The 72,089-nt window shown below is 45.2% G+C and overlaps 1 protein-coding gene across 2 annotated transcripts; it reads left to right on the plus strand.

Moving 5' to 3' along the window:
• The first annotated feature begins 4,393 nt into the window (after positions 1-4,393).
• On the plus strand, positions 4,394-48,199 carry LOC144688611 (protein-glutamine gamma-glutamyltransferase 2-like). 2 transcript variants are annotated; one of them, XM_078555385.1, is made up of 13 exons: positions 4,394-4,569; positions 8,204-8,398; positions 11,412-11,654; positions 14,273-14,391; positions 14,589-14,717; positions 16,784-16,961; positions 18,271-18,406; positions 19,105-19,208; positions 24,184-24,426; positions 38,923-39,192; positions 39,675-39,835; positions 43,426-43,559; positions 46,682-48,199. In XM_078555385.1, exons 1-13 carry the CDS (start codon positions 4,560-4,562, stop codon positions 46,836-46,838), a joined length of 2,079 nt encoding a protein of 692 aa, XP_078411511.1. In that variant the 5' UTR covers positions 4,394-4,559; the 3' UTR covers positions 46,839-48,199. The 2 variants fall into 2 exon arrangements, with proteins under 2 accessions (XP_078411511.1, XP_078411512.1); XM_078555386.1 differs by lacking the exons at positions 14,589-14,717; positions 18,271-18,406; positions 19,105-19,208.
• Positions 48,200-72,089: the final 23,890 nt, after the last annotated feature.

The raw sequence follows: 72,089 nt of genomic DNA on the forward strand, positions 1-72,089 counted from the left end.
TTTTATAAATGTTTATTCTTTAAACTGTCTATTTAATTCCAAGATAGATTGCAGTTGGAGTCCTGGAGGATAGCTAATTAGCATTTCTAGTTGGATACAAGGCCTATGTGATTCATGTTGTCATGGATATGGGCTTTTAGAGGTGAAAAGTCCAAAGGAAGCCATTGCAAAATCAGGTTTCAGATTTTTCTAAAAATTTTCACTGACTCTCATAGGCATGGTCAGTCTGCAAGAATCCGAGACAGAGAGAGAGAGATAGCAGAGAATTGGAGGCAATAAGTCTCTAGGGGTGTTGGTGGTGGAGGGAGGTGGGGAGGGGGCAGTTGGGATTGTGCGGGGGGCAGTGGGGAATCTCCAATTTGTTCCTCACCATGAAAGTCAGTCTGGGGAATTGAAGTTTTCTGGCTGGAAAAGGGAAAAGGAGCTGAGCATAGCTTTTGACTGGTTCCTGGAGAATGAAATGTCCACCTAAGAGGTAGAGTAAAGTATAACTATGACATGGGGGTTTTCAGTCACTATAAAAATTAAACGGGGGATTATTTCTGTAGTTTAGGGTATAAGTTTCTTACTGAAGTAATGTTTTTAGATGGTTGCTTTTAGTTTGTTTGTTACAGTACAAGTCTTAAAACTTGAAGCCTTGTCATGATTGGTTACTGGGAATTCAAAGTTATTTTAAAAGTTATTGGTCTATATAGGGATCACAACAATTCACATAAAATGTATTAAGTTACATGACTTTCTCACCATTCCGACCTGCCAAGTGCCAACACAGGTTTTCAGCTGATTAGCGATGAATTTGAAGACATAAGTTGCCTGGACCCAACTGGTACATGTCCAATAGGGGATGGTTGGCTCCAGGACTGCTTTTTGTCAGTGATGGGTGGGATGGGGAGGTGACAGGGGATGTGATAGTTACTTTGGTCCAGTGTGAGTGACTAAGTGAACCTTCAAGCTCAGGTGTCCCTGGCATCCAGAGTAGCAATGTGAGTGGCTGGTCTGGTGTTTGCATCTTCCTCTACCTCCTCTTCCACCTCCTTCTCTTCAATATCCTCCTCCTTTCCATTGGAGGATGAAAGTGGCCAAGGAAGTCAGCAGCAGGAGTGTAATCCCTTCAAACTGGAGACGGTGCACCAAGAGGATATTAGGCCTCAGGAGGGCTTGAAAGATGCCAAGTCTCACATTCTGACTTTACTAACATTCGCCTACACAGCACTCCTCAACCAACATGCATTGCAGCTCAACTCATTCTTCCCTGTGCAGGCACCTCATATCCCCACCTGAGCAGTCAACACTCACACTCAGCCTCAGCCTATTGCCCTCTCAGCCACACATAATGACGGCCATTGGTGAAGCTCTCCTGGGAAGGTGGCCTTGTTCCAGGAGACAGCTGATGTCAGCAATGAGCTGCTGTAAGACCCTGAGCCTCTTGAGGGACTGGTGCTCAGACATGTCAAGAGAGCTGATCTTCAGCCTGTATACCCTGTGTTGGGAGTCTTGCCTCCTTAGCACTGGATTTATCTGTCCATTCCCTCTGCCTGTGGAGGGGGGCATGTGGTTGAGAAGAAGGCAGCTGCTGCTACCGGTGTTGCTCATGCTGCCCCTGGTGCTGTTGGTGGCTTTGTGGCTTCTGCTTTTACTCCTCAGTAGCGGTGCAAGGAGGAGCTATTTATGCTGCTCCTACGCAGTGATGAAGGTTGGGAGCAGGGAAGTGCAGCTGAAGGTATGTGAAGCGCTTGGATAGGTAAAGCGCTTTTCAAGAAATTGGCAATCACCTGTCAAGCAGTGAAAGCCCTCTCTGAGTGAAGTGCTTTGAACCGCAGTCTCTCAGTGGCCATGGCTGGAGCTCTTCAGAGAAACTGATCAAAGCTTTCCCAGCTTGTCAGCTCAAAATATATCCTCAAAGTTTTCTTCTTAATAATCTCAGCAACTAATTAATTACTCACCCAACAGATCCAAGGAGGTTCCCTGCTTGCCTTCAATGTTATCACAGGGAAAGCCGGGAGAGGGCAGGATGATGTTAAGATCCCCATCTGACGTCAATCTCTTGGACTTTCCCACCTCACTGCTACCGAGCCCACCTCCAACGCCCTGGGAAAATTCTGCCCCGACCTTTGTTCAAGCCCCACAAAATGCCACTCTAATCTCCCCCTCTGTTTCATCGGCAAGTTTTCTGAACCCCTAAGAAACCTTTGATGTTAATTTCAAATTGCTGCCAAAATCTCCTGAAAGAAGCTCCGTTTATAAAGTGTAATAATGGACATGCCTCTTCACAGTGGGTTACTTGGACACACCAGAAAGCTTCGGAATTAAAACAGAAGCAGGCACATTCATGACAGGATGGCAGTGGGTTTCCCACATTTGACAATATAACCCCTCCCACCCCAAACTTCTCCTGCCCATAATGGATGGATTAACATTTCCCCCATAAGTCTAAATAGCAAAAGCCTCTGCAGATTGGCCAATGACCAATGACTGGACGGCTGTATGATGTCTGATGATGAGCTCATAGCAGAAGGCAGGATTTTGGAGGTCTGAAGGGATTATCATTGGATGGAACCCCCATAAGCAGGAGATCTTCTCCAGAGCACCAGTCAATTCATTCATGAGGGAAGGTGTGCTTGTGTTTAGAACCTCAGCCAAAGGAGGCTCTGATAAATAGGGATGTGGTGTGCCATGCTCTTTATGGTGCTCTGCATTTCAGTCAGGCACTCATGTATTTTACCATAGATGCAAGTTGAGCGAGTGCCCAAAACTGTTCCTGCTGCTCGACACAATTCAATTTCCTGCAGTTCAAATCCTTGAGAGCAGCAGTTGAAAGGTGTTTTTTAGATATGTTTCCACATGTCTGATTTTATTTAAACGTTTGAATTGCTCTAGGATAACAGCTATTGTGTAATAACACTCAACTTGTTCATGTCCTTTGTCTTGAAATAAAGCATTTTAATTTAGTGTATGAACGCTTAATGTCTTTAACATTCCTTTGTCTGCCATTTCAATGGAGGTATAAACCTTTTTAAAGAGATATTCAAGGTTAGTACACTAATACCCAAAGAGAACAATTTAATTGGAGATGGTTTTAACTTCCAGGTGACCAACAGGCAGAGTTTAGCTCGAGTGAAAATGCAAACTGGTGGAACAGCACCTCATCTTCTGACTGGGCACTTTACAGTCTTCTGGACTTAATATTGAGTTCAACAATTTCAGATCTTGAACTCTCTCCTCCATCCCCACCCCCTTTCTGATCCCTCTTTTTCCAATAATTTATAATTTTTTTTTACAACTATATTTTTATCTTTTCCCTCCTATTTTTAAATTTATTTCGATCTATTGTTTCATCTCCACCTTTTAGCCCATTTCGATCCCTTCCCTCCACCCCACCCGCACTAGGGCCATCTGCCACTAGCTTGCTTCCCTTAATGTCCCCATTAGCACATCCTTTAGATAATATCACCACCGCACCACTGTCAACACCCCTTTGTACTTTTGTCTATGACATCTTTGGCAGTCTCTTCTTGGCCTCCACCTATCATTGGCCCCCTATCAAGCTCTCCTGTCCCACCCCCTTCTACCAGCTTATATTTCATCTCATTTCTATATGTCTTAGTTCTGATGAAGGGTCATATGGACTCGAAACGTCAACTGTATCCCTCTCCGCAGATGCTGTCAGACCTGCTGAGTTTTGCCATGTATTTTTGTTTTTGTTCTAGATTTCCAGCATCCACAGTATTTTGCTTTTATATTATGGCAGAGTTAGGTTATTAAAGGATAAATATCATCATCCATATCCCAATTTCAGAGCCAAATGGTTACAGGGTTTTAAGGTTCTTTTGAATTTTTTTTTATCTTGCTGGCTGAAAGATCAGTTTGGAAACTGTTTTGAACCAAACTGACATGCAAATTTGAAACCTTGTGCTACCAATCTGTTGATGTTATTCCAGAATCCTCACACTATAACTCGTTATCACAGAAAGTAATTTTTCAGCATTTGCTTTTAAACAATGTATATTACAAAAAATATCTATTACAAAAACACTATTTTGGAAAAAATGACTTCCTAATCTATTTGCAATTGCTTAAGTACATGAAATGCTGCTAAGTTTGAGTGCTATAGTTGCAGATATGGTTTATGTGGTTTGCGGGGGGTGTTTTGCTTAAAATGGAAGTAGCTCACATACAGAAAGTGGTGGCTGTGCTTAAAGGGGTATTGCCTTTGTTGAAAAACTGTCTTGACAAATCTGTTCCTTTTGGTAGTAATAAAGCAGATATTTGCCATTTTCATTATTATGACAATGTGTGCAAAAAATAAAATGATACATTGCCAACAATTTAAATAATCCCCTTGTACCTTTGTGAATAAAAGTTTCACAGTTATTTAAAAGGATGGCACTCCTTTAATGGTATAAATTATCTACTTGCATTGTGCTATAAAGCATTAGGTCTACGCAGACGACTACTGTGCGTCAATTATTACGTTGTGAAGATAAAAACCATTTGCACTGAGTGGAGGTGAAAGAGAGACAGAAACAGAGGTCGAGAGAAAGCACTCATCTTGACACAACATGGCAAGCAGTGAGTAAAAATTGAGGATTATTTGCTTTGATTCCCTTTCTCTGGTTTCCTTTTACATTTACTAACTGAATTATCTCTGTTTAATCAACCTGATTTACTCAGATTTGAACACCTCAAAATTACAGAATGGTATTTGGAGGAGCTAGACCTACATGTAGGGCTTCATTGTTTAACTGCTGTTTGTTTTGATGTGCTAAACTTTGCAACTCATACAAGCCAATAAGAAGACAAAAGAAGCAAAAAGAACACATGTTTGGGGCAGTAAGAAAAGTTATAGGTCAAAGCTGAAAAGGTGAGGTTCATATTGCTGGGACTTTTAGGACTAGCAGGACAGTCTAAAGTTGGAGCCAGATCTTTCAGGAGTGAAATTAGGAAAGACATCTACACACCCAAGGTTGGGAGCTGTTTAGACCTCTCTTCCGCAAATGGAAATTGATGCTAGATAAATTGTAAATTTTAAAACTGAGATTGATAGATTTTTGTTAACTAAAGGTCTTAGGAGATATAGGGCAAAGGTGGGTATACGGAGCTAGGTCACAGATTAACCACAATCTCACTGAATGGCAGATCAGGCTCGAGAGACTACCCCTATTCCTTTGTTGCTGCAGTTTGTTTTTATTTTCTAAGATTAATTATTCTTATTATTCTAATTTGCGAAGAGATGGTATAGACATTACTTTTATAGTCATCCATATATAGTCAAAAATTGAATTTAAAGTTCTAGTTTTATTTTGTGGTTAATTTGCTTCCCAACCCACCACAGTCATATTGGGAAATGCTTTCAAGTTGTCTATATCTACTGCAGAAGCGATTCTACATTGAGGCTGAAAAAGTGCCAGAGGTGCAGTTATTTTCTTGTTGTTCTGGCTTTGGTGGAACTTATGCACTGGAAGCATTTCTGGAATTTGAATGGGTTGCTACTGGTTAGAATTTATGTCATTTGTATCACCAAATGTATTCAGGGAAAAGGTAGTATGGGTCCAACAGTGCCACACCTAAGATTTCCGAGAACACGGTTGTTCACTAACAATGAACACAAAGCTAAAGCTATCACGAGAAGACAAATTGCACAAGCAGAGTTATGCAAATGTCATATTTGTGACATATGGCCCTGATATTAGGTAATGCCCTCCTCCACTTCTATGATGGTAGAAGAGGGTCAGGGGGTGTTAAAATATATACAAAAAACACATTCCTAAATAGTCATGGAAAAGATGGGACAATTTATTGACATATTTAAATCAGGTTCCTACAGCGCAATTTAGCAGTTGTCAGCTTTGTTTGCCAGAGCTCTGGTAAAAAGAACGGAGAAACCACTGGCTCAAGAAGGTAAGGTCTTTTACAGCACTCCTTGAGGGCCAAAGGCAGCAGGAAAACATCGCACCCCCTCCTCCAACACAGGAAGTCTTCAACCTACTCTATCAGTTATGGCCTCTCTCTCATTCCTGTCACAATTGTTAACCTCCCCTCTTACCTCCATCATGCCTGATTTCTTTTTCCCTCCCTCCCTATTGTCGTTCTTTACCCCATCACTACCTTCATTACACCAAGCCAATCTCTTGAGCTCTCCCTTCCAATTTCCAGGCACCTTCCACAAGGGTCTCTGATTGTCAATTTGACTGGTTTAAATCTGCAATACCAGAAAATATATTATAATGAATTCCTGCGATTGAATCCCTGAATTCCTGACAATTAAGAGGGCTATTAAGCCCATTAAAGTTTCAATTAACTGCCATTTTTCACTGCCCGCTCAAACATTCAATTGGGGGGGTGGGCGAAAAGGCCAGGCGGCCTTTGCATTTTTTCCAAAACCTCATCCACAGGCAGGATAAGGTTTCCAACGGCAAATAAAAAAGCAGAAAATAATTTTCAACTTCATATTTCATGTGACTGAGTTACATGTGGGGACCTGTTTATATCATCTTTTAAATCTTCATTTTTGTTTCTCCAATTCTTCAGCTCCCTGAGGCAGCTCTGTGCCCTCAGGGAGTTTTTAGCGCGTGCTCCTGCACGCATGCACAGACTTCCATGCTCGCTCTCCTCCTGCCCCCACCCTGGCAGTACTGAGCGTTGCAGCACACGCTTCATGCTGGCTGGCTGTTAATTGGCCAGCCAGCGTCAATTCATGGTTGGGGGCCGATCGCGGGCGGCGGAGCTTTTCCCAGCCGTTCCCGGGTCCGCCTGCCTTGCCCGCTCCACGAAGGGAGAATCTTGCCCTATATTATCTTATCTGAGAGTGACCTTGTTCATAGTGGTTCAAAAGTGACTTCATTCATGAATGTTAGACTCCAGACATGCACCTGATTATTCTGACTGTGTCCCAATTTTCACAGAATAAAGGACGTCATGTTTGCTTTTACATATTGGCAATAATTCAAGGTTTCACATTTTCACATCAAGATAGCTTTTATGTCAATTCTGCCATTTTATACTGCTAACTACACCTAAAAACCTGAGGTTCCCCATCAGATTTGTGAGTTTCTTCACAATACAACTGCATGGACTGTCAGCTCCTCCAATATCAGACTGCTGCTCACACCTCATTCCCTGCTCTTTCCCATTGGTAGATGCTTATTCAATCATTGTGCTTCTGCCTTCCCACTTCACCTCACTTATTCTACCTTACCACATCTCATCTTAGAATCCTTCCCTTTCCTGTGCTTTTGCTTGTCTATCCTGGCCTCCACATTATCCTTTCCTTCCTAGGCTCTTTATCTACTGTATCTCTTCCCTCATTGTGAAATACTCCCATGCTCATGACATCTTCCTGCACTTAAATAGCCCTGTATAAATACAAATTGTTTAAATGATGATGTATCATTAATTTTTCAGTAATTTTAAAGGTTAGCTCGAGATGTACTGATATAAAGCACTCATTTCTTTCCTAATCTAAATAAGATAAAGGCCCTTTGGGGTGAAATTACACCAAATGATATTGGTGGATAGATACTTAATGGGCAACATTTTCCTCCATCGGGGGTGAAGTGTGGGAGCGGGTGTGGGCGGGCGGGCCTCGTACGAAAGTGCGCTCAGATCCCCCGAGGCAAAGTGCTGCCTCAGGAAGATCGGCTCACATTTTGAACTTTAAATAAAGCTGAGGAAAAAAATCTCCCTGCCATATTCCCTCATGTGACACTGTCACATGAATTGGGACATGTCCATAACTTTTATTTTAAAATATTGTGAGATTTTTAAATCCTCATGAAACCTCATCCCGCCCATGGATGAGGTTTCATGCTTTTTCAGAAGCCTGCCAGGGCTCCTGGCCTGCCCGCCAAACTTAAGGCTGGATGGGCAGGTCCATTAATGACTTCAACTACTTTGTTAATGGCCTTAATAGGCCGTTGACAAGTCGGCGGGCATGCAGCCGACTCAAGCGCGCGCCCGCCGAACTGAAAGTCTGAATGACGCGCCGTGACGTCGGGATGCACGCCCAACGTCACTGCGCGTCATTTTACGCGTCGGCGAGCAGGACCCGCCCCCACTCGCCGACTGGGAGATACTGCCCATATGTTTGAATGAAGTTCTTTTGTCAGCTATTTTAACAGAGGTAGAAATTGTTTACAGTCTCATTACAGGTCTTCTCATAGCTGCAAGAGCTCAAAACCTAATACATATTTTCCCTTTATTTAAGCTGCGGAGTGTGTCGTGCAAGATGTGAGTTCCGTTGACTTTCATTGTGAGAAGAACAACCCAGATCACAGGACCGCTGAGATCAGTGCCAAGCGACTGATAGTCAGGCGGGGACAGCCCTTCCACATCACAGTGCAATTCAAAAGAAATCAATATAATCCAGATGTAGACAGATTTAAACTGGTTGCTCAGACAGGTAATCAATTAGGAATGAGTTCGGGAAGCTTCAGAATGAGTATTCTATCAATGATAATTTAAAAAGAGGATTTTTTGGTTTTTTTTGTTCTTGTCCTTTTTTGTTCCTCATTTAATAGCACGCTGCTGATTTTATTGTGTTGGTGTGTGTTTAATGTTGCTGCTCCCTTCGATTGGTTTGTGTGAGTTGAGGAGTCAGATGAGTCAATGATTGGATTACTGAGTTTGAGGGTTCATAGTAATAAATATTTTTTTAAAATTTCAGTCTTCTAGCATCCGCAGTATTTTGCTTTTATATTGAGGGTTCATCCCCTGATTCTCGAAATTTTTCTGAAGTTTGAACATTCACTAAGGTCCCAAACAGGAAGTACTAGACGTTTGTTGAAATGTCAATTTTTAGACACCGCTATTTATGCAGCGTAGTGTCATGAAAAGGAAGTGTCTAAGTGGGTTGTTTTATAGCTGCTGTGGTTTAGTCGTCTGCTTTATTCTTTTCATGGGAGGTGGATATTTTGATCAGAAGATGTTCTAAAGAAAGCAGGCCCATCAAGACTGCCCCATTCAGACACAGTGTACAAGTTGCACACTATCAATGTAGTCACAAGCCGTACACTCTAGAGGCCACAAGAGGTGAAGAGAACCTGCTGACAATTGAAGAAATGTTATGGGAAATTTTTCTTTGATTCATGATGCAAAGCCAATAACATGTCACCATGCAATTAGCTAGTAGCTCAGCCTTTTTAAAAAAATACTTTCATGCGACGTAGGTGTCACTGGCAATGCCAGCATTTGTTTCACTTCCCTAATTGCTCATGAATAAAAATGGAGCCAGTCTTACATGTCTAAACTTGCAAATTCAGTCTTTGATTTTTTTTTTGGAAATTGAGGCATTTCTATTTGGATCTAATTAAAAGAGCACATCACCATTCAACTGCCTAGGCGACCTCTTGAAAAAGATGCAGCTATAACTGCAACTTCTAGCCGTGCCATGGAGGTGTTGCCCCTCTAGGATCATTGCCAGCCAGCTAGGGCCTTTTAAAAAATAAAACCAAACTTTTCTTCACTTCCCCCTCTCCCCATGTTCACCTCAACAGCTCTCATTTTGGCGACTCCCCCCTCCCTCCCCTTGGATGTCAAGCCTGCTCCTTGCTATTAATTGGCCTGGCCCTTTATAAATCCCAGTGGAGTATGTTTGGAGTATGCCATGAGGGCTTGGGGCCTGGAACTGAACTAGCAACCATGTTTCTGACCCACAACTGAATATCCTGGCCCAAGCCATGTTAAGACATTAAAGGGGCAATGAATCTAGAACACCCTGATTTTCATTCTACGTGAAGCAATAACAGCATGTGCAAACTTTGCTCCTTATTGCAGACAATGATAGAAGGATAAACTTACTGTTTGTCCAGAAGGGAATAAACTTTATTTACACCTGCTGGGAATGGCTATGTGTTCAGTGTTATTGTTTATTGTAGCCTGCAAGAACACTTAGATTAAAAAATCAATAGAACTTGCAAAGAATATGCTTTCAAAGGGAACCAGATGAAACCTTAACCCTTTCACCTTAACACCTCATCTCAGTACAGTGCCATACACAATCTTGAAAACAACAGTACTAAGTGTTTTAATTTGGCTACCATTTTATATCAATTAGTCCAAATTACATTAACGTTTACAAATCATCCCCCTATTAGAACAGATGTAAGTGGGTAACTTCTGCCAAAATCAAAGAGAAAGTTAGATTATGAAATCAATTCTTTATTAAGAATTAAGTTCTGATGAAGGGTCATATGGACTCGAAATGTCAACTGTATTCCTCTCCGCAGATGCTTGTCAGACCTGCTGAGCTTTTCCAGGTATTTTTGTTTTTGTTCTAGATTTCCAGCATCTACAGTATTTTGCTTTTATCTTTATTAACACCTATGGTTAAACAATTGGCATGATTTTAACATACACAGTAAGAGAACTCAAGGTGCTCAAATATGCATAATTAATTTATGGAATTAATGTCTGAAGTTACAAATGCAGTTCAGGTGTATGAACTAGGCTAACTTATGGCAGGTAGATATTATGCTCAGTACCCTAGTGTGGTCAAACTGCTACAAACAACTCAAAGAAGAAGGTAACTACCAGTTTCTCAAGGGACTAAGGGATGATCAATAAGTGGCGGCTTTGTCAGCAGTGTATGCATTCCAAGATCAAATAGTAAAAAGAAACTGAATGCAGTAGACAAGATGGGGTCTGTTGAAGGTTCTGTACAAATAAAGCATCACTTTCACACCTTCTTATGTCAGTGCCCTTTACATAAGGGCCAACATTCCAATAACCTTTCAGATTAGTTTTTGTACCGCGCACTAGCTTTTACAGATTCGTGTCTACAGGCAACTAAGTTCCTTTGATCCTGTGCAGCTTCTAGTCTTTCACCATTAAGAAATTATTCTTATTTGTCCTCAGATTCAAAGTGTACGACCTCACTTTCCTCACGTTGGCCTCTGTTTGTCATAGTTTAGTCCACTCATTTAACCTGTCTCTGTCCTTTTGTAACTTTCTGCTCCTACCCACACAATGTAGGCCAGGATTTTACGGCCCTGCCGTGGTGGGAGGGGCTGTAAAATCCTGGCTTTAGTGCCATTGCAAATGTTTGGGTACACAGCTTTCCATTCGTTTGCCTGTTACATATGGTATAATGCTGAGGCCCGATTACCAGCAAATAGCACCTGAAGTTGTGAAGAGCACAGCAGACTACAACTATATGTGGCAGACCTGTCCAGGCAGCGAAAACATGCCTTCAAGACTCTGATACTGCTCATGATGACCATTCAGGTAGAGGCCAGGGCCATTTTGTGGTACTCCTCTGCTGCTGTTGGTTGACTGCTGTTCATCCATGTGAGCAAGATACTATGGCAATGAATTGTCAGTTATAAAAGTGTATCCATGAAAGGTCATCTATTTGATTATTGGTTAAAAATAAGTTTCACCTACTGTAGAATTAATTTCTGTTCATTTCATTTTAGGGCCAAGTCCTTCAGAGACATCGGGAACTAAAATTCCGTTTTCGCTGTCAGACTCAATAAATAAAAGGAGATGGAGTGCAGTCGCTGCTTGCTCCTCCAGAAGCAGATTGTCTCTAATTATCCATTCAGCGCCAAATGCTAAGATTGGTCGTCACACCTTAGCTCTGCAGAAAATAACTTCCGACCAGACAGTGATCTATCCAGTTGGGGAGTTTGTTGTACTTTTCAACCCATGGTGTTCAGGTACTGTTGCTTTTAATACTAAATTAGAATGGTTCCTGCATTGGCTCAGTTAGAACCATATTACAAATTAAACAAAAGGTTATTACTTGAAGGTGGGTGCATGCACTCTCATCAAAAATTGGAAGACAACAGTAGGATTTTTTGACATTTCCAATAATGAAAATGAATTAAATGTTGCTTTATTCAGCATGTACAATATTTAAATGCAAGAATAAGTGTTATATATTTTTGGACCGTTCATTTATTAATAGGCGGATTCTGCATTGGTTAAATGGCGAGATCACAGGCATCTTTACTAAACTCAGATATGAAAGTCTAAACAAATTTAAAATTAAGGTTGATTTCTGATAATTTTGTGATCATAATGCCATTTTTCTACATGACCTGATTGCACACTGCAACTGGTAGATGGTCAGTAAATGTGTATGGCAGAATAACAATGCTCATTAATGATGTCTAGTTATTCTACTGATGGAACTAGCTCAAAAGAGTCCGCTCAGTCATAATGTACTAGGAGTTTAATACTGCTGAACAGCTTGCGCTGTTGTGGCGGTTGGGGTGGGGAATTTTATCCGCAATTGAAGTTAAATCAGGTGGGATATTAAAATTTTAAAATATCTCAAACCGGAGCCCAAGAGCTTTTAACAGAGGCAGGTTAGGGATTGGGTAGGTAGGGGAGGGGAGTGTGGCTGCTTAAAAATGAACCTGCTCCCAAGAGGCAGATCATTAATTTAAATGTTTTAATGAGTCTGGGTAACTCAGATCTTATCGATCCTCCGGTTTTAATGCCAGCTGCACAGGCTTCCTGACTAGAACCATCCCCTCACTTGGAAATCTCGCTCGAGTAAAGATTGGGACCATTGTCTCTGTGCCAGGAGATATGTCTCCAAATGTAAAGTCTTTAAAAGATTTTGTTCAAGGAAGTGATACAATCAACACAGACGGTGCTACCAAGGTTGTGAGAGACTGCATGTTACATTTGATGAGCTTAGTCACAGGGTGCTATATATTATTGTATTATCTGTAAACATCTGTTAAGAGCTAGGAACTAATTGTTATGTGCAAATGTTCCCGAGGGCCACATTTCACAGTTGCACTAGAGACTGATGTGATGTGTAACAGAACCAATTCAAATTAGCCCTTCTTATGTACAAGGCAGGATGGCATGTTAAAGATAAAGGCCAGGATTTTCAGGCCTTGTCATGGGTGGAACCCGTCGCGGGCGAGGCAGTGCCCCAGCCATAAGTCCATTGACTTGCGGCGGGACAGGAAGATCGCAGTGGCGGGTGGGTGCAGAAAATCCCGCCCAAAGAGTTCTGATCTTAAAGTGTGATTATTACCAACATCTGGGATAACAAAAGATAACAAGAATACATAGCACAAGGTGATTAGCCATCTGAGTCTTTCCTATTTGCCTTACCATGGTCTTGCCTCCTCCATTCACATGACATTCACTCTTGGCTTATGCTAACTCAATATCAATCCAGTCTTCCAGAGGGTGGATCACATATCAAAAATTGTCCCTACTTGTACATAGAAGGTGAATACATAGGGCCAGATGTTGCTGGAGTCGGGTATTGCATGACATTCCCTGTTAGTTAGGTTTTTTCCTTTATCCCTCAACTCAAAATTTGTTTGAACTTTAACTTGCAGGGTAACAGGCTACTTTAAACCTCTGGGGCAGAAATTTTCGCTTGGCTGGCAGGCATGCCCGAATGTGAAATGACACGTGTTGATGTCAGCTGAGCATGCCTACGTCAAAGTGCAGTCGAGCGATAGTTCAGTCAGCGGGCGTGCACTGGAGCTGACAGTGTGCCCACTGACAATTAAAAGGCCTGTTAAGGTCATTACATTATCAATTAACGTAACGTTTTTGCTGCCCGCCCAACCTAATGGTTGATGGGCAGGCGAAAAAGCCAAGTGGCCATTTCTTTTGGAAACCTCATCCACGGGCAGAGTGGGCGCGGGCGGGCCCGGAGACGATTGCCGCCCACCACTGGCTCTGTGCCGCCATTTTACGTGGACGGGCCAATTAAAGCCCGCCCAGCGTCACGCAAGGCTGGTAGCGCCTGGCGCTACCTGCGCGGGTGGGGGGAAGAGGGAGAATCGGGGCCTGCGCCTGAGACATGGAGCTGCCTCAGGGAGATTAATTACACATTGAGATTTTTCAATAAAGAAACAAATGGGGGGAAAGTGCAGGGACCAGATAATTTCAGGTCCCATCCCAATTTCCATTCTCTCACACTCTGGATGTGGCATGGTAAACATTGTAAGTAGGCAAATTCCACTCATTGAATGCTTCATTAAACTCCTTGTGATTTCAACTCCTGAGTTTAATGTTCAGCTCCAGAACAGCACGTCTTTTTTTCATAAACTATTCACAAAATAAATCACCAAATACTTTCTTCATGGAAGTCGTGCATCATTAAAATGATTTAACATCTTAATATTGAAAATGACTTGCAAACTCCTTCTACCCTTGTACCATAATATGTATGATGAATGGAATGACTTAACCAGCTTTGAAGACCTTTGATGTTAAGGAGATAATGCTTGACTTTTCTACAGTTAACAAATCACTGCTGCTATCGTAATGCCTGTGTTTTCCTTTTGTTTAGAGGATGAAGTCTTTTTGAATGATGCTGGACAGCTAAACGAGTATGTACTCAATGAGCAAGGAATTATCTTCACTGGTTGCTCTGAATACATTCAACGTCTGCCATGGAACTTTGGACAGGTGCTTGTAAAACTGGGAAAACTTGCTGTTATATAGTTTTTACCAACTAAGCTCTAATTTTTCTTATTTCCTTGTCCCTAAGTTGTTTGTTCACCTTGCACTTTTCCTGGGAGCCATATATGAATATTACATAGCTTAAAATGAATCCTTTTTAGCAATGTTCATGACACAAAGCGAATCTTAAATCCATTTTCTAGTTTGAAGAAGATATTTTGGACATCTGCCTTAAGTTATTAGACAACAGTCCCAAACATCTGAAAAACCCAGCAAAGGATTGTACACGCAGAGGTTCACCTGTTTACATCTGCAGAACAGTGTCTGCAATGGTAAGAACAGCAATGTTAAGCTAATATAATTGATAGGGTTAGTGAATAATAGTATAACATTTCCAAGCATGTTCTGCTGATGTATATGACTAAGTCTGATACGCTGACTTTTCATGTCTTTATGAGCTTTTCTTTTAACCCATAGGGGAGAATTTTCGGCTCGGCGAGCGGGCAGGCGTAAAATGACACGGGGTGATGTCAGGCATGCGTCCTGACGTCATCGCGCGTCATTTAGACTTTCAGTTCGGCAGGCGTGCAGCCGAGTCAGCTGTGTGCCTACCGAACTGTCAAAGGCCTGTTAAGGCCATTAATGAACTAATTAACCCTATTGAGAAAGCTGCCCGTCCAACCTTAAGGTTGGCGATCAGGCGAAGAGCCCAGGCGGCCTTTGCATTTTTCATGGAACCTCATCCACGGGCAGGATGAGGTTTCATGTAAGTTTTTGAAATCTTTTAATAAAAATTTTTTAATGAAATTAATACACATGTCTCATCTCATGTGATAGTTTCACATGAGGGGACATGGTCTAAAGATTTTTTTCTCCTTTATTAAACTTGAGAAACCTCTGCGCCTCAGGGAGATTTCTGCGCTCTTTCACATGCATGCACGAAAGACTGCACTCTTGACTCAGGGAAACCTCCCCGCCCACACAGGGAGTGCACAGCGCTTCCGGGCGCGCATCACGCTGAGTGGGCTTTAATTGGCCCACCTACGTAAAATGATGGCGCGGACCTGATCGGGGATGCCGATTGGGTCTGTGTCCGCCCATGCACGCCCCCGCATAACCCCCCTGATGGGGGGAAAATTCTACCCATAGTATTTTTAGCCCTCATGTGAGCTAGTTTTTTTTTAGCATTACAGTTGATTCTCTTTGGGTATCAGGAGGCATTTACACAGAATCTTTTGCTATAGGATATTAAGTATTTGAAGTAGTGTAAACAGTAAGTTAGATTTTATATGATGATGAGCTGAATGGTCTAATATTTCTCATGGGTAGAATTTTCCTCCCGTTGCGGGGGCTGTGTGGGGGCGGATGCGGACCTGATCTGTGACCACGATCGGGTCTGCGCCACCGTTTTACGTGGGCTGGCCAATTAAGGCCCACCCAGTATGACGCGCAGCTGGAAACACTGTGCACTCCCAGTGCGGGCAGGGGAGGGGTGTCCCCTGAGTCGGGAGTGCGCTCTGTCACGCATGTGCGTGAAAGAATGCAGAAATCGCCCTGAGGCACAGAGGTGCCTCAGGGAGATTAGTTTTAAGTTTTAACAGTTCAATAAAGTGTTGAAAAAATTTTTATGACATGTCCCCTCATTTGAAACTGTCTCATGAGCTGGGACATGTGCATTTCAATAAAAATTTTTGAGCAAATTTAAAATCATTCATGAAACCACATCCCACCCGTGGATGAGGTTCCATGAAAAATGCAAAGGCCGCCTGGGCTCTTCGCCTGCCCGCCAACCTTAAGGTTGGATAGGCAGCTCCGTTAATTATTTAAATTGTTAGTTAAATGGTCTTAATAGGCCTTTGACAGTTCGGCGGGTGCGCAGCCAACTTGGCTGTGCGCCCGCCGAACTGAAAATCTAAATGACGTACAGTGACGCCGGGACGCATGCCCCATGTCACCCTGCATTGTTTTACGCCTCGGTGAGCGGGCCCCACCACCGCTCGCCGAGCCGAAGATTCTCCCCAAAATGCTTTCTTATGTTATTATTTGATTATTTGTGCGTCATCTGTTCTGTTGGAACTCTGGAGTTATTTATTATGCAAAATGGCTGACAATGTCACAGATTCTATTCAATAACTTGAACTACGTTGATGGCCACCTCAAGCCATGATGTCCGGCTGAAGCTGTAGTTAGAACTATGATAATGTTGTAATTCACCACTAAAGGCTGAAAGGGTGTTGGTATCGGAAAATGGGAGACAGTTTAAGTAGTTCAGTTCAATAAATGGTTGCAACTTATCTAAAAATTTTAACTCATTGATCTCATTGATGTGTTTGCCTTCTCAAATGCTGCCACAACTTCACAACAATGCCAACATAAATTTAACGTCTTACCCTTTCAGGTGAATTGTAATGATGATAACGGAATACTTTTTGGCAAATGGGATGCTCCATATACTGATGGAGTATATCCAGGGAAATGGAGTGGAAGTGTTGCCATCCTTCGTCAATGGAATAACAGTGGCTGTCAGCCAGTTTGCTATGGGCAATGCTGGGTGTTTGCAGCAGTGGCCTGCACAGGTAATAGCAATTGGGGTTTCATATGGAAGTGAAATTGAAACTTAAAAAAGTGGTGCATTTAAGGGCATGGTACACCGACGCATAACATGACTTGAGATGATGTCGGGCATGCATCCTGATATCATCATGGGTCATTTTGATATTTTGTTCGGCGGGCGCGCGCCAGAGGCGGCTGCACACCAGCCAAACTGTCAATGGCCTATTAAATTTACTTTATTAACAATGCTGCCTGTCCAACCTTAAGGTTGGCGGGCAGGCGGAAAGCCCAAGCAGCCTTCGCGTTTTTCAGGAAACCTCATCCGCGGGTGGGATGAGGTTTCCTGACGGTTTCATAAAATAATTAAATAAATTTTACTAAATTCACAAACATGTCCCAGCTCATGTGACACTGCTCCGTGCCTCAGGGAGATCGCTCTGCTCATTTGCGCACGTGTGCAAAAGACCGCGTACCCTGACTCTCCCTCCACCCCCTCCCCCCCCCCCCCCACCACCCTTCCCCATCCCCCCCCCCCCCCCCCTCCCTGCACAGGTAACACTGAGCACTAAGTTGGACGGGCCTTAATTGGCCTGCCCATGTAAAATGGCGGCGCGCAGCCGATCGCGGGCGGCAATCGGATCCACGCCCGCTCCTGAACTGCCCACCCGCCATAGGAAAGATTCTACCCTAAATATTTTCCTAAATATTTGAAATATATTTCCATACAAATATGTATGAATGTACATAGAATATATATTAATGGAGACTGAAGCTGTGCTAATGTATTTTATGGAAAAAATAAAAATATAATATTGTCATTAGAATTAATGAGCATTTCACTTAAGTGCCTTTCCCTCCCTGCATCCTGCCAGTTTCTCAACTTTTCTGAAGAAAATGACTCATTTTACATAATTATATCGAATCGACAACGCAATATGTTTATTGACCAAATAGGTTGGTCAGTGGTTATTCCCCATACAAGCTTCCTCCTACTCTAATTATCGGTTCCCATCCTTCCCTCATATCCCTCCTCCCTCATGAATGTCTCAAACGTCTCCTTAAAGATGTCAATTCTATTTGCTTTAACCACTCCTTGTAGCAAATTCCACATTCCCATCACTCTGTGTAAAGCGTATCAGCTGCCCAGAACCAAAAATCAGCCCTGCTGTTCCTGAAAACAAATATATATGTTTTAAACATGTTTCTGCAAGCTTTATCTGAAATTGCAGTTCCAAATTATGGACTGAATTGGCTTTCATGAACTACTAATTCTGTTGAGTTGTGAAAACGGAATAATATTAGAAATAAATTCATCATTTTCCCTTTCTTTAGTTTTGAGGTGTTTAGGAATTCCTACCCGTGTGGTGACAAACTTTGAATCCGCTCATGACACAAATGGGAATTTAATCATTGAGAGTGAGTATGATGAAAAAGGACTGGAACTAGGAAGATCAGGAGATAGCATATGGTGAGTTAAAACTGAATAGCAACTGTATTATATCCTTAAAATTGAGAGATACTACCATGTCAAGTCATGTGAAGGTACAAAGAACAAAGAAAAGAACAAAGAAAAGTACAGCACAGGAACAGGCCCTTCGGCCCTCCAAGCCTGCGCCGATCATATTGCCTGTCAACTAAAACATTTTGCACTTTTGGGGTCCGTATCCCTCCAGTCCCATCCTATTCATGTATTTGTCAAGCTGCCTCTTAAACACCACTATCGTACCTGCTTCCACCACCTCCTCTGGCAGCGAGTTCCAGACACTCACTACCTTCTGCGTAAAAAACTTGCCCCGCACATCTCCTCTATAGTTTTCTCCTCTCACCTTAAATCTATGTCCCCTAGTAATTGACTCTTCCTCCCTGGGAAAAAGCTTCTGACTATCTACTCTGTCCATGCCACTCATAATTTTGTGAACTTCTTTCAAGTCGCCCCTCAATCTCCGTCGCTCTAGTGAGAACAATCCGAGTTTCTCCAACCTCTTATTTTTGCAAGTTGAAAGAAATCATCCAAACTGAAATTGTAACTGGCAAGTCAGGAAGTATATGAACCAGAGCTCCAGTTAATTGCACCAATATAATATGCAACTTAATTTGCTCAATGGGATTCTATTTCTGTGGGAATTTGACTGCCCTGAATGTTTCTCTGTTGTCGTTGTACTTTAGGAATTTCCATGTTTGGGTAGAATCTTGGATGGCAAGATATGATTTGAGGCCTGGTAATGATGGATGGCAGGCCCTTGACCCAACACCGCAGGAGAAAAGCGAAGGTCCAGATACAAATAAACAATAGATTATTATAGTCTTAATTGTGAGCTAAAAATTTGAAAATAATATGGCTCGTGAGATAACAGACAATGGTTGAATAAATGGGGGTAATTTTAACTTTGGGAGTGGAAACATAAAAATATAATATTGTCATTAGAATTAATGAGCATTTCGCTTAAGTGCCTTTCCCTCCCTGCATCCTGCCATTTTCTCACCTTTTCTGAAGAAAATTACTCATTTTACGTAATTACATAGGGCAAAATTTTACCCTTGGCATGCGGGCGCATGCCTGACAAGCCCATGCATGAAATAAAGCGCGTTGACGTTAGACAAGCATCCCGACATCAACATGCACTCTCGCAATATTTCGCTAGGCGCACGCGCAATGAAGTCGGCGGCATGCCCACCATTAAGTAAGTGGTCAGTTAAGGCCCTTGAGAGACCAATTGACTCCAATCTTATGTAGCCCATGTGATTTTCAGGCTGTCGCATGGGCAAAACGGGCAGGCCACAATTTGCAAAACCTTATCCACAGTGGGATAAGAGGGGTCAGTGGACTTGACAAAACGAATAGTGAGTAGTTTTGCATTTCACTTGCTGCTGCTTGCTTCTGTGAACAGGATAGCTTCATTTCGCTTCAGCGCTGCATTCAGAGCATTTAGAAGCTTCAGTTCAGGACTCAGGGTTGTCTTCCAGACTCCCGGAGGATTCACGCCAGGTGGGGCCTTCCAGATATCAGACAGCCTTCCTTACCCTGGTAATGGGGATTGTGGTCTCCGCTGGGGGCACCTCCTCTGAGGAGGAAGAGAGGGCCAAAAGGGGGAGGAGGCCAGATGTCCCTATTCAGTTCCAGAGGAGCGACCTCTTGGGGGAAAGGCGCAGGCACAAGGGGCACAGGGCCAACAGGAAGACCAAGGCGGAAGGGGCCACAGAAGACGCCACTATCCTGCTGACAGGGTTTACAGACGATGATGCAGTGACCTCGATATGTCTGAGGTGCAGTGCCAAAGAAGGCTCTAACTCTCAAGGGAGACAGTGACCTCCATCTGTCAGAGGATCGGCCCTGAGATCATCTCTAACTGTGTGGGTGGACACCCCATGCTAGTGGCTCTGAAGGACATGGTGGCTCTAAACTTCTATGCCTCCGGCCCTTTCCATGGCTGAGTGGGGGAACTTTGTGGAGTCTCCCAATCAGCTGTCCACATTTGCGTCAAACTGCTGACAGATGCTCTGTTCAGGTGGGTATTGACTTTCATTCATTTCCATACGGACAAGGCCAGCCAGGTGGAGCGAGCCAGAGGCTTTGCCACCATTGTTGGGTTCCCTCGCGTCCAGGGTGCCATCAACTGTCCACATGTGGCCATCAAGGCACCAGCAGATGAGCCGGGAGCCTTCGTCAACAGGAAGGGATTCCATTCCATGAACGTGCAGATAGTGTGTGATCACAGGATGCATATTCTGCAAGTCTGTGCAAGGTACCCTGGCAGCTCCCATGACACTTACATCCTGAGATACTCCCAGGCGCCGAGGCTCTTCAATGCTCCAGCACTGGATGGCTGGCTGCTGGGTGATAAGGGCTATCCACTCAAAAGGTGGCTCATGACACCTCTCCGCCATCCAAGCACGGAGGTCGAGCAGTGGTACAATAGGAGCCACGGCTCCACAAGGGCAGTGGTAGATAGAACCATCGATCTTCTCAAGATGCGCTTCCGATGCCTGGACCGTTCAGGGGGTGCACTGCAATACCCCCCCAGATTGTGTGCCCCCAGATAGTGGTTGCATGCTGCACTCTACACAATCTGGCACTGGAAAGAGGGGACCCAGTGGAGGAAGAAGATCTTGATGCAGCTGCACAGGCAACAGAGGAGTAGTGAGTCCGAGGATGAGCACGCTCAGGAGAATGCTGAGGGCATGGACGCTGACCTGGGGTACCTCCAGGGAGTCAGGGACACCCGGGAAGCTTTGATCCAATGGTCCTTTAGCTAGCCTACCAAATAAGAACCACCACTACTTGCCAGGGCTGCAGGCTCCATACTCGTTCCCTGACAGGACCAGTTCCTTGGTCAACAACGTACACTATGTGCTAGTGCAATAAAGTTTAAGGAGCCACACGTCCATCATGATATCATGGGTTACCCTGCACCTACAGAGCAAATGAAGCAGCCAGAGGCCAGTTGCAAAAAAAAAATCTCATTTACTGCTGACTGACATACATTGTAGAAATTAACATGGACCGGTGTTTCACATCACACCATTAAAAAAAACCAGAAAAATGGGGGAAAAAATATCACCCATGATCAGGCCGTGTTGTGTTTAAGGTGCTTTAAGTTTTTGTTTGCGAGCGCTCCATTTAGGTGCTCCCCCCTCGCTGGTGCTGGCATTAGAGACAACCTGCTCACTCTGCTGTCCTATTGGCCTTGATGACCTTGGTGGGTGCCCTCTGGCCTGTGGAGCCTGTGCTGGCCCCTCCTGGGAGGGAGCGGCCAGTGCCATGGGTGGCATCTCCCCAGTCGCCGCAGCCTCATCAGACGCCGCGGTCACTGCCAGCCAGGCGGAGGAGCTGCTGCCATCGTCCAAGCGCCTTGAGAGGAGCCCGCAGAGACAACAAGCAGCTTGTGCGCCAACGTCAGGTTGCTCTGGACCTCTCTGCTCACCATTGATGGATGGGCACCTAGCTGGGATATTGGGTGCACAATCCATTTCCCACACTGACACTGGCCACCTGAGGTCATTGCCGGTGTGAGGGCTTGCAGATCCGAGCACATCCCCAGGAACCCCTGACTGAGTCCCTGGACGAGCCTCTCCATGAGAGTTGCCACTCTCTCCACGGAGGAGTCATTGTGCTTGGCCATGAGGGTCAATGCAGTGCTTATGCTCCGCATGGACTCCTCCACAACGGAGACCATGGCATGCATTCCCTCATGTATCTCCGCCAGATCCTCCCGCACACCCTGCTGGACTTCCAGCATCTGCTGCCTCAGGGACAACTCCAGAAGTCCATCATCAGCCACTGACTGAGCATGTTCCTGGTCTCCAGCAGTCCTCCGACTGCCGGCACCCTGGGCACTCTCTGCCTCCATCTGAACCTCAAATGAGTGTGAAGTGCCCTCACCAATGTGCACCAAGATACCAGATGCCAATCTTATGCCCACCGAGATGCTTATATATGCTCTGGACAGAGAGGGTGTGATGTTGGTGTGTGTTCAGCATGCTGATCCTCAGGGGGTCAGGGGTCGGCCTTCAGGGTCCTCACAACGAGGGGCTGCTGGTGAGCCTAAAAGGGAGAAGAAGGACATGTCATTAACTTAAGTCATTAGACTGTCAGTGTGCATGCCTGGCACCCTGATGAGACAGAGATCCAGACATGGTGCCCTCATCTTTCCATTATCAATGGGGATTCCAGGTTCGAGGCCCACATAAATATGCTGACTACACTGCAGTGGTTGCAAAAAGCCACATTCTCATCTCAGTGCACTGCACTCTTACCTCCCTCTGGCACCCCAACCGAGGTGCATGGCACCTCTCCAGCTCCAGGGCCTCCTGCTCGTATCCACTGAGGATGAGGAGGTGTGGGGGTTCCCCATCAGCCCACGATCTCTCTGCATTGTTATGGGATGTTTTCTCCTGGAAGGACAGAGGAGCTTTGATTAGTCCACTCTGTACCTGCAGCGCCATTGCAGCCTGGCCAACCCCACCTGAGGAAGATCTTTCAGGGGTCAGCCAATTTGTGATGCTGGAGCTGCAAGACACTCAGTCCAAGCAGCCAGGGCTCACCTCCTTGGCCAGAACCTGCCTCATTGACATTTGTCACTCACACTGTAATACCTCTGAGGTCCATGTTGAGGGGGGTGGGGGGGTGGATGGGCAGCTTTTAACTGCTCTGCAAAGTGACCCATGCCAACACGGTGCTCACACTTCCCGATCACAGGAGATCATTAAAAATGCTTCCAGCACTGGACCCATGTGCACCTCACCATGTCGTGGCTGCTGACCCTGGATGCCACCTCCTCCCAGGCCTTTTTGGTGAGATGGGGGGGCCTCCTCCTCTTGTCCCTGGGGTCAAGTGTTTCTCCCCTCATTGCCACCTCCTCCAGGAGGGCAGTGAGGCGCACGTCTGAAAAATGTGGGGCAAACTGCCCCGCCGATCTGCCCTCCTACCTGCAGTGTCTACCCACATGGGTCTCCACTGACAACACTTCCACATCCTTCGGTGGCAGCCTTCTAGGGGCTGCCAAGGCCGCATTTGAATCGGCCGCTGGGTCACCATTGGACCCGGTGGAAATTAAGCCCCAGCCGCTGCCCGCTCAGCCTGCCCCTTGGCGCTCATTCAAAGGCTGCGTCTCACGCTGGGTGGGCCTTAATTGGACCACCCTTGTAAAATCGCTGTACGCTGCTGATCACGGGCAGCAGTCAGCTTCCCGACTGCCCCCAGCCGCCCCTGCTGAGCACCCCCGCCAAGAGTAAAATTCTGCCCATAGATTCGACAGCACAGTATGCTACTTGACCCAACAGGCCTATGTCAGTGTTTATTCCCCATACACTCCTCCTCCTATTCTAATTACTAGTTCCCACCCTTTCTTCATATCCCTCCTCTCTCATGTATGTCTCAAATGTCTCCTTAAAGGTGTCAATTCTATTTGCTTCAGCCACCCCTTGTAGCAAATTCCACATTCCCATCACTCTGTGTAAAGCGTATCAGCTGCCCAGGAACAAAAATCAGCCCTGCTGCTCCTGAAAACAAATATATATGTTGTCAGTTATCATTTAGATTCCTAACAATCTAAGAATGATTTATTTTGCACTTCCACAAAGTAACATCTCAATGTCAGGTTATATTCACACATTTAATTTCTGTGTGGGTCAGAATAATATTGTCTTACAAAAAGTAAAGTAACATTATTGAAGTAAATCAGCAATGCAGTTCAGATCACAGTAAAAGTCATTCAGGCAAGCTCTCATTCATTTCTTGTTTCTTAGGAGTCTACTGCTGTGGGCCAGCTCCAGTCAAAGCGATCAAAGAGGGGGAGACAGACATATGCTATGATGTTCCCTTTATATTTGCTGAAGTCAATGCAGATTGTGTGACTTCGATCTATTCTGAAAAGGGGAAAAAGATGAAAGTTCACACTGACACGAGACATGTTGGCCAGAGGATCAGCACCAAGTGTGTTGGCAGTGATGACCGTGAGGATATCACAAACAATTATAAATATCCTGAAGGTAACAATGACTGAAATCATTTGTTTTGTATCTACATATTATTATTAATGCCTGCAATTTGGTAATTGGTAAGATCAACTTAGTAATTGAAAAAATTACTTGCATAACTTATTGGGCAGAACCTTGCCCTTGTCTGGTGGGCTCGGTGGGGGCAGGTGGGGCCGGGCGGGGGCAGTGGGGAAGCTGACCACTGCCCGCGATGGAGGCTGGAAGGCAATTTCATGCAGGTGGGCCAATTGAGGCCCGCCCAGCGTGAAACACAAGCAGCAGCGCTCAGTGCTGCCTGTGCGGGCAGGGGGAGGAAGGCGAGCGGGGCAAGCGCGAACTTCGTGCATGTGCGCGAGTGTGCGCCCAATAATCTTCCTGAGGCACAGAGCTGCCTCAGCGAGATGAAGAGTTTTTAAAAAAAATAAAGAAAATAAAAATGTAATGAAACATGTCCCTGCTCATGTGACTGTCACATGAGCAGGGACATGTTATTAGTTAAGATTTAAAATGTTTATTTTATTTTTATTTCCTTTAGAAAACCTCATCCTGCCTCTGGATGAGGTTTCCTATAAAGTGCAAAGGCTGCTTGTTCTTTTTGCCTGCCCGCCAACTGTAAGGTGCCGGCCGAATGAAATTGTTGGTGGGCGCACTGCCAACTCTGGCGCATGCCTGCCAACTGAAATACCGCGCCACTGCGCATTCACATTGGGACGCTTGCCTAATGTCAACGCACGTCATTTTACACTCAAGTGGGTGCCCACCAAGCTAAAAATTTTGCCCATTGTGTGGGGCACTTTGAAGTGTTGGAAAACCCTAAGGTTGTCAATTGGGCTTTTAACTTTTTGGTGGAATTTCTATTGCAATAGAAGTAATGCAGCGCAAGAGTCATTGTACTGGTTCTTGGCCAAAGCTCTTCTTAGGTCAGAACTATCACACAGTTAAGTATAGATGAAGGAAAAAAAAGCAAGTTATAGTTACACACTCATCTTCCTCAATACCAACCCGGCCACCCAACCACCACCACCAGCCCCCCACCCCCTCACCTCCCCCACCTTTGTTTACTTTTACTTGCTCACCCAAAAGACAATTTCTGGTGTTTGGTGTTGCATGAAGATGTGCTTCCCAACTGTCCTGAACAGATCTTTTGCCATTCAGTATCTTTGACCCTTTGTCCATGGTAGTCATGGTTTAACTTAAAACAGTTTCAGAATTCACCCTTTTTACTCCAGGTATTAGTGACTTTTACACTTATGTTTTACACCTATATTCAGTCACATTTCAGTTTCCTGTTAGGCTGATGAGTCTAAATTTTTCTAACTTACTTTCACAATTCATTTCTCTGACATGATGGACTGACCTTGTCGTCCTTCTCTGCAATGGTCTTCGGACATTTACCTTGTTTGTTGATGACCAGAATTGAATGCAGTATTCAAGGTGCAGCCTGTTTAGAGTACTGTACAGCTCTAAGGATGTTCTCAAACATGGACCACACTAGTGTGCTAATACAGTTCAGCATTCTTGTAGTTTGTTGCTCTTAAATGATTGGACATGGTTTGGATAACGTTTATTATCACTACCAGATAGGTTTCAGCCTCTCCTCCAGTTAGTTCAATCCCATTCATTATGTAAATACTATCAGAGACCTATAAAACATTTGTGGTGGATTAATATCTTCATTGTACTTGTAAATCTTTCAATACAAGATTTCCAGTGTTTTTCCCATCAAAATATTTGACAGAATTAAAACCACTCATTCTGGAAAAAGGTACATAAAGTTCCCCATGTGGCCTATGAATATGAATACAGATTTTGTTAGAAGTGTGGCTTTAAGACATATTTATATTCCTAGAATATGAAAATCTATTTGGAACCTGTTTTCCTCTAAGTTGAAAAAGCAGGTTCAGATCAGATTGGCTTGATATTATTTGAGGAATAAACACTATCTTTGAATTCTGCCTGTTATAATTTCAGCATCTATTACCGAAGAAAACAGCTGCCTATCTAAGAATCTTTTTCCATGACAAAGTCCTTGGTTAAGATTCAAATTTCAATAGCAACATTGGGGAGAATTTTCCCCCTGTCAGGGGGGCTGTGCGGTGGCGGGCGGGGGCGAGTGCGAACCCAATTGGCACCCCCGATCGGGCCTGCGCCGCCAATTTACGTGGGCGGGCCAATTAAGACCCACCCAGCGAGACACCCGCCCGAAAGCGCTGAGTGCTCCCTGTGCTGGGGGTAGGTGGGGAGATCCCCTGAGCCAGGGCCTGCGCTCTTTCGTGCACCTTAAGGTTGGACAGGCAGCATTCTTAGCTACTTTAATTACTTTCTTAATGGCCTTAATAGGCCTTGGACAGTTCAACGGATGTGCAGCCAACTCGGCTGTGCACCAGCTGAACTGAAAATCTAAATGACGTGCGGTGACGTCATTTTACATGTCGGTGAGTGGGCCCGCCCCCGCTCGCCGACCCGAAAATTCTTCCCATTATACCTACCCCTTCTTTGCATCTAAGTTTGGGCAGCAGCCTGCCTATTGGAGTTAGATTGTGTAGAAACTCTGGAGGACATAGACTAATATCACCTTCTTTGTTTATAGAATCAACACCGATGTATTCTTTTGATTCACCTGATGGTTTTTCTGAAACATTTTTATCCAAATCTCATGAATCTTCATTTTTAGCATAAAGAATAGCTTTCATATAATAATTGTAATAATTAATTGCCCCTGCAATTTTGCTATATTTAACCATTTCCGTCATCTCACCCACCCATCCAGTGTCATCCCCTTCCATCCGATGCCATCCCATCCCTCCAATCCAATTTCCATCTCACTTTTGTGATCCCCATCAATTGCATCCCATCCAACCAGGTTTACCACAAATCAAAACTCACGATAGCTATAAAATCTCCTGCAAGTGTTTTTTTTTTATTCTTTCATGGGATGTAGACGTCACTGCAAGGGTAGCATTTGTTGTCCATCCCCATTTATCCTTGAACCAAATGGCTTGCTAGGCCATTTCAGAGGGTAGATAAAAGTTAACAACATTGCTGTGGGTCTGAAGTCACATGTAGGCCGGGCAAGAATAGCAGATCTCCTAATGGGCAGAAGTGAGCTCATAGAGTCATAGAGGTCTACAGTATAGACAAAAGCCCTTCGGCCCATCGATTCTGCACCAGTCAAATAAGTACCTAAACATTCTAATCCCTTTTTCCAGCACTAGGCTCAAAGTGTTGTATGCCATGGCATCGCAATTGCGCATCCAGGTACTTCTTAAATGTTATGAGGGGTTCTGCCTCTACCACCCTTTCAGGCAGTGAGTTCCAGATTCCCACCACCCTCTGGGTGAAAAAAATCTTCCTTACATCCCTCTAAACCTCCTGCCCCTTACCTTAAATCTATGCCCCCTGGTAATTGTTCCCTCCACCAAGGGGAAAAGTTCCTTCCTGTCTGACCTATCTATGCCCCTCATAATTTTATACACCTCAATCATGTCCCCCCTCAATCTCCTCTGCTCCAGGGAAAATAACCCCAGTCTATCCAATCTCCCCTCATAACTAAAACTCTCTAGCCCAGGCAACATCCTGGTAAATCTCCTCTGCACTCTCTCGAGTGCAATCACATCCTTCCTATAATGCAGATTCCAGAACTGCACACAATACTCTAACTGTGGCCTAACCAGTGTTTTATACAGTTCCAGCATAACCTCCTTGCTCTTATATTCTATGCCTCAGCTAAAAAAGGCAAGTATCCCATATGCCTTCTTAGCCACCTTATCTACCTGTCCCGCTACCTTAAAGGACCGGTGGACATGCACACCAAGATCCCACTGATCTTCGGTACTTCCCAGGATCCCACCATTCACCTTGTATTCCTGTGCCTTGTTTGTCCTGCCCAAGTGCATTACCTCATACTTATCCAGATTATATTCCACTTGCCACTGATCAGCCCATCTGACCAGCCCATCTATATCCTCCTGTAATCTAAGGCTATCCTCCTCATTATTTACCACCCCACCAATTTTCGTGTCATCCGCGAACTTACTGATCAACCCTTCCACATTCAAGTCTAAGTCGTTTATATATACCACAAACAGCAAGGGACCCAACACCAATCCCTGTGGAACCTCACTGGACACAGGCATCCAGTGACAAAAACACCCCTCAATCATCACCCTCTGCTTCCTGCCACTCAGCCAATTCTGGATCCAATTTGCCAAATTGCCTTGGATCCCATGGGCTCTTACCTTCGTTATCAGTCTCCCATGCAGGACCTTATCAAAAGCCTTGCTGAAGTCCAAGTAGAGTATGTCAAATGCATTGCCCTCATCTACACACCTGGTCACCTCTTTGAAAAATTCAATCAAATTGGTCAGACATGACCTCCCCTTAACAAAACCATGCTGATTGTCCTTGATTAATTCCTGCCTCTCCAAGTGTAGATTAATTCTGTCCCTCAGAATTGCTTCCAATAGTTTCCCCACCACTGAGGTTAGACTGACTGGCCTGTAGTTCCCTGGTTTATGCCTTCCTCCCTTCTTGAATAACGGTACCACAGTGGCTGTCCTCCAGTCCCCTGGCAGCTCTCCTGTAGCCAGAAAAGTATTGAAAATTATTACCAGCGCCCCTGCTATCTCCTCCCTTGCCTCACTCAACAGCCTGGGATACATTTCATCCGGGCCTGGAGATTTATCTACTTTTAAGCCTGCCAGACCACTTAGAGCCTCCTCCCTTTCTCTGCTAATTTCTTTAATTATATCACAGGCATTCTGCCTGATTTCCATATCCATGTCGTCCCTCTCACTTGTGAACACCGACACAAAGTATTCATTTAGAACTCTACTTACATCTTCTGGCTCCACACACAAACTACCACAATGGTCCTTAATGGGCCCTACTTTTTCCCTAGTTATCCTCTTACTCTTAATGTACTTGTAAAATAACTTTGGATGTTCCTTTATTTTACCTACCAATTTGTTTTCATGCCCCCTTTTTGCTCTCCTAATTTCCTTTTTAAGTTCCCCCTACACATTCTATACTCCTCTAGGGCTTCCACTGTTTTGAGCCCTTGGTATCTGCCATTGGCCTCCCTTTTTCTCTTTATCCAATCCTGTATATCCCTCGACATCCAGGGTTCCCTGGATTTGTTGGTCCCACCCTTTGTCTTTACTGGAATATGTTGGCTCTGTACTCTCCCTATTTCCTTCTTGAATGAGTCCCACTGCTCTGACGCAGACTTACCTAAAAGTAGCTGCTCCCTGTCCACTCTGGCCGAATCATATCTGATCTTATTAAAATCGGCCTTCCCCCAATTTAGAACTCTGATTTCTGGCCCATCCTTGTCCTTTTCCTTAACAACCTTGAATCTAACGGAGTTATGATCACTATCTGCGAGTCAGCTAGAATGGTTTTGGTCAACTTTACTGAGGCTAGCTTTCAGTTCCAGATTTTTGTTAATTAATTGAATTTAGATTCCACCGCCTGACATGGTGGGATTTGAAACCAGGTCCCCAAAGCAATAGCCTGGGCCATTGGATTACTAAACAGCAGGTCATTTACGGCACAGGAGGCCATTTGGCCCATCGATTCTGTGCCAACTTTCTGCGGAGCAATCCAGTCACACCCACTCCCCTGCTCAATCCCCAAAGTTTATTTCCTTGAAGTGCCCATCCAATTTTCTTTTGAAATCATTAATTATTTCCATTTCTACCACCCTCATATTCAGTGAGTTCCAGGTCATTACCATCACTGCAAAAAAGAAGTTTTTCCTCATATTACCCCCGGCCAAGACCTTAAATCTTTGTCCCCTACATTAGGCACAATATTACTTACATATGCGGAGAATTTTCCCCATGGTGGGCGGGCTGGACAGGAGCGGGCGCGGAGCCGATCGCAGCCCGCAATTGGTTGCGTGCTGCCATTTTACACAGGCAGGCCAATTAAAGCCCGCCCAGCATAGCACATGACCGGTAGCACTCAGTGCTACCTGTGTGAGCGGGGGGAGAAGGGAGAATCGGGCCTGTGCTCTGTCACGCATGCGTGCAAAAGAGCGCAGCAATCTCCCTGAGGCACGGAGCTGCCTCAGGGAGATTAAGTAGATAATAAAACTTTTTTAAAAATAAAGTAAAAAATTATTTAAACATGTCCCCTCATGTGACAGTGTCACAGGAGCTGGGACATGTTTGTGAAGTTTGCAAAATTTATTTAATTATTTTACAAAACCTTCAGGAAGCCTCATCCTGACTGTGGATGTGGTTTCCTGAAAAATGCAAAGGCCGCTTGTGCTCCTCGCCTGCCCGCCAACCTTAAAGTTGGACAGGCAGCATGATTAATAAGTTAAATTGCTTTATTAATGGCCTTAATAGGCGTGTCAGGCCCGTCCCCGCATGCCGAAGTTAATATTCTGCCCTATGTTGACTATAATAAAGAAGAAAAGTAAGAAAAACACACATGGGCGTTGGTAATACAGAACTTGAATATCGCTGAAAAGAGATATTTGTTTAAGCTTTTCATCTTACACTCATTAGGACAACCGCAAGAATGCCAAATTTCAAATGATCACAGCAATTTCTATGACAGGAGAAAGGGAGTGCTGATTGGTTCGTAAGTCAACTCTGATTGGCTGAGGTGTTGCCATGGAGAAAGCAATGGGGAACTATAGGCTCCCTGGGGCCCAAGTAATTCTAAAAAGGCACAAGGCTTGAAAGCATTCCTTTCGTTTGCAGAGAATGAGTCCTTGCATACAAATGGATGTCACATCTTGCAAACAACATTTTCTTTCCGTTGTTCATAATAGGCATAGTACAGACTGCACTCAACCAACCCGTGCTTGCAAAACCCAAAACATCTATTGTTACATGTGATTCCGTGATTGGGCAGTACTTGCTGAACAACATGTTGAGGATCCCCTCCATCATGTTGTGTGAAACTGTCGGAGATTAATCACACTGAGGCATCATTTCGTCGTAGAAACCCCATTTATTACTTGTGCATAAGGGAGAACAATACAGCGAGAGCTATTGTACCGTCTCAAAGCAGAATACACAAAGACTTACTTAAAAGCATTTTAAAACCGATCAGTAAAATTTGTACATCTCAATCCACTTATTTGCATAAGTTTACTGACCAATTCATATTCCAGTAAATTTCCATTTCTACACCACAAGTGCAGTTGTTTATAATTTGACTATCACAACTTTGATTACATTCAGCCCAAGAGAGAGACACATGGAATGTCTCAAGGCCCATCCTGCTATAGTGGTCAGACAAGATGCTGTTGTTCTTCAAGGTTGTAGTGTTTTTCTCTTAGGCCTAAGCATTTAATTCAATTTCTCCATTAACCCTTTCAATACTGAGTGGGCTCCCTATAATTGTCCAGGCCACCACACTCCCCCCTTTTGTCCTAAAAGGACAATCCACCACCTTTAGCCAAGTTCTATGTAATCTAGCCGCCGGGCTTCATCCAAATGGACTTTATACAAACGCCTAAATGTATGGGATATAATCATGTTTTAATTATAGTATGTGACCCAATGGCAGCTCGCCCACCCGAGTGCTACCCTTGGTATAATTTCTCCTGACGCATAGCCAGGCCTCCCCCCTAACAACCACAAATGTGGGCTCCTGTCTCCAAATGGGCGTTTGCTGAAAAAGGGCCCCTGTATTACCTAGGGACCATGCAGAATCTGAGGGGAAAGCCAGAAAATGCATCTCAGAGGAGGAGGAGTTAACTGGAAAATGAGTACAAATCCAACATTTAGTCCGATTAACTTGCAAGGCTATGGCCTGCATTTGTTGAACCGCAGAATTGGTAGTCCATGCTCCCGCAAGAACCACGCAGGACAGGATCCAAATCAGAGTCAGCATTCTGATGGCTCAGTTAAAGTTCTTGCACAAGGACTTCCGTCCGAGATCAGCGTCCGCTTGATGTGCGATGAGTGGATCCACAAGGGATGTCCTTCAACCTTCACGGCCGTATGGGTGGTGAGCAGGACTTGGAAAGGCCGCTCCCATTGAGGTTCCAAGCAGTTTTTTTCTTCTGAAGGTCTTTACCAGGACTAGGTCCCCGGGCTGGTATTGATGGTAATCTTCAATGGTGGGCTTTTTCTGAGCTTCTACTACCTGTAAATGCAGGCTCTTGAGAGAATTAGTGAGCGCTATATAGTATGTAATCATTCCCTCATCCATAGCATGGATGTCCATTTCCCTAGCAGGCAAAGGTGGGGCCACTGGGAGGCGCATAGGACGTCCCATTACAACTTCATAAGGAGAGAGGGAGGTGGTACAGTTAGGGTGAGAGCGCATAGTCATGAGTGCCAAGGGTACAGCTTCAGGCCATTTCAAACCGGTTTCTTCACATAATTTAGCTAGTTTGTTTTTCAGAATAGCATTTTGTCTTTCCAGCACCTCAGTAGACTGGGGGTGGTTTGGGCAGGAAAGGTGATGGTTTCATTGTAAGGCCCTCAACAGTTCCTTTATCACTTTAGCGGTAAAATGAGGCCCATTATCACTCGATAAAATCTCTGGTATCCCAAATCTGGGTATGTATTCACGCAACAACAATTTTACAACAATAACAGCATCATTTCGTCAGGTGGGATACGCCTCCACCCATCGCGAGAACAAAGATACTATAACTAAAACATAATTATATCCCATACATTTAGGTATTTGTATAAAGTTCATTCGTAGGTGTACAAATAGGCCCATGGTTGGGGTCCCGTACCAGCAGTCACTGTGGGCGTCTTGCCTGGGTTATGTCATTGACATAGGTATGACAGGTATTACTAATACAATGCCTATTAGCATATTACTATTCACTATACATTCAATATTCATTCTATATACACGTGTTAAACCTCTGAGCTGGCAACCGGTCAAGTCATGATTCTTGTGTCGTGAGAGATTCAATAAATGCTCATTAGTTACCCATAAAGGGACTACCCCTTCTTTAATCTGTCTTAAATTTTCTCGGGCTTGTTCCAGTGCCCAAGATCCATAGGTGCTGCATACATCATTTCTACTCACTTCGTCTGAAATATTTTTCCCTATTTCCATTAACTTATTGATAGTCCCCACATGACTTTCGAGCATGGTAGCCAGGCTTTGGATTAACCAATGATGTCCCTATATTGAATATCGTAGCAGCATCATTTATCAGGCTGCGCTTAATGTGGTTCCCTCCCAAGCCTGATCGCATCTCGCCATTGAATTGAACTACTTCAGTCATCAATTGGTGTGTCAGAGCTGTATAGAGTGCTTGGGTATGGGTAGAGCACCACTGGAGCAGGACGATTCCGGATATGTTCAAGACTATGGGTACTAGCTCATGGTGTACATTATCATACAAAACTTCTGATTAACCAATACCAAACCATTCGTCAGTCCTGGATGCATAGTCGGACAAGATGGGTCAGTTGGTGTGGTTTGAGGGTCTTCAATTATCTCTACTCGGACTGTGAAAGTAGAGGTGGGAGGTGGCTGGGTAGTGGCCGACCTCCCATGCCCGAACTGAAGCAAACCCTTACTACAATTTGAAAGCACTTGTTCTCTTACTGTTACATTTATCATTCCCCGTTGCATGTCGCATTCGGCACTGTCTGTGCTGTACCAAAGTTCCTCCTGCGGTGCAGGATGAGCAGTGATGATCCCCGACCTTGTTGCCAGTACTGATACACCCATGACCAGGATCATAGATCTGTGGAGACATTAACATCGGCTCTCGTTCTCATATCTACAAGTGCGCATGTTTCACCTGTCATAATTACCTCGTATGGTCCATGCCTGTTCGTTCTGAGCTCACTTTGACCATCACCTTACTCCCCACTTGGGGGGGTCCGTTGTTGCTCTTTGGATTTTCCTGTTTCCATATCCTTAATCATCTGTCACTCTCTAACTTCCTCTCTCAACTCATGTAATTGCCTACTTAATTCCCTTTACATTGTCCTGTATTTTTCCTTTCAGTGGCCCTACACCTCCTACTATAATGCCTTCAGGTAATTGCATGGCCCTTCCTGTTATCATTTCAAATGGGGTGAACCCAGTGGTCCTGCATGGGGTAGCCCACAGTGCATTAGAATTTTGGGCTGTTCCCTGTCTCTTGATTGATGTTTTTTTTCAAGTTCAGTTCATCCTTTCCACCATCCCTGGACTCTGGGGGTGGTAAGGAATATGGAATTTCTGTTTAATCTCCATAAGATTACACACTTTTTTAATGACTCTCCCTGTGAAATGAGTTCCCTGTTCTGAATCCATCTGGGTAGGCACCCCCACTCCTTCCAGTTTACTCTCTCCTGCTGCTGTCTCATGTCAGACCTCAATTCCTTAAACAACTCTACAATGCACCTTCTTATCCTATCTTTCAATGGCTCAGTATCTTCACTTCCAGTGATGGTTCTCTCTGGGAACCGCTTAACTCTGCCTGTCATCAAGGTGTTAATCCTGTGGTTTTACTTTTTGTAGCTCACAGGCACATTAATATAATCAGTAATACATCTATTTAGCCTTTTTCCAGCTTTCCCTTTACCTGTATCCATTTTGTGGTAAATTGTTGTTAAGTATTATTTCTCCTTACATTTCAATTCCTGAACTACAGATGCCACATAGATTTACCTCTAAGTTTTTTCCCTGACCATGGTCATCCTAAAATTCTCTTAAATTCAGTTTCTCTATTGTCTTGATTGTTTAAAATGTTTCCTTACTCTTTAGGCCATATTAACTATTCCATTTCAATGGGGATCTCTGTCTCTAGATCTTTGCTTATCTCCCCCTGTGCATTTCCAATGTCTCAGTTGATGGCCAGATTATCAAATTCATTTCCCTTAAAACAGTTTGTACATTATGTCCTCTTTCCCTAACTCTTTCTCCTACTTGCCTCATACCATTTTACACATGCAACAGCTACCATCTTATCTTGTTCAGGTTGCCTGGAGAGACTTTAAAATAAAGAAAATATTCTCACAACAATTGTAAAACAGAAATCAAGCATTGACATGTTTTGCTTCCTTATCTTCTTCTCAAACAACATCTTATTGTCCAACTAAATTATGTCTGACTTTTTTTTTTGCATTATCCCAGATTCATTAACTCGGCCAAAAAATGGATTTCTGCCAAACTTTGTCAAGGTCTTGAGTTTAACTTCACATTTTGGGAACAGACTTACAAATACAAAAGCTTGCAGCCTTTGAATTAGTGCCAATTGTTGTCAAACCTTTTAAAATGAAAATTCCCTTTTGAGAACTTTATCAAGAACCAAACCTCAAATTTTTTAAACCTTGTAAGAACTGTAATTTACACTATCAAAATTAAAACAACCTCTTTTTCATGTGTAATGATTTGTATCCAAGTTATAATTTCTGTATGTTTATCGACACATTCTTTATCTTAGATAGCATCCTAGTGATTCAAAAGTAACCTGTTAAATTACACTGCACTTTACATCTCAAGATTGTCCCAAATTCAAATTCCAGTGCTTTTGGAAAGCAGATTTCCTTTAATATTTAATTTATCTCTTTATAAGAAACCCCTTTTTACCCATTGGAACCACCTAGACCTTGTGTTTATGTCTTTTGGTTTTCCTAGAATCTTTCTGAATTTCAAGTATTTTTTTTATCTCAGAATTTTAGAATACCAATTTGTATGAATTAATCCCAATCGGCTTGGAAGCTGATGATGAGGGTTATTCCCTACTAGTCTGCGAGGGGGTGGTACAAGGGTTGGTTCATCTCAAACAAAGGCAAGCCCTGTTTTATCCTTACACTACCTTCAAATTACGATTTTTGCCAGAAATCTCAACTCAAACCTTATACTCAAAACTTTGGAATATTTGAATAAACTTTTCCTTTAATCTAATATGGGGCTTTTGACTCTAAAGTGCCCAACTACACACACAAAAGATAATTCAGGGAAGAAAACACATTAAAGCTCGCATACAAATGCTTCATTGCACACAAACAAACACATAGATAAAGGTATATATCGATACTCCTATAATATTGAACTTAACTTTAAACGAAGCTTCGAGTAGAGGTGGGGGAATAAAGGGATCTTGAAGACTCCACCTATAGGGACCTTCAGACTGACGAAAGCTCACATTTTCTCTGCTGCTGCTTGTCAATTGCTCATTAACCCCCTAGGGGTACCCTCTCTTTCTCTCTCTTCAGCACAAACAGCTCTTGTAACTTAGATCAATTCATTTTTTTTAGGTTACAGAAAATTCAGTAGCGGACTATCTACCTCCCTTATAACATATTATAAGCGCTCAATTCTGTCCCGAATAAAAGTTCCAGCTGGTGGGAAGTTCTCTCCTTTACTTTGAGTCCATTTAACCCAATCAGAAACATGTTGGACAATTTCAGGTCCGTAATGGACATACATATAAGCATTTGGGGTTCCCTTCAAAGGGGGAACCTGAGGTTTCTTTGATGCCATATTTCCCATTTTACTTAATAATATACACAAAAGAAAACACAGAAATTACTTACTTTTCACCTCCAGGGGACTCGAACCCCTGGGAATACTACTACTACTTTTCACCTCCAGGGGACTCGAACCCCTGGGAGTACTACTACTAACTTACACTAAATTACTGGCCAAATTAATTTCCCAAATATTTAAATAGATGACTTACCCTGAGAGTCAGCCACAGGCAGGCGAAGGCAGATCGCAGGTTAACGAACCCCAGAAGCCCAAATGGGGCTGCCACGGACTGAGGAGCCCTTGAACCGCGAGGTCCTAACGCTGGCGCTCCGTGACTCAACCCCAGGGGTTAGTCATCTCGGTGGAACCTCCAGAAACTGTCGGAGATTAATCACACCAAGGCATCATTTTGAACGTAGAAACCCCATTTATTACTTGTGCACAAGGGAGAACAATACAGCCAGAGTTATTGCACTGTCTCAAAGCAGAATACACAGAGACTTGCTTAAAAGCATTTTACAACCAATCAGTAAACTTTGTACATCTCAATCCACTTATTTGCATTAGTTTACTGACCAATCCATGTTCCAGTAAATTTCCATTCTTACACCACAAGTGCAGTTGTTTATAATTTGACTATCACAACTTTGATTACATTCAGCCCAAGAGAGAGACACATGGAATGTCTCAAGGCCCATCCTGCTATAGTGGTCAGACAAGATGCTATTGTTCTTCAAGGTTGCAGTGTTTTTCTCTTAGGCCTAAGCATTTAATTCAATTTCTCCATTAACCCTTTCAATATTGAATGGGCTCCCTATAGTTGTCTAGGCCACCACAGCACTACCACTATGCTAGATGGGATAGATTTAGAATGGATCCAGCAGCTCAAAACTGGACATCCAAGAGACGTTGTGGGCCATCAGCAACAGTAGATTTAGTCCAGTGACATTACCGCTATGCCACTGTCCCAAAGTGTGTGTTTGTCACTGAGATTCCAACATAGCCTGACAGTGGATATGTAAAAGTTTATTCACTTGAATAGTGAAAACTGGTAGTCCAATTATATATTTTGTCCACCCAAATTTGGAATAAGTGCGGAGAAACTATGGTGAAGGATGGGAGGTTACAGGTTTCTCACTGATTATAAATTTACAGTTGTGTAACACTCAAACACAGTATTGAAATATTTTGGTTTCCATGAACTATAGACAAGATTGCCTTGATTCCAGTATGCTAAATTGGTCTAGAGATACACCCCTGGACATGAATACTATTAAGTGTCTCACTTCACACCCTTACCTCCTGCTGTTTCTGTCACCACAGCCTCTGCCACCACCAATCATTGGCAGTTGCATCATGTGCCCCCACTTGCTCAGTCTCCACCCATCAAATCAGCTCACCGGCCAGTCAAAACTCTGGACAGACAAAAAACAAGTATTATTATAGATGGTCCCCATATTGTTTCAATGCATCAAATCTTGATTTTTAAAATTTATTCTTTCAAGGGATGTGGGTGTCACTGGCAAGGCCAGCACTTGTTGGCCATCCCTAATTTCCCTTGAGCTGAATGGCTTGCTAGACCATTTCAGAGGGCTGTTAAGAGTCAACCACATTTCTGTGGGTCTGGAGTCACATGTAGGCCAGACCAGGTAAGGATGGCAGATTTCCTTCCCTAAAGGACATTAGTGAACCAGATGGGCTTTTACAATAATTTCAGTGTCACTGAGACTAGCTTTTAGTTCCAGAATTGTTAATTGAATTTAAATTTCACCATGGAGCTGCCATGATGGGATTTGAGGCCTAAACCCTAGAGCATTAGCCTGGGCTTCTTGATTACTAGTCCAGTGACCTTGTCACTACACTACTGCCTCTGGTGGCCTTTCTAAAGGCAATGCTGGACTCTGGAGCTTGAAAGCTTTTGGTGGATTATCATGCTGTTGGTTGTTGCCCTGATCTTTTCTGCTTCCTTCCTTTACCAATGGATCATTATTAAAGGTATCATTATCGATGGTTTTTGGTGACCCTTGATATGCGTGACCTCTACCAGGTAAATTCATATTTTGTTTCTACTGTAATGGCACTAACCCATTTGTTTTTAAGGCTCTGAAGAGGAGAGAAGAATCTTTGAACTGGCTGACAAAAGAAGAGTCCCTTTGAAACCAGAGAAAAGACTTCAGTTGCATTTGATGACCAATGATCTAATTTATAATGGAACCAATGTTAAAGTGTCTGCGGTCATTTCCAACAAGAATTCAATGAAGAGAGTCTACACACTCAAAATTAATGCTATGAAAAAGAAGTACAGTCGATCCTCCAGAGGGAAATGTATAAAGATGTATCAGCAGGAGATCACTGTTGCACCCAGTGAAGGTAAGAAAGCAGCAGTTGGTTTTATACCTAGCCGGTCATGACTTACTATTGTGACAGATCATTTCTAGGCTTTGGTTATATTTGAGTTAACACCCAGAGCATCAGTGGGATCTGCTTCTATTGCCAGGTATACTAAGTAATGTAATTAAGTAAACTGTTGAAGTAAAATTTTGCAGCAGCCATTTATTGAGTACCTCAGCTTTGTTGTTGAAATATTGAAACCATGCTTTCATCCTTTTTATCAGAATGATGACAACATGTGGTGATCTAAAATATTAAAAGCCTGTGCTTATTGATAGACATTATGACAATAAAACATTGAAACAATTTCCATTAATTATACAGTTTTTTATTGAATATTTAAAAGGTACCCATTACTCCCTTGCTTCTCCAGATGCTTTGTGTAATGGCTAAAGGCTATTCCATTTAAAAACATAAATCAATATGATAACCTATTCCCTATACCTGAATTAATATTCCAGATAAAACGGTGGAGGTAGAACTGTCTTACACAGAATATGGGGAGTTCCTCGATAAATATAACCTAATCAGGTTGACAGCTCTTGCAATTGATGGAGAGACAAATGAAAGTGTATTCACACTAAAGGACATCAGTTTGATCAATCCTAACATCACAATTCAGGTAATAACAAGACTAGTGCACCTCCAAGTTGGGAATTGCTATTGTTTCCCCACTTCTCTTGATATATCTATTTTGCCTGCAATTTAATCTTCTCTCCTTTTATTGATAAGCCTAACCTTTGATGTTTGGGGAAGAAAGTTAGATCAGCCTTTGGTTTCTCGTTGGTTTGAGTGAAGTGTATTTCCTCTTATTGGCAGGTGTGCTCTAATGTAACCTGACTGAGAACATTATTAGGGAATTCAATTATGACCCTGTTATGACCATATGAGGAAGAGTAAAAATAACTTCCCTAGTTTGCCACTCCAAGTCTGACCGTAGCAGGACTTCTTGTGAATTTAGAAGAATTAAGGTATTTACTCACTGTCTGTGCTTAACCATTTACATGCTGATTTCAAAGAAACTAGACTGGCAGGCCTTCTTGAGGTTAAAACAAGGTAAAGATATAAAAAATATTTCAAAAGGTAACCCCGCACCTCAACCTTCACAACTCACATATACGCACATACACACATAAGCATGTAAAATTTACAAGTAATCTAGGTAGTCACTTTCTTAGCCAAATTAAAGTTCAATGCTGAAAGGTGAAGAAAAAAAATGAGAGTTTGTTGTTTATAAGTCCTTTTCTGGTATCTGTGGCTGCAGCAGACTTTTCTCCAAGGTGATATTGAGATTCCAGGGGGAGAATTTTCTCCCCGTCATGCGGGCTGGGCGGGAGTGGGTGCAGGCGGGCCTGCAGCTGATCGCCACCCGCGATCGGCTGTGTGCCGCCATTTTACAAGGGCGGGCCAATTAAGGCCTGCCCAAGGTGACAAGCACCTGGAAGCACTCGGCACTCCCTGGGCGGGCGGGGGGAGGAGGGAGAGTCGGGGCCTGTGCTCTTTTGCGCATGCGCGTGAAAGAGTGCAGAAATCTCTCTGAGGCACAGAGCTGCCTCAGGGAGATTATTTTCATTATGAAAACTTCAAAAAAAGATTGGAAGAAATTATTCAATGACAGTGTCACATGTGCTGGGACACGTCAATGAATTTTAATAAAAAATGATATTTTATTTGTAAAGCCTTCATGAAACCTCATCCTGTCCGTGGATGAGATTTTGTAATACATGCGAAGGCCGCCTGGGCTCTTTGCTTGTCCACCAACCTTAGGGTTGGATGGGCAGCCCTGTTAAATGTTTCAATTGGTTGTTAAATGGCCTTAATAGGCCTTTGACAGTTCGGCGGGTTCACAGCTGACTCCGGTGTGTGCCCGCCGATCTGAAGATCGGAATGACGCGCGGTGATGTTGGGACACATGCCCGACATCACCACACGCCAACCAGAAGATTCAGGCCCAGGAGTTGAAGCCCATGCAAAATTACAATTGGCAGAGTCAATAGGTGGAATTTCCTGTGGCCTCTGGCATCAGGCGCATGGCCGCCATGAGTGAACAATATGGCGGGAAGGCCAAAAATCGGTTTCACAATGTCATGAAACCAGTTTGCAATCGTCCACTCTGCTAGTCAATGGCGGGCTGTGTTTCCCTCTGCCGTACGATGGGAACTTCATTGTGATATATCTGTATATTATTATAAGCCCAGCTCGCTGAATCATCTCTCCATGTTGAATCATCTGAGCACATCAACTTGATTGCACGATCCACCAGGCAGATGAAGAGAGAGTGAATGGTGATGTCCCTTGAACTGGCAGTGAATGAGATCTCTGTGGATGTGTGATGGGTTTGTGAGTGTGTGAGTTCAGAGTGATGAGAAGAATGACTTACCCTGGAAGAATGGAGATCATTTACCCTTTTTTGGCATTGGGTGGCCTTCCTCTTTTTGCAGGTCATTAGCACTAATTACCACTGCCACTGCCCCCTAAGCCAGACTGGTGATGTTGCTGCCTCTCCTGTGGCCAGAGCAGGGGTAGAGGACATCATGGTGGGCCTCCATGGTGCCCAAAAGGTGTCCCAGGGATACATCACTGAATTGGGGTGGGGTGGAGGGTGGGGTGGGGGCTCCAGTTTCTTGTCTTTTGGGGCCATGTCTTCTGTGGAGCAGCCTAGGCTGGAAGTACTGAGAGGTGCATGCGTGGCTGCAGTTTAAATATGGTGCCCGGCATGAGAAAGCTGCAGGGTGACAGTGTGATGGGTGAATTAGAGGCCACCTGCCAGAAAAACTGTGTGTTTCCCAGGAATGCATGATTAATGATGTGAGATTCGGATGATACAACGTGAAAAGCCGTCATTGAGGCCGGCAGGTAAAATGTTCTTTTTCCTGTCTGCTACCACACTTACTGCAAACCTGGGTCTAACCCGCCCATTTTCTTTTTAAAACAGGACCCATCCTTTCCAGAAATCAATTATTTTTGTACCTTATTTTCCTTTCAATGGAAATTCTCTATCTCAGTGCTATATAACCATTGTGCTGGTAGACTTTCTGTGTCCACTTGAGAGCAGCCTTATGGAAATGCAAATATGAGCTCCAGCACATTTTGCAGTAAATCCTTTTGAAGTAGCTCTTGACATCACCAGCTGTGAAATTCCATGAGGGTGTCTGGGCATGTCTTAATTGTATTCCACATTGTAACCTTCCAGAAAATTGGTCAACCTGTACCAATAGACATCAGGTGACTTGTGGCAGCCATCTTAAGTCAGTATCTTTGCTTGTTTTTTAAAAAGTCCTTTTTAAACAGTTCAACAAATGTTTGATCAGCCGATGAAATTACAGATTAATATCACTCATGCACAACTCACATCTTCGTGACAGACCTTAACTAGCTGATCACACATGTATTCACATAAGTGAATGATTTGGTCAACACACTATCATTCACTGCTGTGCTTGCTGACCAAACTGGTTTGAGGGGAAAGGAAAAATATTATAGAGATGGAAGAGAAGAGATATGGGGGGGTCAAATTGGAAATGGGCGGGAATGTATTGCATCATTTGCCTGTTAGACACCCTGCTCAATATTTGGTTTCATTAACTTCACCAGATCTGAATATTGAGCATGCCAGATAACAGAATCTGGGTCAATGTAATAGAATCCACATTATGTTCCTGCCCATGTCCAAATACAATCTTGCAGAATTCTAGTGAAAAACAGGAGAATGTAAAAAAGACAATTAAGCTCTAGAGCAGGAAGCGAAAACATGAATAAAAATCACATTACAGCAACTAGAGAAAGAAATAGATATACAAACAAATCAGAAGAACTTGGATAAATAGAATAAATAAGGTATGGAAGAAAAAGCAAAATCAGTAGCGAGTATGTATGAAAGATAAAAACGGTGTTGGAAATAGCAAAAGAGGATATATCTAATCAAAGTATGTAGAATATATGCACTGTGCATATTCTAGGTGATGGGCAGCAGGCAGAAGTAGGCCAAAAACAGGAAGGCATATTTTCCCCTACAGTTGAGATGGATGATGTTCAGGCCTGGAGGTCTTCTATCCCCTAATTTTGGACTGTACCTAGACACTCCATCGACAGTGGTCTTAACTGTTGAAACAATGATTTTTTTCCTTCCCACTACAGGCACAAGGATCTGCCTAGGAGCATTTCTGTGTCAGAGGAATGCAGACATTCTGAATAATTGACTTGCTTCCTTAGGTCCGAGGTGCGCCTGTGCTGTCCCAAGAAGTCATGACAGGAATCAGTTTTGAGAATATTTTGCCTGTGGCATTGACCAACTGTGTCTTCACACTCGAAGGGGCAGGTTTGATTGATGGTCAAATGGAAATAAGGTAAACCTTATTTCACTCTGAAACACTCTGAAAATATATAGTAGATGTGTTCTTTATGATCAAAATGTGTTAAGTAGATATATTGTAGAAATACCATGACATGGAGCAAACTGGGACAAATGCTTAGATTTAAAGGGCCGTAACCTCTGAGCTCCCCTGCGCCCTGATTTGGTTGGGGGTGGTGGTTACCCAAAAGATGCGCCAGGAAATCCCTCCCGGAAGTTGCCAGGTAAGGGTTGCGTGGCAACTGCCCAGAAGTGCACATTTCTTCCCGACAATTGCTCTGCTCTGGGAACCATCCGGAAATGCGATTTAAATCACAAGCCTCAATGGTCCCACCAGTTAGAAGAATTAAAACCTCTTCTAACTTTTGGTTAATTACTGTAAACAGAGTGACCCATGGGACACCTCCACACCCCCGACCACCCCCAGCCTTTGAACCCCCATCCCCCACCCCCTTGACCTCCGACATCCCCCCATTACCCTGACCTCTGATACTCCCCAAACTCCCTGATCTCTGACCCCCACCCTGCCCCAACCTCCAACCCCCAACCCATCCCAGACCTCTGACCCCTCCCAGACCTCCAACCCCACCCCCCAACCTCCACCCTTCTGAGCCCCACCCACCCCCCTGGATCTGCGAGAGGAGTATTTCAATGTACGCCCCAAGCGGCTCTGGCAAACGGAAGTGTAAGCGTAATTCTCAAGGGCAGGTATTTATTTCTTCTAATTCCTGCGGGCTATCTCTTTCCGATGCTAGTTTGAAGTTATGGCCCAATATTTACCAGCCTGGAGTCCAGAAAGACAAAGATGTCATGATCATTGTGCAATTGGATAATATAATTATGGATAAAGGAGTAAAACTAATAAAACAGGTGTTAAGAATTCAGTAAAGCTAATTATCAAACTAGGAAGAAGGTATCAGAGAGGATTATTGGAAAAAAAGTATTAGAAAGAAATTTGGAAATTTTAAGATTATTTAAAGGCTCTTTAATCACTTTGGGGAGAATTTTCTCCCCGTCGTGTAGGCTGGGCAGGAACAGGCGTGGGCAGGCGTGCAGCCGATCGCCGCCCACGATTGGCTGTGCGCCGCCATTTTATGTGGGCGGGCCATTAAGGCCCACCCAGTGTGACGCATGCCCAGAAGTGCTGAGCGCTCCCTGTGTGGGCAGAGGGGAGGAGGCTGAGTCGGGGCCTGCACTCTTCGCGCATGCGCGCAGAAGAGCGCAGAAATCTCCCTGAGGCACGGAGCTGCCTCAGCGGGCAACAATTTCCCCCCCCGATGGGGGGGAAGTGCGGGAGCGGCATGCGGGCGGGCGGGCCTCCGATCGGGGGTGCACCGCCATTTTACGTGGGCGGGCCTTAATTGGCCCGCCCAACATGGCATCCACCAGGAAGTGCTCCCTGTGCGGGTGGGGGGGAGCTCCCTCAGCCGGGAGTGTGCTCTTTCGTGCATGCACATGAAAGAGCACACAGATCTCCCTGAGGCAAAGTGCTGCCTCAGGGAGATTGGCTCTGATGTAAAACTTTCAATAAAGGTGATTAAAAAATTTCACTGCCATGTCCCTTCATGTGACACTGTCACATGAGTTGGGACATGTCCATAACTTTTATTTAAACATTTAATAAAAATTTAAATACCCTCATGAAACCTCATCCCGCCCGTGGATGAGGTTTCATGCTTTTTCCGAGGCCCGCCTGGTCTCCTGGCCTGCCCGCCAACCTTAAGGTTGGACGGGCAGTTCCGTTAATGATTTTAATTAGTTTTTAAATGGCCTTACTCGGCCTTTGACAGCTCGGTGGGTGTGCAGCCGACTCTGGTGCGCGCCCGCCTAACTGAAGGTCGGAACGACGTGCGGTGACATCGGGACACACGCCCAACATCACCGCGCGTCATTTTACATGTCAGCGAGCGGGGCCCGACCCACACGCCGACCTGAAGATTATTTGTTCTTAATTTACCTGTTCTTACCTGTCAGCTTTTGCTCAGTTGGTAGCACTCTCGCCTATGTGTCACAAGACTGTGAGTTCAAGTCCCACTCCAGGAACGGAGCACAATAATCAAGGATGACATTCCAGTACAGTGCTAGTGCTGCTCTGTCGGAGGTGCCATCTTTGAGCTGAGCCATTAAGCCGAGGACCCCCTTTGCCCTCTCAGGTGAAACTGAAAGTTCCCATGGCACAAGGCTATTTAGAAGACGAGCTATGAAGATACCCTCAGTGTCTTGGCCAATATTTAATCAAGATCAATATTTACATCGACCTTGATTAAATATTGGCCATCTGTTTCCAATATTTATATTGATCTTCACCTCAATCAAGATCTCAAAAACTGATTGTTATCGCATTGCTGTTTGTGGGAGTGTTTGCTCTGTGCAAATAGCCTGCCCTCTTTCCTAAAGCATAATTGTGACTAAACTTAATGGGCAACATTTTCCCCCTGTTGGGGGGGATGTGCGGGAGCGGGCGCGGGCGGGCGGGTTCCCAATCAGCACCCCCAGTCGGGGACGCGCCGCCATTTAACGTGGGTGGGCCAATTAAGACCCGCCCAGTGTGACATCCGCTCGGAAATGTTGTGCGCCCCCTGAGCGGGCGGGGTTGGGGAATTCCCTGGGACCCACAAAGTGCTGCCTCAGGGAGATCACTGGAAGTTTTAAAAATTTGTGGAAGTGTAGAAACTGTCACATGAGCTGGGACATGTCAATTTCTTTATTTCAACATTTCATAAACATTTTAAAGTCCTCATGAAACCTCATCCCGCCGGTGGATGAGGTTTCATATTTTTTCTAAAGGCCGCCTGGCCTCCTCGCCTGCCCGGCAACCTTAAGGTTGGACGGGCAGGTCCTTTAATTAGCTTAATTACTTTTTTAAAGGCCTTAAGTGGCCGTTGACAGCTCGGCGGGCGCACCCGCTGAACTGAAAACCTAAATGACACGGGGGTGACGTCGGGACACACGCCCGACCTATCCCCGTGTCAGTTTATGCGTCGGTGAGCAGGCCCTGCCCCTCGCTCGCCAACCGGAAAGTGTAGCCCCATAAGTATTTCATTGGCTGTAAAGTGTTTTGAGACATTCTAAGATCATGAACGGTGCTATAAAAATGCAACTTTTTCTTTCCTCTAGGTTTGGGACATTAAATCCTGGAGAAGCGATTACAAAGGAGGTTTCATTTATTCCCAAGAAAATGGGGCTGAAGAAATTGACTGTGGATTTTGACAGTGATTGCCTGAAGGATGTGAAAGGATACATAAACATTGACATTCAAGAAGAGAAAAAATAATCTAAAAAAGTATTGGAAACCCTATTCATAATATGAATCATTAGCATATAGTTTTATATAATTTTTACAAATTTGTAGTTTTTTTTGTACAAAGTCATTGCAGGTATTGTAGTTAACTAGCACATTAAGTTTTCCATTAATTACAAAATAACTTCATAAGTATATAATTGTTGTAAAATATACTCTTCATTCTTGTTAACATGGAAAGTTATTTACTCTGGATTTCCTCTGTTCTTGTGTTGAAACTGTTTTCAATCAAGGAAACAGTCATAAGAAAGAGACATTGTGATGATATGATACTGAACATTGTGATGATATGATACACTTGAACACTAGACTTGAGCGATGATAGTAGTTTTGAGTTCCTCTTGTAACACATTTGTTTTCATTCATGAAGGGGTGTCAGTGCATGGGTCAAGATATCACCCCAGAGACTGTACAGAGTTAATGTTCCGAATCTAAAACGGCTTCTTCTTAGCGTTCCGAAGAAGTCATATTGGACGTGAAATGTTAACTCTGTTTCTCTCTTCACAGATGCTGTCAGACCTGCTGAGCTTTAACAGCACCTTCTGTCTTTATTTCAGATCTCCAGCATCTTTAATATTTTGCTGTTATTCCAGAGACTGAATTTTGATTTCCATGCTTTGGAAGGACCAAGAGGGAATTTAAACTCAAGGGGAGGTGGTTAAACTCTGTATGGTACCAATGATAGGACGAAGACTGCCTATATTCTTTGAGTGGTTGTCTTTAGATAAACAATTTTGTGAAAGATAGGAGAAATGCCTAATGGAGGGAGGCCAGATAGTTGGCTACTGGGTGTCTTTTGTGCCCTGGATTTTTCAACCGAATAATTTTTTCTAAATCCTGGTGGAGAGGCTGCTTGATTGCCTGTTATTCCAATGGTCCTTTAATTTTGATGATATCATGCTCACTTCAGACTTCATTAATCTGGACTTTGACCCCAAAGTAATTGCTCCTGCCCTCTAGATCTTTACCCAGAGCCTAGTCAGAGATCTGATTTACCCCCGGTTAATTGGTCTCAAATATCACTGACCTCTTTTCCTGATATTAGCACAGGGGTCAGAGAAGCATCTTTTTCAGCTTGACCAAACAACTGGTCTTAGTGAAAACATAATTTTTCTTTCATCATTGCAGAATATTGTGATGTTGTAACTACATGAATCCAAACACTGCTTTCATTTTTAGTGTCTTTCAAGAAATGATATAATTGACTTAATGATAAACTTGGAGAACCTTTCGGACTATAAATGAAACGTACCAAGGCTTTTGATTTGCTATGTTTTATGAATTCTGGTTAACATTGTTTTTGTAACTACCTAAAATAAATGAGTTTGGTTTAACCACACTTCTCAGACTTCATTCGTTAACTATAGTTTTCAATAGCAACACTTGCTGAGTGAATATGGGATGCATTCTCCATTTGAAAATCTCATCAATTGCAGCTTACGCTTTATGGAAGGTTTTCTCTGTGATCAAAACTGAAGAAATTCATAGGCATGTTTAATGTTTACAAAGAAGGGTGGCTGAAATTAATGGTGGGGGTGGTGGGAGTGGGGTGATTCCTGTTGTTGATCGAGCAGAGGTTTGGTGGAAATCCTGGAGAAGTGGCATAAATGGCTGTTTACACCATTTCTCCAGAGTTTTTACTGGTCTGCCACTGAAATTATGCGGAATATTGGGAGTATCCTCACGGAAATCACTGTTGAAGGTTTCTAAGTTTTTTTTAGACATTGCACATGGAGAGAATCTTATCCCTATGTAACCTGAATGAGAGCAATAGAGCTTCTGTATCCCTAAATTATAATATCTTGGGAAGAGCCCAATGTTTAGTTTGAAAATTATTGATTCATAGCTCTTTGCTTTAACTTTAAAGCCCTGATACACCTCGCACATCTCTCATCTCAAGATGTAGATTTTCAAATCCAGTTTTATCTCCTATTTAATTATAAGGGGAAATCCTTATTTTCTATCTAATTACAGCATGTAGGAGTTGCTGGCTAGGCCAGCAGTTATTTCCGATCGCTCATTGGCCTTGAGAAGATGGCGTCGCTTCTTGAACTGCTGTAACCCGTGTGGTGAGCGTACACCCATAGTCCTGTTAGGGAGGGAGTACCAGGATTTTGATGCAGCAGTAATGAGGGAATGGCGATATATCAGGATTGTATTTAAACTGAAGGGGAACTTGAGGCCGTGTGCTTCTTCCTTCTAGGTGGTGAGGTGTTTTCGAAGAAGCTTTGTGAGTTGCTGTGGTGCATCTTATAAATGGCGCTTACTGCAACCATGATGGTGAGAGGAGTGAATGTTTAGGTGTTGGATGGGGTGCTAAGTTCCCTTGTGTTTTTTGACTCTGATCAATTTACCTGCCAAAGCTTGTGTGCACTTATCTCAGTATATTATAATGAGGGCCAGTGACCCTGCAGCTCCTAAACTCACAGTGCATTGTGGGTGGCCTAGATTGCCATCTGAAAGCCTCACCTGCTGCCAGCATCAGCTGAGACATGCAGGACTGAAAAGTTTCTGAGCGTGAAGTTGTGGAGATCTGCATCAGTGATTTTGGCAACTGAGAAATATTTTATACAGCAATAATTTGTTTTACAACCTGCACACAACTAGACTTGCATCTCACTTTTTCTGACAGGGTCAGACAGTGGTAGATTTTCATCTCCGCCCCTAACAAGAGTGTTTTTCAAGGGCAAGTCTGCCGTTCTCTATGGCCATATATTTTCATGGCGTTATCCTGAAGGAGTAGGAGCAGCACATGATGGAGCAAAAGAGGGTCAGGCAGGTGCAGGCCACCCGATATTATACATCACATCCTCCACCACTAGAATATACAGGCAGCACGGGTCGTATGAGGTTCTTAATTTCTAAAAGTGTACAGAAAGATAAAAAAGATTGCATTTCACCAAAGTGACCTTTTCACCCTCTTCAGGATGGTCTGCAGCCATGCCCTCTGACTGCACTGCACAACACTCTGGGAAATGTGAATTTGAGGTAGCCACGGGGGATCTCACTAATTTCAGCCAGGTTGCAATACAGGCATATATATTTTAAAGGAGGGCTGTGGAACTTTTCACCTCTGGCACCACATTAAGAAGTAGCAGAATATTATTTAAATAGAGAGGCTGCAGAATGCTGTGGTACAGAGGGAGTTAAGTGTCGTCATCCATGAATTACAAAATGTTAACAAACAGTAACAGCACATAATTAGGCAGGCAAGTGCAATGTTGGCTTTTATTGCAAAGGGAATAGAGTATAAAGTAGAGAAGTCTTGCTACAACCGGACAGGGTGTTGGAAAATCACACCAAAAGTACTGTGTACAGTTTTAGTCTCCTTATTTAAGGAGGGATATACTTGCATTGGAAGCCGTCCAGAGAAGTTTCATTAGGCTGATTCCTGGGATGAAGCGGTTGTCCTGTGAGGAAATGTTGAGCAGGTTGAGCCTTTACCTATTGGAGTTTACAAGAATGCGAGGTGATCTTATTGAAACACATAGGCCAGAATTTTATGTTTGTCGGGCGGGCAGGTGGCCGATTGCCGCTGGCGAAACGGGCCGCACCGCCATTTTCTGCGGTTGGGCCAATTAAGGCCCGCCCAGCGGGTCAGCGACTCCCGTGGAGAGCGGGAAAATAGTCACGGGGGCGGGTGGCCTCAGACTGCCGGTTCCAATGGGGAGCGGACAGCCTGTATAAAGAGTGGCCAGGCAGCCTGCTTGAGGCAGTGCACCGTGGCCACTCGTGGAGAGAGGGAGGGAGGTCCGAGTGGACAGCGGCATGAGCAGGAGGAAGGGGGCAGGCTGCAGGAGAGGCCAGCGGGGGGCCACTGTGCCCCCCGATTTTCCGATGCATGCTTTGCTGTCCTCCTGCAAGAGGTGGGCATCTGTCGGCACCTTCTGTATCCAGAGGATGGGAGGAGGAGGTTCCCCCATGTCACCTGCCAGGCATGGGAGGAGGTGGGTGACGCTGTAAGCACCCATGATGATGTCCGGTGCACTGGCACACAGTGCAGGAAACGATTCAATGATTTGCTGCACTCTGGAAGGGTGAGTACCATGTGTGTCTTGGCCATTTGACCCGCCCCCCCCACCATGTCTTGCTATCATTACTGCACAGGGCATCTGTCGCACGCTGGGTGGGCAAATGGGTACTGACCATGCTTACATCAGCCTTACTGGTTGAGGAGAAGAAGGGTTCTCCCCACAGCATATGTTGGTCTTTGTGGCATTTGAGTAGTCTGGGGGCAACCTGCAGGGGAGGCTGCTGGACACATACTCAGAACTCCAACACATGTCATATTGATGATAATGAGATGGTGCAAGGGGTGCCTCAAGGTATTTTGGGCAAGTGCCATCTGCTGGCATTGGTGCCGCACCTAGTTGTGCCTCCTTGCCATGGGTGCTAAGAGCCGTGTGATATTCAAATTGATGGACGCCGAATGTGTCCAAGGTGGCTGTTGGGGGAGGGGGTTGGGACCAGCCGTACTATCTTCTGGGGACTGATCACCAGTAGTGTAGACAGGAGCCCCAGGAGGCCTCAGATGGGCCACTGTGGTTGGGGTGCGGCGTGCGCGTGCAGAGTACATGAACGATCTGCCCCAATAAATCCTCTTCTCTGTTTTGCAGGCAAAAACTCACTGCAATGCCTGGGAGCGCCAGAGGACTGGAGGTGGGCGCGCCCTCCTGTAGTGCCTCACGCCTTTTGAAGAGCAGGCCATGGAGCTGGGCAGGAGTCAGGAGGCCAGGGCGGCTAGGGGTGGTGAGGCTGGTGTCCAGGGGGCAGGTATTTGAGGCCCACAGTCCCATCCACTCTGTCTGCCCACCATCCAAACCACTGATGGTTGCTGCAATCGTTAATACTGAAACAATGCTCATTCACAGACTGAGACATTCTGACGTGTGGGTCATACAGAAGGGACCCTCGTCCCCTTGAGGAATTGCGCCTCCACCACCTTCCAAAGTCACCTTATCCCATTTGTGACCACTATCACCGTGGTCTAACATGCCATTGGATTGCTGCTGCACAGCCAAAGACTTATTTCATCTGAAGGGGTTTGGGACCCCGAGCACCCTTTCAGCCAGTGCGCCCCACATTACTTTGTCCAAAAGGTCCTCAGCACCTCAGCTGTGAACCTCATGGCACTCAACTTAGATGAATGCAACCACGTTACTCATCCCTGCGCCAAGGGGAAATGTTGCCTTCTGCCCACCCAGTCTATGCCCCTCCTTACGGAACGAAGGCCAATAATGTGACTCTCAATCTCATGTGATCGATGTCAAATGTCGCTCCTGTTTGCGATGTTTCCTTAGTCCCGCAACTATCCAGGCAATTTTGCACCCAGGTCAGGTATCTCTGCATTCTCCCCACTCCTATGGTTCACAACATGCCATGTGGCATTCCTGAGGCCATCTGACCAGCCTGTCTGCATGTGTGTTTAATGGTTGGGGCTCGTCTTGATTCTTTTTCACCTCACCAATGTTCTTCTCCTTAGGGTCTTGAAGGGTGAGCGACTTATGAGGCTGGGGGGGAAAGGGATGAAAGGTTGAAGTGAATGAACGCTAACTGATGCACTGTCCTTGTTGTTAATTTCAGCATCACCACCAGAGCGCCCGCACCTCCGCACTACAGCGCCCCCTCCACACCTGAGGGCCAAGACTTGCAACTTGCGGCACATCATTTCAGCCAGCCAGGCACCAGCGCAGACACACACACCTCGGTGGGGACTTTACTGTCGGCTAGTGTCCCGTGTCACAGTGGAGAGGGCACATCACAATCGCTGGAGGAGATGGTAGGGGCAGAGAGTGCCGATGGCGCCAGCTGCCGGAGGGCTGCGGGGGACGAGGGACATGCTGAGTCCGGCACTGATGACGTGCCTCTGGAGTTGTCCCCATTGCAGCAGCTGCAGGACAGGCGGTAGGAAGTGCGTTTACATCTGGCAGGGTTACATGAGGGAATGCTTCAGTTTCTCTCTGCGATGGAGGAGTCCAGGCAGAGTGCACGTGAAGGTTTGGCTCTCAGGGCAGAGCTTCAGGCTTCCTCCAATGAGAGATTGGTGACTCTCATGGAGAGGGGCTTCAATCGAATGGAATATTTCATGATTGGGTTACCCTCTGACCTGCAAGCCCTCACAGCAGTACTGGCCACGGGTGGTCATTCCCAATGTAGGAGATGTTGTGGACACCAAGCGTTGGCACTCGGTGCCCATGCATCTGCGGTGAGCAGGGAGGTCGAAAGGGACCTCACGTCGGTGCAGCAGCTGCCTGTCGTCGCTGCGAGCTCCTCTCAGGGCGCTCCGGATGAGGGCAGCAGCTCCTCCGCCCCTCTGCCAGTCAACGTTTCTCCCATTGAGGCTGCAACAACTGGAGAGGTGCCAGTTCTGGAACTGGCCACTCCCTCCCAGGCGGGGCCATCACAGGCTCCACGGGCCCGAGGCCTCCTGCCAAGGTCATCTAGGCCAATAGGACGGCAGAGTCAGCAGGCTGTCTCTCAAGCCACTCCAAGCGATGGGGCAGCACCTAGATGTAGCACCCGCAAACGTAAGCAAAAGGCACATTAGGCACTCCACGGGTATGTCACTGGTGATTTTGTGTTGGCTTTAGAATAGGGACCCATATTTTTGTGATCGTTAACAAGTGGTGTGTGTTTTTGTTTTGCGCAAAATAAAGTCCACCTTTGTTACCATGGCTGAGGGTCTTTTGTTTGTGGTGCATTTTTCTTTTTCACATATTTATTATGAGTGTTTGAGTGGACATTGATGTTTCTGTACTAAGCCCTTAGTTGCAGCTGAACAGGTGGAAGATGTGGCACCTAAGAGCCACGTGTGGAAGTGCCAGGCAATGCTGTTCCTGCAGATCCATGTGTGTGGAGCTAGCTGAAGGTTCGTTGGATTAAATTGTTGCGGGTGTCCCTGCCTCCTTGGTGTAAATGCAGGTCATCGTTCTGCCCCTCATCATCGCCCTGTGCTTCCTCATCCTCTGAGACACTGTTGGATTCATCATGTGCAGCCTCATCCAGGGTGTCAAGGTCTTCATCGTCAACTGCATCCCCCCTTTCCAGCGCAAGATTGTGCAGAGCCCAGCAGACTACCACTATCAGAGAGACGCAATCTGGGGGGTACTGGAGTGCGCCCCCTGAGCGGTCCAGGCAACGGAAGCGCATCTTGAGAAGACCCTTGTGGTGCTCTGGCTCCTGTTGTACCGCTGCTCAGCTTCTGCTCTTGGATGGCGTAGTGGCGTCATGAACCACCTTCGCAGGTGATCGCCCTTATCACCCAGCAGCCAACCATCCAGCCGAGCCGCAGCACTGAAGAGCCCCGGCACCTGGGAGTGTCTGAGGATGTAGGTGTCGTGGGAGCTGCCTGGGTACCTTGCACAGACTTGTAGAATCAGCATCCTGTGATCACACACTATCTGCACGTTCATGGAGTGGAAACCCTTCCCGTTGTCGAAGGCACTGGGCTCACCTGCTGGTGCCTTGATGGCCACATGCGTACAGTCTATTGTACCCTGGACGCGGGGGAAGCCAGCAATGGCCGCGAAGCCTCTGGCTCGCTGTGTCTGACTTGCCTGGTCGCAGCGGAAGTGGATGAAGGTGGATACCTGTCTGAACAGAGCGTCTGTAACCTGCTTGACACAAGTGTGGACAGCTGATTGGGAGACACCGCAAAGATCACCCATCGAGCCCTGGAAGGAGCCAGAGGGATAGAAGTGGAGGGCAACTGTGACCTTTAGAGCCACTGGCATGAGGTGTCCACCCACACAGTTAGGGGAGACCTCAGGGCCAATCATCTGACAGATATAGTTGACTGTCTCCCTTGAGAATCGGAGCCTCCTTCGGCACTGCACCTCAGTCATATTGAGGTAGCTGCTTCGCCGCCTGTAAACCCTGGCAGCAGGATAGTGGCATCTTCTGCGGCCCCTTGCACCTTGGACAACCTCTTGGCCCTGTGCCCCTTGTGCCTGTGCCTGGCCTCCCAAAGGTGGCTCCCCTGGATGCTGATTGTTCAGTCCTGACCTCCTCCTTATTCTATCCCTCCCTTCTTCCTCAGGGGAGCTGCCTCCAATGGAGAGGTCAGAGCCCATATCCCCAGGCTAAATGGAGGCCTCCAGAAAGCTGCAGGCCCGAGAAAGATTACTGTCTGCAGACTGGTTTCAAAGTACACAAGAAGATCTTGGAAATCAACCTCAACTGCTAACAATCACACAGGAAAGTTTTAAACACTTTCATCAATTATAACTTCATGTAAAACATGAACAACCCCTCTCAGTCCACATATCCTGACATTGCAAAAGTTTTCCTAAATACTCTCCTACCCGCCTGCCCATTGGGCCCCTGCGTTGACCCGACGTTCACACCGGCCCCTCAAAATCCTGGACAATTGGCAAGTTAAGGGCCTTAACGAGGCCTTCAATTAATTGCGGACGAACTGAGCGGGCCCGTCCACCAAAATATCGCGATGCCGCGCACTGACGTCAGAACGCTCGTGCGACGTCAGTGCGCGACATTTTAAGCACTAACATGCGGGCTACACCATCTGCACGTCAGCAGGAAAATTCTGCCCATAAGATCCTGTGGGGGCTTGACAGGGTAGATGCTGAGAGGATGTTTCCCTTTGTCGGGGAATCTAGAACTAGATGGCACAGTTTCAAAATAAATGGACCCTTATTTAAGACAGAGGTGAGGAATTGCTTCTCTCAGAGTGCATCAGTGTGTGGAATCCTCTTCCACAGAGAGCAGTGGAGGCTGGGTCATTGAATATATTCAAGGCTGAGTTAGACAGATTTTTGATCTACAAGGGAGTCAAGGGCTATATGGGGACAGGCAGGAAAGTGAAGTTAAGGCTACAGTCTGATCAGACATGATGTTATTTAATGGCAGAACAGGATTGTGGGACCAAACAACCTACTCCCGCTCCTATTTCTTATGTTCTTATGTAAAAGAGAGCTGAGATTTCAGCTCACCAGAGGGTGAGATTGCACACAAGTTCTGCTACAGAGGTCTCATGTAAGGACTGCAGTGGGGTGGCCTACAGGAGAATACAGATGTGCCCACTGACCAAGATGCCTGGTGCATTAGCAGGCCTGCCAGCCGACCGCTTGTCACTGTCAAGGGACATGGAACAATCTAGCAGGAGCATTGCATATGGCCTTGTGCAGAGCTTGGAGCCCATTCATTTCCAGCATGTAATTGGTGGCCAACTTCATTACCACACTCATGGACTCAATCCTGATGCAGCATCGGATGGTCCATGTCCCATCTCTCATTGCAGCACAGACGTAAGCCACCCAACATCTGACTGCTACAGTTCGGAAGCTCAGACTAAGGATATGTAAGTTTGGCTTGCTGCTACAAGTGCTCTGACTGCTGCCATTAACGGCAGTGGATACAAGTTTTCAAAGAGGCATGCAGGCTACTATGACAGTCCAGCAATCTAACCGCCAACAGATTACTAGGATTGTTGCTGCACTGCCCCAGGGGAGTGGCAGTGGCTCCATAGAGCACAAACCTGCCCTCTCTCAGGATGACAACATTCATCTTCCCACCAATGCCACTCCACCAGTGCTCTTACTGTTGGAGGCTGCTGTCTAATTTACATGGGCTGTAACTTCCGAATTCCAGGGTGATGTATTGGGCAGCACCCCAAAGATACACTGGGAAACTCCCCCTGATGTTCACAGGTAAGGCTTGCACAGCAATTGCCCAGAAGTGCAAACCTCCCCTGGGTAATTGCTCTGCGCTGGGAACCATCCGAAAATGCGATTTAAATCGCAAACTTCGGTTAGCTCCAACTTGGTTACATCAATAGTTGCCCAGAAGAAGTTAGAAGAATTAAAACCTCTTTGAACTTCTGGGTAACTATTGAATATATCCACACTGGCCCCCCGCCGCAGGGCTCATCCCATATGCCCAAACTCCCAGGGTCTCCCCCAATCCCCTTGACTACACCTTCACCACAGGACTCCCCCAACCCTTCAGGGGTCTCCACCTAACACCCCCAACTATGCCCCCCCATGCAATACCCCCACCCCAAGGGAGTATACCACCCGAAGGGAACTCCCCAACCCCTGGGGTTCCCCCACCCCCATGGGAATTCCTCCACCCTCCCACCCCCACCCAAGGCCTGACTCTCACCCTCACCCCAACAAGGCCCGGCCCGACTGGACCCCCCTCCCCCCGAGACCTGACCTGACACACGCCCCCACCAAGCCCAGTCAGAGACCCCCAACCCCAAAATCCTACCCAGTTACCTTAGACACTTAACTTCTCCCTGGTCTGTCAAGGACCTTTAAAATTGGCTCGACCTGTAAACTTGCCTGGCTTAAGGCAGTTAGCGCTGTAACAAAAAAGGAGGCATGGCCTCCTTGCACCTGACAGAGTTGCACACGTTGCTAGGCCCTAGGGGTGCGCTGCACTGACTGGATCTCGCTCGGCCTGAGGCAGAAGGTCAGGGGAGATAGCATCCACAAAGATTTCAAGTAAAAACTAAGAGCGGAATAGCAATCCGATTCTGATTGCCACTCCGAGGAAGTTTGCGCCGATTATTAACAGGGGTGCTGTTATCCTCACTTTTTAACCATGAAATCCAGCCATTTTTGTCTATAATTTCCTTTGTATAGCCGGGTATGTTCGAGAATTCAAATATTTTGTTGAATCAGCCCTTGGGGCAGGATGCTTGTTATGGCTCCATAAAGCATGTATAAGAACTTAGGAAACCTCATTAGTTCAACGCATTTGAATATGAGACTGCATATTTTAGATTCTATTGGGTGCATTCAATTGGCTTTGGCTTGACTAAGGTAGATGGCATTAAGGTGACCTTGATATGTTGCAAGCTGTTCGGTTTCAATTGCAAAAAACATTTGTCCTTATCCCATTTTATGCTTTTAAAAAACATTCTTGAACTTTATTTATGAACGTAACCGAATGTTTGTAATTTTGTGGTGAGAATGTATAGGACTTGCCACAAAGTTGTAGAATTTATTGAGGTGCATTTACAATATTTACCAGGCATTATCTTGAGTTACAATACAAACAAGTGTGTAGTTTTTTTATTTGTTCAAGGGATGTGGGTGTTGCTGATAAGGTCAGCATTTACTACCATAACCTAATTGCCCTTGACAAGTGTTCAGGTGTGGCTGCCCCCACCCTGTGGACCTCAGGGGTGCTAGAGTCTGAGGGCCAACTGTCAATGATGCCAGAGCTGGTCAAGGGAGTGAGCCCTGGCTGCTTGGACTGGGTACCTTGTGGCTCGAGGGCCACTTCTCGGATGTGCCCTGTGAGGTGTCCCTCAGCTGGGGTTGGCCAGGCTGCAATGGCGCTGCAGGTAGAGAGTGAACTAATCAATGCTCCTCTGTCCTTTCAGGAGAAGACGAGGCATAACCAATCAGAGAGGTCACATACAGGCGGAGGCCTGCCCAGCCTGCTGCTGCTGACCAGGTTCAAGCAGGACGCCCTTGAGCTGGAGAGCTGGCACACTCCACATGCAACCGGGCATGGAGAGGAGCCTTAAACCTGGAGTCCCCATTGATCATTGAATGACAATGGAACCATGGTGCAGATTTCCATTGTATCACCAGGGTGCCTGGCATGCACAGTGACAGTGTGATGGCTTTAACTAATGACATGTCCTTGTTCTCCCTTAGATTCGTGAGCTAGCACTCAATTGCAGGACCCTGAAGGGCCACCCCTGACGCCAGAGGACCACCGGACTTCATTTTCACCTGCGTCATCGCCGCTCTCTGAACCAGGCACCAGTACAGATACCGACACTTCAGTGGGCATTAAACCGGCGGCTAGAGTGTCGGCGCACATTGACGAGGGCACTTCACACTTGCTTGAGGTGCAGGTGGAGGCAGAGAGTGCCCAGGGTGCTGGCAGTTGGAGGACTGCTGGGGACCAGGATGATGCTCAGTCGAAGGCAGATGATCAGCCTCTGTAGTTGTCCATTAGGTGGCAGGTACTATATGTCCAGCGAGATGTGCGGGAAGATCTGGCGGAGATCCATGCGGGTTTGCGTGCCATGGTCACCATTGTGGAAGTGTCCACGCGGAGCATAAGCATTGCATTGACTCACATGGCTGAGCGCACTGCCTCCTCCATTGAGAGAGTGCCGACTCTCATGGAGAGGCAGCGCCAGGGACCGAATCAGGAGTTTCTGGGGTTGCATTCAGAGCTGCAAGCCATCACACATGTAATGACCTCAGGTGGTCAGTGCCAGTGTGGGAGATGGAAGAGGCACCCAGTATCCCAGCTAGGTGCCCGTCAATGGTGAGTACGGATGTTCAGAGTGACCTCATGTTGGCACACGACCTGCTTGTCATCAAAACGTGCTCCTCTCAGGGCTGACTGGATAACAGCTGCAGCTTCTCTGCCCCTCTGCCAGTGACCATCACATCTGATGAGGCTGCGATGACTGGAGAGATGCCAACCGTGGAACTGGCCACTCCTCCCAGGTGGGGCCAGCACAGCCTCCACTGGCTAGAGGACGATAGCCAAGTCATCAAGGCCAACAAGACAGCAGAGCCAACAGGCTGTCTCCAATGTCAGTAGCACTCGCAAGCGTAATTTAAAGGCACAATGAGCACGGGTGATTTTCTGTTCATTTATGTTTGTTTTATATGTCTGCTGGTGTGGACATCAATATCAGTAATGGTAATGTCATTATGCTTTCACTGTGACAAGAACATTAAATTTTCTTTAGTTCTGATGGCCTGAGTATGCTTCACCTTTTTTCTATCTGGCGCAGGGTACGCCAGTATGTAATGCTGGATGTGAATGGCTCTAACCCTTATTGCACAGGCACTGAGTGGATTTTGGGTGCAAATGAAAGGGTCATTTCAGACATCCGGGATGGAGGCAGCAACCCTGGCATGAGGTGGAAGCAGAACTTTGGCAGCCTAGCTGAAGGAGCATTGGATCAAGGCGTCCCTGGTGTCCTTGTCTCCCTGGAGGTTACCAAAGTCTGCCTCCACGTCCTCAGCATTCTCCTCACTGTGCTCCTCTTCTGTCTCACCACTGGATTAATCATCTATGGCCTGTGGAGCTGCGTCAAGATCTCCTTCCTCCAGTGGGTCTGCCCTTGCCAGTGCCAGGTTGTGGAGAGTGCAGCATGCAACCACTATCAGCTCTGCGGGGTATTGCAGTGCTCCCCCTGAATGGTCCAGGCATCAGAAGTGCAGCTTAAGACCACCTATGGTCCTCTCTATCACCGCTCTTGTGGAGGCATAACAGCTATTTTAACGCTGCTCTGCCTGTGTTCTTGGGTGGCAGGGAGGCGTCATAAACCACCTTTTCAATGGATAGCCCTTGTCACCCAGCAGCCATCCATCCAGTCGGACTGGAGCACTGAAAAACCTCGGCACCTGGGAGTGTTTGAAGATATAAATGTCATGGGAGCTGCCTGGGTACCTTGCACAGCTTGCAGAATATACATCCTATGGTCACACACCATCTGCATGTTCATGGAGTGGAATCCCTTCCTGTTGACAAAGGCACCCGGCTGACCCGATGCCGCCTTGATGGCCACACGTGCAGTCAATGGCATCCTGGACGCGGGGGAACCCAGCAATCGCTGCAAAGCCCCTGGCTTAAAGAGAGGGATGTTGAACATTGATTGAAGAAACAATTATAGCCGCAAGGAGGGATGGTACCGTAGAAGAATTATCAAATTAGCAATATGGGTTGAACTGAAGAATAAAAAAGGGGCAATGACACCACTGGGCGTGGACTATAGACCACTAAACAGTCAGAGGGATATAGAAGAGCGAATATGTAGACAAATCTCCAAGAAGTGCAGGAACAATAGGCCAGGAATAATGGGGGATTTTTACTACTCATCTGAACTGGATAGAATTAGTGTGAAAGGCACAAAAAAAGAAGGATACTTAAAATGCTTTCATAAGAATATTCTAATCAGCATGTAGCAAACCCAACAAGAGAGGGGATGGCTCTGAGCTTAGTTTTAGGGAAGGAAGCTAGGAAGGCGGCAGGGGTAATCAGTTGGATGCACTTTGGTGGAAGTGATCAGGATTCAGTTAGATTTAGGGTAGTTATAGAAAAGGACTAAGTTGGACCAGAAATAAAAGTCCTCAAATGGGAAAAAGCTAATTTCACCAAACTGAGATGTGCTTTAACTAAAGTGGACTTGGAATAGCTACTTAAGTTAAATCAGTGCCAGACCTGATTCAAGGAAGAGAAAGTGAGGGTTCAGAGCATGTATATTCCCTTAAAGGGAAAGGATCGGACTAAGAAATCCAGAGTTCCTGGATGGAAGGGGCCTAAAGGAGTAGAAAAAAGAGAAAAAGGGGGAGATTCTGACAGATACCAAGCAGAAAATTTGGAGGAGTACAAGAAGTGTCTGGGTGAAATTAAAATGCAATGAGGGAAGCAAGACAAAAGTAAAATCCAGAAAAACCCAAAAGTTTTTTATTAAAACAATAGAGCAACATGATAATTAAAGAAAGACTATTAGGAACCATTACGGTAACCTGTTTGTGGAGGCAAAAGACGTTGGTGCTTTTCTTAAAGAATACTTTTCACAAAAGAGATAGATGAAGCAGACATTGAAATCAATGAGGATGAGTGTGAAATATTATGTAAAATTAACATAGTTGAGACAGTATTAAGAGGCTTAACACCTAAGTGGATAAATCCCAGGGCTCAAATGAAATGTATCCTAAGTCGTTAAGGTAAGCAAGAGAATAGTGGAGGCTCTATCATTTTGCAATCCCCCCTGACTACAGTCACCAGAGGACAGGAGAAGAGACAAGAACACAGGAAATAGGAGCAGCAGTATGGCCTGTCGAGCCTGCTCCACCATTCAATACGACCTTGGCTGATCTTGAGCTTCAACTCCATTTTCCTGCATGCTCCCCCTATTCCTTAATTCCCTGAGAGAGCAAAAATCTGTCTATCCCGGCCTTAAATGTATTCAGTAATAGAACATCCACAACCCTCTGAGGTAGAAAATTCCAAAGCTTCACATTGAGTGAAGTAGTTTCTTCTCATCTCAATCTGAAACGATTGGTCCTGAAACTGTGCCTTCATGTTTTAAATTTCCTGACTGATAAAAACGATCCCTCGGTGGCTACTTTATCAAGCCCCTTTAGAATTTTGTCAGTTTCCATGAGATCGCCTCTCATTCATCTAAACTCCAAAGAATACAAGCCCAATTTACTCAGCCTCTCATCATAGGAAAGCCCCTTCATCCTAGGGACCAATTTAGTGAACCTTCGCTCCAATGCAAGCCTATCCTTACTTAAGTATGGAGATCAAAACTGCACACAGAATTCCAGATGTGATCTCACTAATAGTACTGAAGACCTGTGCTCTAGAACTTGCTGCGCACCTAGCCAATTTGTTCCAGTACAGGTACAACACTGACATCTACCCGGCAATGTGGAAAGTTGCCCAGATATGTTCCATCAACAAAAATCAGGACAAATCCAACCCAGCCAATTACCGCCCCATCAGTCTACTCTTGATCTTCAGTGAAGTGATGGAAGGGGTCATCAACAATGCTATCAAGCAGCACTTGCTTAGCAATAACCTGCTCACTGACGCTCAGTTTGGGTTCTGCCAGAATCACTCAGCTCCTAACCTCATTACAGCCTTGGCTCAAACATGGACAAAAGAGCTGAACTCCAGTGGTGAGGGGAGTGTGATATCAAGGCCACATTTGACCGAGTGTGGCCTCAAGGAGCCCTAGCCAAACTGGAGTCAATGTGAATCAGGGGGAAAACTCTCTGCTGGTTGGAGTCATACCTAGCAAAAAAGAAGATGGTTGTGGTTGTTGGAGGTCAATCATCTCAGTTCCAGGACATCACTGCAGGGGTTCCTCAAGGTAGTGTCCTCGGCCCAACCATCTTCAACTGCTTTATCAATGACTTTCTGTTATGTTCTTACTATTGGTTTGCTTTGCTCAGCAAACATGATTGCACACCTATCTACTGAGGGGTGAGTTTGTAAACTAAACGATATGGACGATGAGACCATTGTAAAGTGAAGCGCATGCTGTTTGTTCACATAAGCAGCAGAGCATAAACAAATGCATGCTTCTCAAACCAGGACCCATTCTAAACTACTGATCAACAATGTAGCCCGTGCTACACAGTAATTGGGTGATGTAATCACGTGATCAATCTGCTCATATTCTCTTAAAGCTGTATTGCACCTCAGATTACCACATCCCTCCCCATTACTTGAAGGTACAAATTACAATCTTTACAATATATTAACTATTTACATAAATAAAATATTTACAAATTCAGTCTCTCTCGAGGCTTCTTCAAACATGTTGAACGCTGTAGTTCTACGACTTTGGATGGTTTGTCCAAGGCCTCCCTCTCAGGAGTCATCTGTCCACTAGGCTCTCTAGTAGGAACCTGTAAGTTTGTTCCTTTTACCCTCTCAGGCTCAACAAGTATTACAGACACTTCCAAACCAAAGGGAGTTCCTTCCACATGTGATGTGGACTCAAATGGGAATGTTTGGCACATCTTCTCTTGTAGATCTGTTTCCCTTTTCCTGCGTTGATCCACGTGTCTCCTAATTATCCAATCTTTGACCAATATGTGATAGGAAAGAGGTCCTGTCACTGTGCTAACTTCACCTAATAGCCATTTGGGCCTATCTCCAAAGTTCTTTGCAAAAGCTGCGTCTCCAACAGTGAAGTTTCTTTCACGACTGTGGTAATCGTTTCCTTTTTTCTGGGCCTCCTGACTTCTCTCTAGCCTCCCCCTCAATTCGGCCTTATGAGACACTAACGTGCCCAGAGATGTCTCTTCATCAATAACCCTTTGGGGCAATACCAGTGGTTGTGTGTGGCGAAGTCCTATAGTTGAATAGGAAGCGTGATAATCTAGTTGTAATGGTGTTGCCATCCAGATTTTTAATTCCGGACTTAAAAGTCTGGACCGCCCTCTTGGCCAATCCATTTGATGCTGGGTGGTATGGTGAGGTCTTAACATGTGTTCTGCCATTGAGACTTGCAAATCTTTGGAATTCCTCACTGGTAAATGCCGTTCCATTATCAGACACAAGATTTCTGGTAACCCATGTACGGCAAAACTCTGACGCAATCTGTCTATGGTGGTGGCAGATGTGGGTGATTTTATTTCATACACATCCATCCACTTTGAGTGAGAGCCTATGATCAAGAGGAAAATTGTGCCCAAGAAAGGCCCCACATAGTCAATGTGGAGGCGGACCCATGGCCTTCTGGGCCATTCCCAGGGATGCAATGGAGCCGAAGGGGACAATTTCTATACCTGTTGGCACTACATGCAGCTCTTGACTGAGGTTTTGATTTCTGCGTCCATCCCATGACACCATAAGTAGCTGCGCACTAACATATTCATTCTAGAGATGCCGGGGTGAGCACCAAGCAATTCAGTCAATAATGGTTTTCTTCCTCTCAGAGACACAATGACTCTCGCTCCCCAAAGCAAGATGCCATCTTTGCATGTGAGCTCATATCTCTTATTAAAATAGGGCTTAATTTTGTCAGACTTTGGCTTATTAGACTATCCCTATAAGACTTGTTCCTTTACATGAGATAAAACTGGATCGCGGTCTGTCCACTCTCTTATTTGTTTGGTATGTACAGGTGACGAATCCAGAAAGTTCAATAACAGGGCAAGTTCTTGGGGAATTAGGATGTTCACGTTGGTGTCTTTTAGTGGTAATCGACTCAGTGCGTCTGCATTTGCAACCTGGCTACCCGGCTGGTGGACAAAAGTATATTCGTAAGCAGCTAGAATCAGTGCCCTATGGAGGCATGCAGAGGCAATTGTGGGTATTGCCTTGCCTTCGCCAAACAAGCCTAGTAGGGCCTTGCGGTCAGATACAATGGTAAAGTGGCGGCCATGGATATATTGGTGGAACTTCTTAACACCAAATACAATGGATAAGTCTTCTTTCTCGATTTGCAAGTATCTTTGTTCTGCCACAGTGAGTGTTCTTGAGATGTACCCAATGGGCTGTTCAGAGCCATCCGCCATCCGATGGGAGAGTCCTGCCCCAACTCCGTAAGGGGGTGCATCGCAGGTCAAAATTTATTCTTTCTTGGGGTCGAAATGTGCCAACAGGGTCGATGAATGTAGTAACTGCTTTACCATTGTAAAAGCCTCTTGTTGTGGAGCTTGCCAAATCCACCTGTGGCTTTTGTTGAGTAACCCATATAATGGAGCCAGTACTGTTGAGAAATTTGGGAGAAAACAGCCATAACAGTTAATTGTTCCCAAGAAGGACTTGAGTTATGTGGAGTTTTTTGGGGCTGACCTCTCACGAATAGCTCTGCCCTTTTCTTCCACTGGGTGGAGGCTCTGCTAGTCGACCCTATGACCCAGGTAAACCACTTATTTTGATTGGAAGATACATTTTTCACATTTCAAACATACTCCTGCTTGTGAGAAATGCTTCGATACCTCTTCCAAGCTAGTCAGGTGTTCTTCATCAGTTAGTCCTGTTGCTAAGACATCATCAAAACAAACCACCACATTGGGCAGATATTGGAGTAAATGTTCCATGGTTCATTGGAAAATGGCACATGCTGATGAGACTCCGAAGGGTAACCGGGTATATTGTATAATCCCCTATGTGTGTTGATAGTCACCAAGTCCCGAGAGACCTTTTCTAGTTCGACTTGCTGGTAAGAGTGGCTCATTTTGAGCTTTGTATATGCAGTTCCACCTGCCAGCTTGATGTACAATTCATCAATTTTGGTATAGGATGCCTGCCTAGCCTGGCCACCTTGTTAACAGTCAATTTTGTAATCCCGCATGTTTGCACACTCTGGTCAGGCTTTAGTACAGGAACCATGGGTGCTGCCCATTCAAAAAATTGTACGGATTGCAAGACTCCCAACTTTTCCAGCCCACCCAATTTGGCATCACCTTTTTCTCACAATGCATAGGGGACTAGCCTCGCCTTCATGAATCTAGGGGTTGCCTCAGGATCCACCTGGATTTTAGCTAGCAGCCCCTGAATCTTCCCAAGCTCGTCCCTAAAGACGGAGGCTTATTCTGTAATAATTCTTGCAGACCTTTCATTCTGAGTTGAAAAATCTCTGTCCACTCCAACTTTATTTCATTAAGCCAGTTCTAACCAAGTAGACTTGGACCTTCCCTGCTACCACTATTAGGGGTAGATTAATAGACTGATTTCCATACTGTATTGGAACCTTAAATTTACCTATTACTTGCATGTCTTCCTGAGTATACGTCTTTAATTTAGCATCTGAATTTTCCAGATTTAATGAGTGGTCTCCTCCATTCAGATATTTTAACGTATGTTCCCCTATGAATGTCATGGATGCCCCTGTATCCACCACCATTCAGATGGGTTTATCATTGACTCCCACTATCACATAGATTGGCTCCGTTTTACCCATTTTTAAGTTGTATAGTGAGTAAATGTCTGACTCTGTTTCTTCTGTTTTCTCAGTTATGTGAATGTCAAGATTTCTACCTTTTTGCTTGAATGTTTGTCTTAATCTGTCTTTACAATGTCGCATAATGTGTCCTTTACGATGGCAGAAGAAACGTTCAATTTTTTTGAATTGCTGTCCATTTGCAGACTAGTTCAATTTCTGCCATTATTATTGTAGGTTTTCTCTGTTAAACCATTGTTTTTCACTGGTCTGTTATTGGTGGCTGTTTCCTGCCTTTCCGTGCAGCCCTGCGCTTTTGCGCCAGTTCTTACTGGTGCTTCTCTCCCCACATGAAAGATGGCGCCATTTTGTGCTCCCTTGATTGCGTCTGAATCCCTGACTGCGCTCTCCATTGTGAGCACCAACTCCAGCACCTTGCTGAAGTCTAAATTAGTTTCTGACAACAACCTTTTTGAATGGCGTCTTCATTAGTCCCACATACTAATCAGCCTCTTAACGTGTCGTTAATCGACACCCTGAATTCACAATGCTGCATCAATTGTTTTAAGGCTGCTACATAGAAAGCAACTGTCTCTCCAGGGGCGCGACACCTCAAATTAAATTTAAAATGCTACATTGTTACCGAGGATGTTGGCTGAAAGTGGCTTTTCACAAGATTTATCAACTCATCAAAGTTCCTGGAATCAGGGTCGTTGGGTGCCGTTAGACTACAAATTAGGCCGTATGTTTTACTGCCATTGGTCAATAACAGGATCACCCGCCTCTTCTCCTCCCCTGATATGTCATTGGCCAAAAAGAAGAATGCAAGGTGTTCAATGCACTGTGATAAGTCATCTATGGTCTGATCAAACGGTTCAACACGGCCAAACTGTGGCATATGGAGGGAGATAACCCCGACGACTAAGATGAAGGCTGTACTTACAATCGCCCTGCAAGGCACGGCTGATTCACTACAGTTTAATTTCGGCGGCTTGCCATGGTGTCGTCAACTGGTTGTGTTTTGCCTCGTCGCCAGTTGTTATGTTCTTACTATTGGTTTGCTTTGCTGAGCGAACACAATTGCACACCTAGATACTGAGGGGTGAGTCGGTAAACTAAAAATGTGGATGAAGAGACAATTGTGAAGTGAAGTACATGCTGTTTATTCGCATAAGCAGCAGAACACAAACACGTGTGTGCTTCTCAAACCAGAACCTATTCTAAACTACCGATTAACAATGTAGCCCATATTACACAGCAGCTGGGTAATGTAATCATGTGGTCAACCTGCTCACATTCTTTTAAGTGTGTATTGCACCTCAGATTACCACATCTTCCTTCCATCATTAGGTCAGAAGTGGGGATATTCACTGATGATTGCACAATGTTCAGCGCCGTTTGCGACTCCTCAGATACTGAAGCAGTCTATGCTCAAATGCAGCAAGACCTGGACAATATCTGGGCTTGGGCTGACAAGCAACAAATAACGTTCATGCTATGCAATGCCAGGCAATGACCATCTCCAACAAGAGAGAATCTAACCATCCCCCCCCCCATTGACATTCAATGGCATTACCATCACTGAATCCCCCACTATCAACATCCTGAGGGTTACCATTGACCAGAAACTGAACTGGACTAGCCATATAAATACTGTGACTACAAGAGTAGGTCAGAGGCTAGGAATCCTGTGGTGAGTAACTCACCTCCTGACTCCCCAAAGCCTGTCCACAATCTATAAGACATAAGTCAGGAGTGTGGTGGAATACTCTCACTTCCTGCCCATTAATTAACAGGCCAGTTAGGGCCCTTGACAGCCCAATTGATGGTGATTTAATGTTGCCTGTGCAAGTTTTCACTTGTCACACGGGCAAAATGGGCAGTCCACAATTTGCAAAACCTCATCCATGGGTGGGATAAGAAGGGTCAGCAGCATTGTCAATGTGCATAATGAGGAGTTTTGGAGATAACTTGCTGCTGGTGGCTTATCGACAATTGGCAGCTTAATCCCTGATTGGGACCTCATTCCTAGTATTTCCAGGCTTAATTTCTGGACTCATTGGTGTCTTCCAGGTCCCCTGAGCATTCAGACCATGTGGACCCTTCCAGGTTTCAGACAGCCTTCCCTCACCCTGGTAATGGGGATTGTGGTCTCCGCTGGAGGCACCTCCTCTGAGGAGGAAGAGAGGGGCAGAAAGGAGAGGAGGCCAGGTGTCCCAATGCAGCTTTCAGGGGAGGGACCTGTGGGAGGAGAGGCACTGGCACAAGGGGCGCAGGGCTAACAGGAAGTCCAAGGTGGAAGTGGTTGCAGAATACACCACTATCCTGCTGCCAGGGTTTACAGGTGGCGATGCAGCTACCTCCACATGTCCGAGGTGCAGTGCTGAAGGAGGCTCCGTCACTCAAGGGGGACAGTGACCTCCATTTGCCAAATGATCGGCCTGGGGCCAGCTCCGACTGTGTGGGTGGACACCCCATGTCAATGGCTCTGAACGTCACAGTGGCTCTAAACTTCTTTGCCTCCAGCTCTCTCCAGGGCTCAGTGGGGGATCTGTGTGGAGTGTCCCAATCAGCTGTCCACAGTTACATCAAGCTGGCGACAGGAGCTCTGTTCAAGCAGGTAGTGACTTTCCTTCATTTCCGTACGGACGAGGCCAGCCAGGCTGAGCGAGCCAGAGGCTTTGCAGTGATTGCTGGGTTCCCCCATGTCCAGGGTGCAATCGACTGCACAAATGTGGCCAGCAAGGCACCAGAAGGTGAGCTGGGTGCCTTCGTCAACAGGAAGGGCTTCCACTCCATGAACATGCAGATAGTGTATGACCACAGGATGCAGATTCTGCAAGTCTGGGCAAGGTACCCTGGAAGCTCCCATGATGCTTACATCCTGAGACACTCCTAGGTGCCGAGGCTCTTCAGTGCCCCAGCCCAACTGGATGGATGGCTGCTGGGTGACAAGGACTATCCCTTGTAAAGGTGGCTATGACGCCTCTCCACTATCCAAGAACAGAGGCAGAGCAGCGGTACAACAGGAACCATGGCTCCACAAGTGCAGTGGCAGAGAGGACCATAGGTCTTCTCAAGATGCGATATCCGATGCCTGGACCATTCAGGGGGTGCACTGCAATACCCCCCCAGAGCGGGTGCCACTGATAATGGTTGCATGCTGCGCTCTCCATAATCTGGCACTGGCAAGGAAGGTCACACTGGAGGGAGAGGATGTTGATGCAGCTGCACAGGCCACAAAGGATGAATCCAGTGGTAAGTCAGAAGAGGAGCACAGGGAGCAGAACGCTGAGGGCATGGAGCCAGACCTCAGTAACCTTCTGGGGGACAGGGACATCTTGATCCAATGCTCCTTCACCTCATGCCAGGGCTGCCGCCTATATCCTGGATCGCAGAAATGACCCTTTCCTTGGCCCCCAAGATACAATCAGTGCCTGTGCAAGAAAGGTTCAAGCCACCCACGTCCAGCATTACATACTGGCGTACCTGCACCTACAAAATAAATGAAGCATAATCAGGCCAATAACACAAAAACAAATGTAATTTAATGTTGAAACTCACACAATCTTGAACAGGTCAAAAATGGTTTTGGTCATCACACCATTAAAAAAAAACAAAATGGGGAACAAAAGATCACCTGTGACCACTCCCTTTTGTGCTTAAGGTGCTTTAAATTTACATTTGCGAGTGCTATGTCTAGGTGCTTCCCCCCTTGCTGGAATTGGAGACAGCCTGCTGACTCTGCTGTCTTGTTGGTCTTGATGATCTTGGCGGGCGTCCTCTGGCCCGTGGAGACTGTGCTGGCCCTGCCTGGGAGGGAGCGGCCAGTGCCACGGCTGGCATCTCCCCAGTTGCTTCAGCCTCATCAGATACTAAGGTCATTGGCACAACCAACGAGAGAATAGGCTATCCTCGACTGGGTATTGTGTAATGAGAAAGGAATAATTGGCAATCTAGTTGTGTGAGGCCCCTTGGGGATGAGAGACCATAATATAATAGAATTCTTCATCAAGATGGAGAGTGACGTAGTTGATTCTGAGACTTGGATCCTGAATCTTAATAAAGGAAACTATGATGGTATGAGGTGCAAGTTGGCTATGATGGATTGGGAAAAATTACTTAAAGGGATGACGGTGGATAGGCAATGGCAAACATTCAAAGAGAGCATGGGTGAACTGCAACAATTGTTTATTCCTGTCTGGCACAAAAGTAAAACAGGAAAGGTGGCCAAACCATGGCTTACGAGGGAAATTTAGAGATAGTATAAAATGCAAGAAAGAGGCATACAAATTGGCCGGAAAAAGCAACAGACCTGAGGGTTGCGAGCAGTTAGAATTCAACAAAGGAGGACCAAAGGATTGATTAAGAAGGGGAAAATAGGGTATAGGAGTAAGTTTGCAGGGAACATAAAAACGGACTGTAAAAGTTTCTATAGGTATGTGAAGAGAAAAAGATTGGTGAAGAGAAATGTAGGTCCCTTACAGTCAGAAACAGGGGAATTTATTAATGGGGAACAAAGAAATGGCTGACCAACTAAATACATACTTTTGTTCTGTCTTCACAAAGGAGGACACTAATAACATACCAGAAATGTTAGGGAACACAGGGTTTGGTGAGAGGGAGGAACTGAAAGAAATCAGTATTAGTAGGGAAATGGTGATGGGGGAATTGATAGGATTGAAGGCCGATAAATCCCCGGGGCCTGATAATCTACATCCCACGGTACTTAAGTAAGTGGCCCTAGAAATAGTGGATGCATTGGTGGTCATCTTCCGAGATTCTATAGACTCTGGAACAGTTCCTACAGATTGGAGGGTAGCTAATGTAACCCCACTATTTAAAAAGGGAGGCAGAGAGAAAACAGGGAATTATAGACCAGTCAGCCTGACGTCGGTAGTGGGGAAAATTCTAGAGTCCATTATAAAAGATTTAATAGCTGAGCACGTGGAAAACAGTGGCAGAATCGGACAGAGTCAACATGGATTTATGAAAGGGAAATCATGCTTGACAAATCTACTGGAATTTTTCGAGGATGTAACTAGTAGAGTTGATAAGGGGGAGCCAGTGGATGTGGTTTATTTGGACTTTCAGAAGGTTTTCGATAAAGTCCCACATAAGAGATTGGCGTGTAAAATTAAAGCGCATGGGATTGGGGGTAGTGTATTGAGATGGATAGAAAACTGGTTGGCAGACAGGAAACAAAGAGTAGGAATAAACGGATCTTTTTCCAAATGGCAGGCAGTGACTAGTGGGGTACCGCAGGGATCGGTGCTGGGACCCCAGTTATTCACAATATATATTAATGATTTAGATGAGGGAATTAAATGTAATATCTCCAAATTTGCATATGACACAAAGCTGGTGGGAGGGTGAGCTGTGAGGAGGATGCAGAGATGCTTCAGTGTGATTTGGCAAATGTGTGGCAGATACAGTATAATGTGGATAAATGTGAGGTTATCCATTTTGGTAGCAAAAACAGGAAGGCAGATTATTATCTGAATGGCTATAAATTGAGAGAGGGGAATGTGCAACGAGACCTGAGTGTCCTTGTACACCAGTCGCTGAAGGTAAGCATGCAGGTGCAGCAGGTGGTAAAGAAGGCAAATGGTATGTTGGCCTTCATAGCCAGAGGATTCGAGTACAGGAGCAGGGATGTCTTGCTGCAATTGTACAGGGCCTATTGTGTGCAGTTTTGGTCTCCTTATTTGAGGAAGGATGTATTTGCTATAGAGGGAGTGCAGCAAAGGTTTACCCGACTGATTCCTGGGATGGCGGGACTGACATATGAGGAGCAGTTGAGTCGATTAGGAGTTCAGAAGAATGAGGGGGGATATCATAGAAACCTATAAAATTTTAACAGG

Source organism: Cetorhinus maximus, chromosome 13 (genome assembly GCF_964194155.1).
Source record: "Cetorhinus maximus chromosome 13, sCetMax3.hap1.1, whole genome shotgun sequence".
Classification (NCBI taxonomy): Eukaryota; Metazoa; Chordata; class Chondrichthyes; order Lamniformes; family Cetorhinidae; genus Cetorhinus; species Cetorhinus maximus.

Excerpts from the sequence above, each read along its gene's own strand:
- LOC144688611 (XM_078555385.1), top strand. Across the intron at positions 8,399-11,411 it reads TAAACTGGTTGCTCAGACAG|GGCCAAGTCCTTCAGAGACA; the intron begins GTAATCAATTAG and ends ATTTCATTTTAG. Across the intron at positions 14,718-16,783 it reads GCAGAACAGTGTCTGCAATG|GTGAATTGTAATGATGATAA; the intron begins GTAAGAACAGCA and ends TTACCCTTTCAG.